This window comes from Balaenoptera borealis (assembly GCF_965194805.1).
Source record: "Balaenoptera borealis genome assembly, chromosome: 14".
NCBI lineage: Eukaryota > Metazoa > Chordata > Mammalia > Artiodactyla > Balaenopteridae > Balaenoptera > Balaenoptera borealis.
In genome coordinates, this window is record NC_138875.1 from 32,262,489 (window position 1) to 32,334,577 (window position 72,089).

Genomic DNA, 72,089 nt, shown 5'->3' on the forward strand with positions numbered 1-72,089 from the left:
TTCTGGAAATCTGTGGCCTGGGAACTTGACTGAGGTTTGATTCTGGACACCTTTGTCCTGGGAACATGACTGTGGTTTGATTGTGGAACCATGGGTCCTGCAAACATGACTGAGGTTTGATTTTGGAAATCTGTGGCCTGGGAACTTGACTGAGGTTTGATGGCAGAAACCTGTGGACTGGCAACATGACTGAGGTTTGTTTGTAGAAACCTGTGCCCTGGAAACATGACTGTGTCCCCGTACTGGAAACCCATGGCCTGGGAATTTGACATTGGTTTGATTCTGGAACCCTGTGGCCTGGGAAAATGACTGAGTCGTGATTCTGGCAACCTGTGGCCTGGGAACATGACATCTGTTTAGATTGTGGAATAATGTGCCCTGGGAATCTGACTGAGGCTTGGTTCTGGAACCCTGTGGACTGGGAACATGACTGAGGTTTGATTGTAGAACCCTGTGCCCTGGAAACATGACTGTAGCCTCGTACTGGAAACCCATGGCCTAGGAATTTGACATTGGTTTGATTCTGGAACCCTGTGGCCTCGGAATATGACTTAGGCATGATTCTGGAAACCTGTGGCCTGGGAATATGACTGAGGTTTGATGGTGGTACCCTATGGCCTGGCAACATGACTGAGGTTTGATTCTGGATCCCTGTGGCCTGGGAACATGACAGAGGCATGATTCTGGAATCATGGGCCTGGGTACATGACATCTGTTTAGATTGTGGAATACTGTGCCCTGGCAATCTGACTGAAGCTTGGTTCTGTAACCCTGTGGACTGGGAACATGACTGAGGTTTTATTCTGGAACCCTGTAGCCTGCGAACATAACTGAGGATTGATTCTGGAACCCTGTGTCATGGGAACATGACATCAGTGGATTCTGGAACCCTGTGGCATCGGAACATGAGAACGGTTTGATTCTGGAACCCTGTGGCCTGGGAACATGTCTGAGGTTTGATGGTGGAAACCTGGACTTGGCACCATGACTGAGGTTAGTTTCTAGAACCCTGTTCCCTGGGAACATGACTGAGGCGTGATTCTGGAAACCTGTGGCCTGGGAACATGACATCTGTTTAGATTGTTTAATACTGTGCCCTGGGAATCTGACTGAAGGCTTGGTTCCGGAATCCTGTGGACTGGGAACATGACTGAGTATTGATTCTGGCACCATATGGCCTAGGAATATGACTGAGGTTTGATTCTGGAAACCATTGGACTGGGAACATGACTGATGTTAGATTGTGGAATCCTGTGGCCTGGGAACATGACATCGGTTTGGATTCTAGTACCCTGTTGCCTGGGAACATGAAATCGGTTTGATTGTGGAAACCTGTGGTCTGGGAATATGACTGAGGTTTGATGGTGGTACCCTATGGCCTGGAAACATGACTGAGGTTTGATTCTGGATCCCTGTGGCCTGGGAACATGACTGAGGCGTGATTCAGGAATCTTGTGGCCTGGGAACATGACATCTGTTTAGATTGAGGATTACTGTGCCGTGGGAATCTGACTGAGGCTTGGTTCTAGGACCCTGTGGACTGGGAACATGACTGAGGTTTTATTCTGGAACCCTGTAGCCTGCGAACATAACTGAGGATTGTTTCTGGAACCCTGTGGCCTGGGACCATGACATCAGTGGATTCTGGAACCCTGTGGCCTGGGAACATGAGAACGGTATGATTCAGGAACGCTGTGGCCTGGAAACATGTCTGAGATTTGATGGTGGAAACCTGTGGCTTGGCAACATGACTGAGGTTTGTTTCTGGAACGCTGTTCCCTGGGAACATGACTGAGGTTTGATTCTGGACACCTTTGTGCTAGGAACATGACTGTGGTTTGATTATGGAACCATGGGTCCTGCAAACATGACTGAGGTTTGATGCTGGAACCATGTGTCCTGGGAATATGACTGAGGTTTGATTCTGGAAATCTGTGGCCTGGGAACATGACTGAGGTTTGATTCTGGAACCCTGTAGCCTGCGAACATAACTGAGGATTGTTTCTGGAACCCTGTGGCCTGGGAACATGACATCAGTGGATTCTGGAACCCTGTGGCCTGGGAACTTGAGAACGGTTTAATTCTGGAACCCTGTGACCTGGGAACATGTCTGAGGTTTGATGGTGGAAACCTGTGGCTTGGCAACATGACTGAGGTTTGTTTCTGGAACCCTTTTCCCTGGGAACATGAATGAGGTTTGATTCTGGACACCTTTGTCCTGGGAACATGGCTGTGTTTTGATTGTGGAACCATGGGTCCTGCAAACATGACTGAGGTTTGATTCTGGAACCATGTGTCTTGGGAATATGACTGATGTTTGATTCTAGAAATCTGTGGCCTGGGAACTTGACTGAGGTTTGATGGAAGAAACCTCTGGTTTGGCAAGCTGACTGAGGTTTGATTGTAGAACCCTGTGCCCTGGAAACATGACTAAGGCCTGGTACTGGAAACCCATGGCCTGGGAAATTTATATTGGTTTGAATCTGGAACCCTGTGGCCTGGGAACATGACTGAGGCATGATTCTGGAAACCTGTGGCCTGGGAACATGACATCTGTTTAGATTGTGGAATACTGTGCCCTGGGAACCTGACTGAAGGCTTGGTTCTGGAATCCTGTGGACTGGGAACATGACTGAGGATTGATTCTGGGACCATATGGCCTGGGTATATGACTGTGGATTGATTCTGGAAGCCATTGGCCTGGGAACATGACTGATGTTAGATTGTGGAATCCTGTGGCATGGGAACATGACATCGGTTTGGATTCTGGTACCCTGTTGCCTGGAAACAGGAAATAGGTTTGATTGTGGAAACCTGTGGTCTAGGAATATGACTGAGGTTTGATGGTGGTACCGTATTGCTTGGCATCATGACTGAGGTTTGATTCTGGATCCTTGTGGCCTGGGAAAATGACTGAGGCGTGATTCTGGATTCCTGTGTCCTGGAAACATGACATCTGTTTAGATTGTGGAATACTGTGACCTGGGAACCTAACTGAGGCTTGGTTCTGGAACCCTGTGGACTGGGAATATGACTGAGGTTTTATTCTGGAACCCTGTAGCCTGGGGACATAACTGAGGATTGATTCTGGAACCCTGTTGCCTGGGAACATGACATCAGTGGATTCTGGAACCCTGTGGCCTGAGAACATGAGAATGGCTTGATTCTGGAACCCTGTGGCCTGGGAACATGTCTGAAGTTTGATGGTGGAAACCTGTGGCTTGGCAAAATGACTGAGTTTTGATTCTGGACACCTTTGTCCTGGGAACATGACTGTGGTTTCATTGTGGAACCATGTGTCCTGCAAACATGACTAAGGTTTGATTCTGGAACCATGTGTCCTGGGAATATGACTGAGGTTTGATTCTGGAAATCTGTGACCTGGGAACTTGACCGAGGTTTGATGGCAGAAACCTGTGGACTGGCAACATGACTGAGGTTTGATTGTAGAACCCTGTGCCCTGCAAACATGACTGCGGCCTTGTACTGGAAACCCATGGCCTAGGAACTTGACATTGGTTTGATTCTGGAACCCTGTGGCCTGGGAACATGACTGAGGCGTGATTCTGGAAACCTGTGGCCTGGGAACATGACATCTGTTTAGATTGTGGAATACTTTGCCCTGGGAACCTGACTGAAGGCTTGGTTCTGGAATCCTATGGACTGGAAACATGACTGAGTATTGATTCTCTGATCATATGGCTTGGGAATATGACTGCAGTTTGATTCTGGAAACCATTGGCCTGGGAACATGACTGATGATAGATTGTGGAATCCTGTGGCCTGGGAACATGAATGAGGCGTGATTCTGGAAATCTGTAGCCTGGGAACATGACATCTGTTTAGATTGTGGTATACTGTGCCCTGGGAATCTGACTGAGGCTTGGTTCTGGAACCCTGTGGACTGGGAACATGACTGAGGTTTTATTCTGGAAGACTGTAGCCTGCGAACATAACTGAGGATTGATTCTGGAACCCTGTGGCCTGGGAACATGACATCAGTGGATTCTGGAACCCTGTGGCCTGGGAACATGAGAACGGTTTGATTCTGGAACCCTGTGGCCTGGGAACATGTCTGAGGTTTGATGGTGGAAACCTGTGGCTTGGCAACATGACTGAGGTTTGTTTCTGGAACCCTGTTCCCTGGGAACATGACTGAGGTTTGATTCTGGAAACCTTTGTGCTGGGAATATGACTGTGGTTTGATTGTGGAACCATGGGTCTTGCAAATATGACTGAGGTTTGATTCTGGAACCATGTGTCCTGGGAATATGACTGAGGTTTGATTCTGGAAATCTGTGGCCTGGGAACTTGACTGAGTTTTGATGGCAGAAACCTGTGGACTGGCAACATGACTGAGGTTTGATTGTAGAACCCTGTGCCCTGGAAACATGACTGCGACCTGTTACTTGAAACCCATGACCTGGGAAATTGACATTGGTTTGATTCTGGAACCCTGTGGCCAGGGAACATGACTCAGGCGTGATTCTGGAATCATGTGGCCTGGGAACATGACATTTGTTTAGATTGTGGAATAGTGTGCCCTGGAACCTGACTGAGGATTGGTTCTGGAACCCTGTGGACTAGCAACATGACTGAGGTTTTATTCTGGAATCCTATGGACTGGGAACATGATATCTGTGCATTCTGGAACCCTGTGGCCTGGGAACATGAGAACGGTTTGATTCTGGAACCCTGTAGCTTGGGAATATGTCTGAGGTTTGATGGTGGAAACCTGTGGCCTGGCAACATGACTGAGGTTTGTTTCTGGAGCCCTGTTCCCAGGGAATATGAGGGAGGTTTGCTTCTGGACACCTTTGTCCTGGGAACATGACTGTGGTTTGATTGTGGAAACCTGTGGCCTGCGAACATGACTGAGGTTTGATTCTGGAACCATGTGGCCTGGGTATATGACTGTGGTTTTATTCTGGAAGCCACTGGCCTGGGAACATGTCATCTGTTTAGATTGTGGAATACTGTGCCCTGGGAACCTGACTGAGGCTTGTTTCTGGAACCCTGTGGCCTGGGAACATGTCTGAGCTTTCATGGTGGGAACCTGTGGCTTGGCAACATGACTGAGTTTTGTTGCTGGAACCCTGTTCCCTGGGAACATGACTGAGGTTTGATTCTGGAAACCTTTGTCCTGGGAACATGACTGTTGTTTGATTGTGGAACCATGGGCCCTGCAAACATGACTGAGGTTTGATTCTGGAACCATGTGTCTTGGAAATATGACTGAGGTTTGATTCTGGAAATCTGTAGCCTGGGAACTTGACTGAGGTTTGATGGCAGAAACCTGTGGACTGGCAACATGACTGAGGTTTGTTTGTAGAAACCTGTGCCCTGGAAACATGACTGTGTCCCCGTACTGGAAACCCATGGCCTGGGAATTTGACATTGGTTTGATTCTGGAACCCTGTGGCCTGGGAAAATGACTGAGTCGTGATTCTGGCAACCTGTGGCCTGGGAACATGACATCTGTTTAGATTGTGGAATACTGTGCCCTGGGAACATGACTGAAGGCTTGGTTCTGGAATCCTGTGGACTGGGAACATGACTGAGGATTGATTCTCTGATCATATGGCTTGGGAATATGACTGCGGTTTGAGTCTGGAAACCATTGGCCTGGGAACATGACTGATGTTAGATTGTGGAATCCTGTGGCCTGGGAACATGACATCAGTTTGGATTCTGGTACCCTGTTGCCTGAGAACATGAAATTGGTTTGATTGTGGAAACCTGTGGTCTGGGAATGTGACTGAGGTTTGATGGTGGTACCCTATGGCCTGACAACATGACTGAGGTTTGATTCTGGATCCCTGTGGCCTGGGAACATGACTGAGGCATGACTCTGGAATCCTGTTGCCTGGGAACATGACATCTGTTTAGATTGTGGAATACTCTGCCCTGGGAATCTGACTGAGGCTTGATTCTGGGACCCTGTGGACTGGGAACATGAGAAAGGTTTGATTCTGGAACCCTGTGGCCTGGGAACATGTCTGAGGTTTGATGGTGGAAACCTGTGGCTTGGCAACATGACTGAGGTTTGATTCTGGAACCATGTGTCATGGGAATATGACTGAGGTTTGATTCTGGAAATCTGTGGCCTGGGATCTTGACTGAGGTTTGATGGCAGAAACCTGTGGACTGGCAACATGACTGAGGTTTGATTGTAGAACCCTGTGCCCTAGAAACATGACTGCGACCTGATACTTGAAACCCAATGCCTGGGAACTTTACATTGGTTTGATTCTGGAACCCTGTGCCCTGGGAACAAGACTGAGGCGTGATTCTGGAAAACTGTGGCCTGGGAACATGACTGAGGTTTGATTCTGGATCCCTGTGTCCTGGGAACATAACTGAGGCGTGATTCTGGAATCCTGTGCCCTGGGAACATGACATCTGTTTAGATTGTGGAATACTGTGCCCTGGGAATCTGACTGAGGCTTGGTTCTGGAACCCTGTGGACTGGGAACATGACTGAGGTTTTATTCTTTAACCCTGTAGCCTGCGAACATAACGGAGGATTCTTTCTGGAACCCTGTGGCCTGGGAACATGACATCAGTGGATTCTGGAACCCTGTGGCCTGGGAACATGTCTGAGGTTTGATGGTGGAAACCTGTGGCTTAGCAACATGACTGAGCTTTGTCTCTGGAAGCCTGTTCCCTGGGAACATGACTGAGGTTTGATTCTGCAGACTTTTGACCTGGGAACATGACTGTGGTTTGATTGTGGAACCATGGGTCCTGCAAATATGACTGAGGTTTAATTCTGGAACCATGTGTCCTGGGAATATGACTGAGGTTTGATTCTGGAAATCTGTGGTCGGGGAACTTGACTGAGGCATGGTTTTGGAAACCTGTGGCCTGGGAACATGACATCTGTTTAGATTGTGGAACACTGTGCCCTGGGAACCTGACTGAGGCTTGGTTCTGGAATCCTGTGGACTGGGAATATGACTGTGGTTTGATTCTGGAAGCCATTGGCCTGGGAACATGACTGATGTTAGATTGTGGAATCCTGTGGCCTGGGAACATGACATCGGTTTGGATACTGGTACCCTGTTGCCTGGGAACATGAAATCGGTTTGATTGTGGAAACCTGTGGTCTGGGAATATGACATCTGTTTAGATTGTGGAATACTGTGTCCTAGGAATTTGACATTGGTTTGATTCTGGAACCCTGTGGCCTGGGAACATGACTGAGGCGTGATTCTGGAAACCTGTGGCCTGGGAACATGACTAAGGTTTGATGGTGGTACCCTATGGCCTGGCAACATGACTGAGGTTTGATTCTGGATCCCTGTGGCCTGGGAACATGACAGAGGCATGGTTCTGGAATCCTGTGGCCTGGGTACATGACATCTGTTTAGATTGTGGAATACTGTGCCCTGGGAATCTGACTGAGGCCTGGTTCTGGAACCCTGTGGACTGGGAACATGACTGAGGTTTTATTCTTGAACCCTGTAGCCTGTGAACATAACTGAGGATTGATTCTGGAACCCTGTGTCATGGGAACATGACATCAGTGGATTCTGGAACCCTGTGGCATCGGAACATGAGAACGGTTTGATTCTGGAACCCTGTGGCCTGGGAACATGTCTGAGCTTTGATGGTGGAAACCTGGGCATGGCAACATGACTGAGGTTTGTTTCTGGAACCCTGTTCCAAGGGAATATGAGGGAGGTTTGCTTCTGGACACCTTTGTCCTGGGAACATGACTCTGGTTTGATTGTGGAAACCTGTGGCCTGCGAACATGACTGAGGTTTGATTCTGGAACCATGTGTCATGGGAATATGACTGAGGTTTGATTCTGGAAATCTGTGGCCTGGGATCTTGACTGAGGTTTGATGGCAGAAACCTGTGGACTGGCAACATGACTGAGGTTTGATTGTAGAACCCTGTGCCCTAGAAACATGACTGCGACCTGATACTTGAAACCCAATGCCTGGGAACTTTACATTGGTTTGATTCTGGAACCCTGTGCCCTGGGAACAAGACTGAGGCGTGATTCTGGAAAACTGTGGCCTGGGAACATGACATCTGTTTAGATTGTGGAATACTGGGCGCTGCGAACCTGACTGAGGCTTGGTTCTGGAACCCTGTGGACTGGGAACATGACTGAGGTTTTATTCTGGAATCCTGTGGCCTGGGAACATGACATCAGTGGATTCTGGAACCCTGTGGCCTGGGAACATGAGAACGGTTTGATTCTGGAACCCTGTGGCCTGGGAACATGTCTGAGGTTTGATGGTGGAAACCTGTGACTTGGCAACATGACTGAGGTTTGTTACTGGAACCCTGTTCCCTGGGAACATGAAATCGGTTTGATTCTGGACACCTTTGTCCTGGGAATATGACTGTGGTTTGATTGTGGAACCATGGGTCCTGCAAACATGACTGAGGTTTGATTCTGGAACCATGTGTCCTGGGAATATGACTGAGGTTTGATTCTGGAAATCTGTGGCCTGGGAACTTGACTGAGGTTTGATGGCAGAAACCTGTGGACTGGCAACATGACTGAGGTTTGATTGTAGAACCCTGTGCCCTGGAAACATGACTGTGGCCTGGTACAGGAAACCTATGGCCTAGGAATTTGACATTGGTTTGATTCTGGAACCCTGTGGCCTGGGAACATGACTGAGGCGTGATTCTGGAAACCTGTGGCCGGGGAACATGACATCTGTTTAGATTGTGGAATACCGTGCCCTGGGAACCTGACTGAAGGCTTGGTTCTGGAATCCTGTGGACTGGGAACATGACTGAGGTTTGATTCTGGAACCATGTGGCCTGGGAATATGGCTGTGGTTTGATTCTGAAACCATTGGCCTGGGAACATGACTGATGTTAGATTGTGGAATCCTGTGGCCTGGGAACATGACATCGGTTTGGATTCTGGTACCCTGTTGCCTGGGAACATGAAATCGGTTTGATTGTGGAAATCTGTGGTCTGGGAATATGACATCTGTTTAGATTGTGGAATACTGTGTCCTAGGAATCTGACTGAGGCTTGGTTCTGGATCCCTGTGGCCTCGGAACATGACTGAGGCGTGATTGTGGAATCCTGTGGCCTGGGAACATGACATCTGTTTAGATTGTGGAATACTGTGCCCTGGGAACCTGACTGAGACTTGGTTCTGGAACCCTGTGGACTGGGAACATGACTGAGGTTTTATTCGGGAACCCTGTAGCCTGGGAACATAACTGAGGATTGATTCTGGAACACTGTGGCCTGGGAACATGACATTAGTGCATTCTGGAACCCTGTGGCCTGGGAACATGAGAACGGTTTGATTCTGGAACCCTGTGGCTTGGGAATATGTCTGAGGTTTGATGGTGGAAACCTGTGGCCTGCGAACATGACTGAGGTTTGATTCTGGAACCATGTGTCATGGGAATATGACTGAGGTTTGATTCTGGAAATCTGTGGCCTGGAAACTTGACTTAGGTTTAATGGCAGAAACCTGTGTACTGGCAACATGACTGAGGTTTGATTGTAGAAACCTCTGCCCTAGAAACATGACTGCGACCTGATACTTGAAACCCAATGCCTGGGAACTTGACATTGGTTTGATTCTGGATCTCTTTGCCCAGGAACAAGACTGAGGCGTGATTCTGGAATCCTGTGGCCTGGGAACATGACATCTGTTTAGATTGTGGAATACTGTGCCCTGGGAACCTGACTGAGGCTTGGTTCTGGAACCCTGTGGACTGGGAACATGACTGAGGTTTTATTCTGGAATCCTGTGGCCTGGGAACATGACATCAGTGGATTCTGCAACCCTGTGGCCTGGGAACATGAGAACGGTTTGATTCTGGAACCCTGTGGCCTGGGAACATGTCTGAGGTTTGATGGTGGAAACCTGTGGCTTGGCAACATGACTGAGGTTTGTTACTGGAACCCTGTTCCCTGGGAACATGAAATAGTTTTGATTCTGGACACCTTTGTGCTGGGAACATGACTGTTGTTTGATTGTGGAACCATGGGTCCTGCAAACATGACTGAGGTTTGATTCCAGAACCATGTGTCCTGGGAATCTGACTGAGGCTTGGTTCTGGATCCCTGTGGCCTCGGAACATGACTGAGGCGTGATTGTGGAATCCTGTGGCCTGGGAACATGACATCTGTTTAGATTGTGGAATACTGTGCCCTGTGAACCTGACTGAGGCTTGGTTCTGGAACCCTGTGGACTTGGAACATGATTGAGGTTTTATTCTGGAATCCTGTGACCTGGGAACATAACATCAGTGGATTCTGGAACCCTGTGGCCTGGGAACATGAGAACGGTTTGATTCTGGAACCCTTGGCCTGGGAACATGTCTGAGGTTTCATGGTGGAAACCTGTGGCTTGGCAACATGACTGAGGTTGGTTAATGGAACCCTGTTCCCTGGGAACATGACTGAGGTTTGATTCTGGACAGCTTTGTCCTGGGAACATGACTGTGTTTTGATTGTGGAAGCATGGGTCCTGCAAATATGACTGAGGTTTGATTCTGGAACCATGTGTCCTGGGAATATGACTGAGGTTTGATTCTGGAAATCTGTGGCCTGGGAACTTGACTGAGGTTTGATGGCAGAAACCTGTGGACTGGCAACATGACAGAGGTTTGACTGTAGAACCCTGTGCGCTGGAAACATGACTGCGGCAGGGTACTGGAAACCAATGGCCTAGGAATTTGACATTGGATTGATTCTGGAACCCTGTGGCCTGGGAACATGACTGAGGTTTGATTCTGGAACCATGTGGCCTGCGAATATGGCTGTGGTTTGATTCTGAAACCATTGGCCTGGGAACATGACTGATGTTAGATTGTGGAATCCTGTGGCCTGGGAACATGACATCGGTTTGGATTCTGGTACGCTGTTGCCTGGGAACATGAAATCGGTTTGATTGTGGAAACCTGTGGTCTGGGAATATGACTGAGGTTTGATGGTGGTACCCTATGGCCTGGCAACATGACTGAGGTTTGATTCTGGATCCCTGTGGCCTGGGAACATGACTGAGGCGTGATTCTGGAATCCTGTGGCCTGGGAACATGACATCTGTTTAGATTGTGGAATACTGTGCCCTGGGAATCTGACTGAGGCTTGGATCTGGAACCCTGTGGACTGGGAACATGACTGAGGTTTTTTTCTGGAACACTGTAGCCTGCGAACATAACTGAGGATTCTTTCTGGAACCCTGTGGCCTGGGAACATGACATCAGTGGATTCTGGAACCCTGTGGCCTGGGAACGTGAGAACGGTTTGATTCTGGAACCCTGTGGCCTGGGAACATGTCTGAGGTTTCATGGTGGAAACCTGTGGCTTGGCAACATGACTAAGGTTTGTTTCTGGAACCCTGTTCCCTGGGAACATGACTGACGTTTGATTCTGGACAACTTTGTGCTGGGAACATGACTGTGGTTTGATTGTGGAACCATGGGTCCTGCAAACATGACTGAGGTTTGATTCTGGAACCATGTGTCCTGGGAATATGACTGAGGTTTGATTCTGGAAATCTGTGGCCTGGGAACTTGACTGAGGTTTGATGGCAGAAACCTGTGGACTGGCAACATGACAGAGGTTTGATTGTAGAACCCTGTGCCCTGGAAACATGACTGTGGCCTCGTACTGGAAACCCATGGCCTAGGAATTTGACATTGGTTTGATTCTGGAACCCTGTGGCCTCGGAATATGACTGAGGCATGATTCTGGAAACCTGCGGCCTGGGAATATGACTGAGGTTTGATGGTGGTACCCTGTGGCCTGGCAACATGACTGAGGTTTGATTCTGGATCCCTGTGACCTGGGAACATGACAGAGGCATGATTCTGGAATCCTGTGGCCTGGGTACATGACATCTGTTTAGATTGTGGAATACTGTGCCCTGGGAATCTGACTGAGGCTTGGTTCTGTAACCCTGTGGACTGGGAACATGACTGAGGTTTTATTCTGGAACCCTGTAGCCTGCGAACATAACTGCGGATTGATTCTGGAACCCTGTGTCATGGGAACATGACATCAGTGGATTCTGGAACCCTGTGGCATCGGAACATGAGAACGGTTTGATTCTGGAACCCTGTGGCCTGGGAACATGTCTGAGGTTTGATGGTGGAAACCTGGGCTTGGCAACATGACTGAGGTTTGTTTCTAGAACGCTGTTCCCTGGGAACATGACTGAGGCGTGATTCTGGAAACCTGTGGCCTGGGAACATGACATCTGTGTAGATGGTGGAATAATGTGCCCTGGGAATCTGACTGAAGGCTTGGTTCTGGAATCCTGTGGACTGGGAACATGACTGAGGTTTGATTCTGTAACCATGTGGCCTGGGAATATGACTGTGCTTTGATTCTGGGAGCCATTGGCCTGGGAACATGACTGATGTTAGATTGTGGAATCCTGTGGCCTGGGAACATGACATCGGTTTGGATTCTGGTACCCTGTTGCCTGGGAACATGAAATCGGTTTGATTGTGGAAACCTGTGGTCCTGGAATATGACTGAGGTTTGATGGTGGTACCCTATGGCCTGGCAACATGACTGAGGTTTGATTCTGGAATCCGGTGCCCTGGGAACATGACATCTGTTTAGATTGTGGAATACTGTGCCCTGGAAATCTGACTGAGGCTTTGTTCTGGATCCCTGTAGCCTGTGAAGATAACTGAGGATTGATTCTGGAACCCTGTGGCCTGGGAACATGACATCAGTGCATTCTGGAACCCTGTGGCTTGGGAACATGTGAACGGTTTGATTCTGGAACCCTGTGGCTTGGAAATATGTCTGAGGTTTGATGGGGGAAACCTGTGGCCTGGCAACATGACTGAGGTTTGTTTCTGGAACCCTGTTCCCAGGGAGTATGAGGGAGGTTTGCTTCTGGACACCTTTGTGCTGGGAACATGACTGTGGTTTGATTGTGGAACCATGGGTCCTGCAAACATGACTGAGGTTTGATTCTGGAACCATGTGTCCTGGGAATCTGACTGAGGATTGGTTCTGGATCCCTGTGGCCTCAGAACATGACTGAGGCGTGATTGTGGAATCCTGTGGCCTGGGAACATGACATCTGTTTCGATTGTGGAATACTGTGCCCTGGGAATCTGACTGAGACTTGGTTCTGGAACCCTGTGGACTGGGAACATGACTGAGGTTTGATTCTGGAACCCTGTAGCCTGCGAACATAACTGAGGATTCTTTCTGGAACCCTGTGGCCTGGAAACATGACATCACTGGATTCTGGAACCCTGTGGCCTGGGAACATGAGAACAGTTTGGTTCTGGAACCCTGTGGCCGGGGAACATGTCTGAGGTTTGATGGTGGAAACCTGTGGCTTGGCAACATGACTGAGGTTTGTTGCTGGAAACCTGTTCCCTGGGAACATGACTGAGGTTTGATTGTGGAAACATGGGTCCTGTAAACATGACTGAGGTTTGATTCTGCAACCATGTGTCCTGGGAATATGACTGAGGTTTGATTCTGGAAATCTGTGGCCTGGGAACTTGACTGAGGTTTGATTCTGGACACCTTTGTCCTGGGAACATGACTGTGGTTTGATTGTGGAACCATGGGTCCTGCAAACATGACTGAGGTTTGATTTTGGAAATCTGTGGCCTGGGAACTTGACTGAGGTTTGATGGCAGAAACCTGTGGACTGGCAACATGACTGAGGTTTGTTTGTAGAAACCTGTGCCCTGGAAACATGACTGTGTCCCCGTACTGGAAACCCATGGCCTGGGAATTTGACATTGGTTTGATTCTGGAACCCTGTGGCCTGGGAAAATGACTGAGTCGTGATTCTGGCAACCTGTGGCCTGGGAACATGACATCTGTTTAGATTGTGGAATAATGTGCCCTGGGAATCTGACTGAGGCTTGGTTCTGGAACCCTGTGGACTGGGAACATGACTGAGGTTTGATTGTAGAACCCTGTGCCCTGGAAACATGACTGTAGCCTCGTACTGGAAACCCATGGCCTAGGAATTTGACATTGGTTTGATTCTGGAACCCTGTGGCCTCGGAATATGACTTAGGCATGATTCTGGAAACCTGTGGCCTGGGAATATGACTGAGGTTTGATGGTGGTACCCTATGGCCTGGCAACATGACTGAGGTTTGATTCTGGATCCCTGTGGCCTGGGAACATGACAGAGGCATGATTCTGGAATCATGGGCCTGGGTACATGACATCTGTTTAGATTGTGGAATACTGTGCCCTGGCAATCTGACTGAAGCTTGGTTCTGTAACCCTGTGGACTGGGAACATGACTGAGGTTTTATTCTGGAACCCTGTAGCCTGCGAACATAACTGAGGATTGATTCTGGAACCCTGTGTCATGGGAACATGACATCAGTGGATTCTGGAACCCTGTGGCATCGGAACATGAGAACGGTTTGATTCTGGAACCCTGTGGCCTGGGAACATGTCTGAGGTTTGATGGTGGAAACCTGGACTTGGCACCATGACTGAGGTTAGTTTCTAGAACCCTGTTCCCTGGGAACATGACTGAGGCGTGATTCTGGAAACCTGTGGCCTGGGAACATGACATCTGTTTAGATTGTTTAATACTGTGCCCTGGGAATCTGACTGAAGGCTTGGTTCCGGAATCCTGTGGACTGGGAACATGACTGAGTATTGATTCTGGGACCATATGGCCTAGGAATATGACTGAGGTTTGATTCTGGAAACCATTGGACTGGGAACATGACTGATGTTAGATTGTGGAATCCTGTGGCCTGGGAACATGACATCGGTTTGGATTCTAGTACCCTGTTGCCTGGGAACATGAAATCGGTTTGATTGTGGAAACCTGTGGTCTGGGAATATGACTGAGGTTTGATGGTGGTACCCTATGGCCTGGAAACATGACTGAGGTTTGATTCTGGATCCCTGTGGCCTGGGAACATGACTGAGGCGTGATTCAGGAATCTTGTGGCCTGGGAACATGACATCTGTTTAGATTGAGGATTACTGTGCCGTGGGAATCTGACTGAGGCTTGGTTCTAGGACCCTGTGGACTGGGAACATGACTGAGGTTTTATTCTGGAACCCTGTAGCCTGCGAACATAACTGAGGATTGTTTCTGGAACCCTGTGGCCTGGGACCATGACATCAGTGGATTCTGGAACCCTGTGGCCTGGGAACATGAGAACGGTATGATTCAGGAACGCTGTGGCCTGGAAACATGTCTGAGATTTGATGGTGGAAACCTGTGGCTTGGCAACATGACTGAGGTTTGTTTCTGGAACGCTGTTCCCTGGGAACATGACTGAGGTTTGATTCTGGACACCTTTGTGCTAGGAACATGACTGTGGTTTGATTATGGAACCATGGGTCCTGCAAACATGACTGAGGTTTGATGCTGGAACCATGTGTCCTGGGAATATGACTGAGGTTTGATTCTGGAAATCTGTGGCCTGGGAACATGACTGAGGTTTGATTCTGGAACCCTGTAGCCTGCGAACATAACTGAGGATTGTTTCTGGAACCCTGTGGCCTGGGAACATGACATCAGTGGATTCTGGAACCCTGTGGCCTGGGAACTTGAGAACGGTTTAATTCTGGAACCCTGTGACCTGGGAACATGTCTGAGGTTTGATGGTGGAAACCTGTGGCTTGGCAACATGACTGAGGTTTGTTTCTGGAACCCTTTTCCCTGGGAACATGAATGAGGTTTGATTCTGGACACCTTTGTCCTGGGAACATGGCTGTGTTTTGATTGTGGAACCATGGGTCCTGCAAACATGACTGAGGTTTGATTCTGGAACCATGTGTCTTGGGAATATGACTGATGTTTGATTCTAGAAATCTGTGGCCTGGGAACTTGACTGAGGTTTGATGGAAGAAACCTCTGGTTTGGCAAGCTGACTGAGGTTTGATTGTAGAACCCTGTGCCCTGGAAACATGACTAAGGCCTGGTACTGGAAACCCATGGCCTGGGAAATTTATATTGGTTTGAATCTGGAACCCTGTGGCCTGGGAACATGACTGAGGCATGATTCTGGAAACCTGTGGCCTGGGAACATGACATCTGTTTAGATTGTGGAATACTGTGCCCTGGGAACCTGACTGAAGGCTTGGTTCTGGAATCCTGTGGACTGGGAACATGACTGAGGATTGATTCTGGGACCATATGGCCTGGGTATATGACTGTGGATTGATTCTGGAAGCCATTGGCCTGGGAACATGACTGATGTTAGATTGTGGAATCCTGTGGCATGGGAACATGACATCGGTTTGGATTCTGGTACCCTGTTGCCTGGAAACAGGAAATAGGTTTGATTGTGGAAACCTGTGGTCTAGGAATATGACTGAGGTTTGATGGTGGTACCGTATTGCTTGGCATCATGACTGAGGTTTGATTCTGGATCCTTGTGGCCTGGGAAAATGACTGAGGCGTGATTCTGGATTCCTGTGTCCTGGAAACATGACATCTGTTTAGATTGTGGAATACTGTGACCTGGGAACCTAACTGAGGCTTGGTTCTGGAACCCTGTGGACTGGGAATATGACTGAGGTTTTATTCTGGAACCCTGTAGCCTGGGGACATAACTGAGGATTGATTCTGGAACCCTGTTGCCTGGGAACATGACATCAGTGGATTCTGGAACCCTGTGGCCTGAGAACATGAGAATGGCTTGATTCTGGAACCCTGTGGCCTGGGAACATGTCTGAAGTTTGATGGTGGAAACCTGTGGCTTGGCAAAATGACTGAGTTTTGATTCTGGACACCTTTGTCCTGGGAACATGACTGTGGTTTCATTGTGGAACCATGGGCCCTGCAAACATGACTGAGGTTTGATTCTGGAACCATGTGTCCTGGGAATATGACTGAGGTTTGATTCTGGAAATCTGTAGCCTGGGAACTTGACTGAGGTTTGATGGCAGAAACCTGTGGACTGGCAACATGACTGAGGTTTGTTTGTAGAAACCTGTGCCCTGGAAACATGACTGTGTCCCCGTACTGGAAACCCATGGCCTGGGAATTTGACATTGGTTTGATTCTGGAACCCTGTGGCCTGGGAAAATGACTGAGGCGTGATTCTGGAAACCTGTGGCCTGGGAACATGACATCTGTTTAGATTGTGGAATACTGTGCCCTGGGAACATGACTGAAGGCTTGGTTCTGGAATCCTGTGGACTGGGAACATGACTGAGGATTGATTCTCTGATCATATGGCTTGGGAATATGACTGCGGTTTGAGTCTGGAAACCATTGGCCTGGGAACATGACTGATGTTAGATTGTGGAATCCTGTGGCCTGGGAACATGACATCAGTTTGGATTCTGGTACCCTGTTGCCTGAGAACATGAAATTGGTTTGATTGTGGAAACCTGTGGTCTGGGAATGTGACTGAGGTTTGATGGTGGTACCCTATGGCCTGACAACATGACTGAGGTTTGATTCTGGATCCCTGTGGCCTGGGAACATGACTGAGGCATGACTCTGGAATCCTGTTGCCTGGGAACATGACATCTGTTTAGATTGTGGAATACTCTGCCCTGGGAATCTGACTGAGGCTTGATTCTGGGACCCTGTGGACTGGGAACATGAGAAAGGTTTGATTCTGGAACCCTGTGGCCTGGGAACATGTCTGAGGTTTGATGGTGGAAACCTGTGGCTTGGCAACATGACTGAGGTTTGATTCTGGAACCATGTGTCATGGGAATATGACTGATGTTTGATTCTGGAAATCTGTGCCCTGGGAACTTGACTGAGGTTTGATGGCGGAAACCTGTGGACTGGCAACATGACTGAGGTTTGATTGTAGAACCCTTTGCCCTGGAAATATGACTGCGACCTGATACTTGAAACCCATGGCCTGGGAACTTGACATTGGTATGATTCTGGAACCCTGTAGCCTGCGAACATAACTGAGGATTGATTCTGGAACCCTGTGTCATGGGAACATGACATCAGTGGATTCTGGAACCCTGTGGCATCGGAACATGAGAACGGTTTGATTCTGGAACCCTGTGGCCTGGGAACATGTCTGAGGTTTGATGGTGGAAACCTGGACTTGGCAACATGACTGAGGTTAGTTTCTAGAACCCTGTTCCCTGGGAACATGACTGAGGCGTGATTCTGGAAACCTGTGGCCTGGGAACATGACATCTGTTTAGATGGTGGAATAATGTGCCCTGGGAACCTGACTGAAGGTTTGGTTCTGGAATCCTGTGGACTGGGAACATGACTGAGTATTGATTCTGGGACCATATGGCCTGGGAATATGACTGCGGTTTGATTCTGGAAACCATTGGCCTGGGAACATGACTGATGTTAGATTGTGCAATCCTGTGGCCTGGGAACATGACATCGGTTTGGACTCTGGTAATGTGTGGCCTGGGAACATGAAATCGGTTTGATTGTGGTAACCTGTGGTCTGGGAATATGACTGAGGTTTGATGGTGGTACCCTATGGCCTGGAAACATGACTGAGCTTTGATTCTGGATCCCTGTGGCCTGGGAACATGACTGAGGCGTGATTCTGGAAATCTGTGGCCTGGGAACATGACATCTGTTTAGACTGTGGAATACTGTGCCCTGGGAATCTGACTGAGGCTTGGTTCTGGAACCCTGTGGCCTGGGAACATGAGAACGTTTGGATTCTTGAACCCTGTAGCTTGGGAATATGTCTGAGGTTTGATGGCGGAAACCTGTGGCCTGGCAACATGACTGAGGTTTGTTTCTGGAACCCTGTTCCCAGGGAATATGAGGGAGGTTTGCTTCTGGACACCTTTGTCCTGGGAACATGACTGTGGTTTGATTGTGGAAACCTGTGGCCTGCGAACATGACTGAGGGTTGATTCTGGAACCATATGTCCTGGGAACATGACTGAGGTTTGATTCTGGAAATCTGTGGCCTGGGAACTTGACTGAGGTTTGATGGCGGAAACCTGTGGACTGGCAACATGACTGAGGATTGATTGTAGAACCCTGTGCCCTGGAAACATGACTGCGACCTGATACTTGAAACCCATGGCCTGGGAACTTGACATTGGTTTGATTTTGGAACCCTGTGGCCTGGGAACATGACTCAGGCGTGATTCTGGAATCATGTGGCCTGGGAACATGACATTTGTTTAGATTGTGGAATAGTGTGCCCTGGAACCTGACTGAGGATTGGTTCTGGAACCCTGTGGACTAGCAACATGACTGAGGTTTTATTCTGGAATCCTATGGACTGGGAACATGATATCTGTGCATTCTGGAACCCTGTGGCCTGGGAACATGAGAACGGTTTGATTCTGGAACCCTGTAGCTTGGGAATATGTCTGAGGTTTGATGGTGGAAACCTGTGGCCTGGCAACATGACTGAGGTTTGTTTCTGGAGCCCTGTTCCCAGGGAATATGAGGGAGGTTTGCTTCTGGACACCTTTGTCCTGGGAACATGACTGTGGTTTGATTGTGGAAACCTGTGGCCTGCGAACATGACTGAGGTTTGATTCTGGAACCATGTGGCCTGGGTATATGACTGTGGTTTTATTCTGGAAGCCACTGGCCTGGGAACATGTCATCTGTTTAGATTGTGGAATACTGTGCCCTGGGAACCTGACTGAGGCTTGTTTCTGGAACCCTGTGGCCTGGGAACATGTCTGAGCTTTCATGGTGGGAACCTGTGGCTTGGCAACATGACTGAGGTTTGTTGCTGGAACCCTGTTCCCTGGGAACATGACTGAGGTTTGATTCTGGAAACCTTTGTCCTGGGAACATGACTGTTGTTTGATTGTGGAACCATGGGCCCTGCAAACATGACTGAGGTTTGATTCTGGAACCATGTGTCTTGGAAATATGACTGAGGTTTGATTCTGGAAATCTGTAGCCTGGGAACTTGACTGAGGTTTGATGGCAGAAACCTGTGGACTGGCAACATGACTGAGGTTTGTTTGTAGAAACCTGTGCCCTGGAAACATGACTGTGTCCCCGTACTGGAAACCCATGGCCTGGGAATTTGACATTGGTTTGATTCTGGAACCCTGTGGCCTGGGAAAATGACTGAGTCGTGATTCTGGCAACCTGTGGCCTGGGAACATGACATCTGTTTAGATTGTGGAATACTGTGCCCTGGGAACATGACTGAAGGCTTGGTTCTGGAATCCTGTGGACTGGGAACATGACTGAGGATTGATTCTCTGATCATATGGCTTGGGAATATGACTGCGGTTTGATTCTGGAAACCATTGGCCTGGGAACATGACTGATGTTAGATTGTGGAATCCTGTGGCCTGGGAACATGACATCAGTTTGGATTCTGGTACCCTGTTGCCTGAGAACATGAAATTGGTTTGATTGTGGAAACCTGTGGTCTGGGAATGTGACTGAGGTTTGATGGTGGTACCCTATGGCCTGACAACATGACTGAGGTTTGATTCTGGATCCCTGTGGCCTGGGAACATGACTGAGGCATGACTCTGGAATCCTGTTGCCTGGGAACATGACATCTGTTTAGATTGTGGAATACTCTGCCCTGGGAATCTGACTGAGGCTTGATTCTGGGACCCTGTGGACTGGGAACATGAGAAAGGTTTGATTCTGGAACCCTGTGGCCTGGGAACATGTCTGAGGTTTGATGGTGGAAACCTGTGGCTTGGCAACATGACTGAGGTTTGATTCTGGAACCATGTGTCATGGGAATATGACTGATGTTTGATTCTGGAAATCTGTGCCCTGGGAACTTGACTGAGGTTTGATGGCGGAAACCTGTGGACTGGCAACATGACTGAGGTTTGATTGTAGAACCCTGTGCCCTGGAAACATGACTGCGACCTGATACTTGAAACCCATGGCCTGGGAACTTGACATTGGTATGATTCTGGAACCCTGTAGCCTGCGAACATAACTGAGGATTGATTCTGGAACCCTGTGTCATGGGAACATGACATCAGTGGATTCTGGAACCCTGTGGCATCGGAACATGAGAACGGTTTGATTCTGGAACCCTGTGGCCTGGGAACATGTCTGAGGTTTGATGGTGGAAACCTGGACTTGGCAACATGACTGAGGTTAGTTTCTAGAACCCTGTTCCCTGGGAACATGACTGAGGCGTGATTCTGGAAACCTGTGGCCTGGGAACATGACATCTGTTTAGATGGTGGAATAATGTGCCCTGGGAACCTGACTGAAGGCTTGGTTCTGGAATCCTGTGGACTGGGAACATGACTGAGTATTGATTCTGGGACCATATGGCCTGGGAATATGACTGCGGTTTGATTCTGGAAACCATTGGCCTGGGAACATGACTGATGTTAGATTGTGCAATCCTGTGGCCTGGGAACATGACATCGGTTTGGACTCTGGTAATGTGTGGCCTGGGAACATGAAATCGGTTTGATTGTGGTAACCTGTGGTCTGGGAATATGACTGAGGTTTGATGGTGGTACCCTATGGCCTGGAAACATGACTGAGCTTTGATTCTGGATCCCTGTGGCCTGGGAACATGACTGAGGCGTGATTCTGGAAATCTGTGGCCTCGGAACATGACATCTGTTTAGATTGTGGAATACTGTGCCCTGGGAATCTGACTGAGGCTTGGTTCTGGAACCCTGTGGCCTGGGAACATGAGAACGTTTGGATTCTGGAACCCTGTAGCTTGGGAATATGTCTGAGGTTTGATGGCGGAAACCTGTGGCCTGGCAACATGACTGAGGTTTGTTTCTGGAACCCTGTTCCCAGGGAATATGAGGGAGGTTTGCTTCTGGACACCTTTGTCCTGGGAACATGACTGTGGTTTGATTGTGGAAACCTGTGGCCTGCGAACATGACTGAGGGTTGATTCTGGAACCATATGTCCTGGGAATATGACTGAGGTTTGATTCTGGAAATCTGTGGCCTGGGAACTTGACTGAGGTTTGATGGCGGAAACCTGTGGACTGGCAACATGACTGAGGATTGATTGTAGAACCCTGTGCCCTGGAAACATGACTGCGACCTGATACTTGAAACCCATGGCCTGGGAACTTGACATTGGTTTGATTTTGGAACCCTGTGGCCTGGGAACATGACTGAGGTGTGATTCTGGAATCCTGTGGCCTGGGAACATTACATCTGTTTAGATTGTGGAATACTGTGCCCTGGGAACCTGACTGAGGCTTGGTTCTGGAACCCTGTGGACTGGGAACATGAGTGAGGTTTTATGCTGGAAGCCTGTAGCCTGGGAACATAACTGATGATTGATTCTGGAACCCTGTGGCCTGGGAACATGACATCGGTTGGATTCTGGAACCCTGTGGCATGGGAACATGGCTGAGGTTTGATTGTGGAACCCTCAGGCATGGGAACATGACTTAGGCTTGATAGTGGAAGCCTGTGGCCTGGCAACAGGACTGATGTTTGATGGTGGAATCCTGTGGCCTGGCAAGATGACTTAGGTTTGATTGTGGAACACTCTGGCTTGGGAACATGACTGAGGTTTCATTGTGGAAATATGTGTCCTGGGATCATGAGTGAGGTTTGATGGTGGAACACTCTGGCCTGGCAAAATGACTGAGGCTTGATTCTGGAACCCTGTGGCCTGGGAACTTGACTGAGGTTTGATGGAAGAAACCTGTGGACTGGCAACATGACTGACGTTTGATTGTGGAACCCTGTGCCCTGGAAACATGACTGTGGCCTGGTACTGGAAACCCATGGCCTGGGAACTTGACATTGGTTTGATTCTGGAACCAAGTGCCCTGGGAACATGATTGAGGTTTGATTCTGGAAACCATTGGTCTGGGAACATGACTGTGGCCTGGTGCTGGAAACCCATGTCCTGGGAACTTGACATTGGTTTGATTCTGGAAACAAGTGCCCTGGGAACATGATTGAGGTTTGATTCTGGAAACCATTGGTCTGGGAACATGACTAATGTTAGATTGTGGAATTCGGTGGCCTGGGAACATGACTGAGGTTTGATGGAGGAACCCTGTGGCCTGGGAACATGACTGAGGTTTGATGGTGGTACCTTGTGGCCTGGCAACATGACTGCGGCTTGATTCTGGAACCCTGTGGACTGGCAACAGGACTTCGGTTTGATGGTGGAATCCTGTGGCCTGGCAAGATGACTTAGGTTTGATTGTGGAACACTCTGGCCTGGGACCATGACTGAGGCTTGATGGTGGAACCGTGGCCTGGCAACAGGACTGAGGTTTGATTGTGGAACCCTTTGGCCTGGGAATATGACTGAGGTTTAATTGTGGAACCCTGTGGCCGGGGAATATGAGTGAGGCTTGATTTTGGAACCCTGTGGCCTGGCAACATGAGTGAGGTTTTATTCTGGAAGCCTGTAGCCTGGGAACATACCTGAGGATTGGTTCTGGAACCCTGTGGCCTGGGAACATGACATCGGTTGGATTCTGGAACCCTGTGGCATGGGAACATGGCTGAGGTTTGATTGTGGAACCCTCAGGCATGGGAACATGACTTAGGTTTGATGGTTGTACCCTATGGCCTGGCAACATGACTGAGGTTTGATTCTGGATCCCTGTGGCCTCGGAACATGACTGAGGCGTGATTCTGGAAAACTGTGACCTGGGAACATGACATCTGTTTAGATTGTGGAATACTGTGCCCTGGGAACCTGACCGAGGCTTGGTTCTGGAACCCTGTGGACTGGGAACATGACATCAGTGGATTCTGGAACCCTGTGTCATGGGAACATAAGAACGGTTTGATTCTAGAACCCTGTGGCCTGGGAACATGTCTGAGGTTTCATGGTGGAAACCTGTGGCTTGGCAACATGACTGAGGTTTGTTTCTGGAACCCTGTTCCCTGGGAACATGACTGAGGTTTGAGTCTGGACACCTTTGTACTGGGAACATGACTGTGGTTTGATTGTGGAACCATGTGTCCTGGGAATATGGCTGTGGTTTGATTCTGGAAACCATTGGCCTGGGAACCTGACTGATGTTAGATTGTGGAATCCTGTGGCCTGGGAACATGACATCGGTTTGGATTCTGGTACCCTGTTGCCTGGGAACATGAAATCGTTTTGATTGTGGAAACCTGTGGTCTGGGAATATGACTGAGGTTTGATGGTGGTACCCTATGGCCTGGCAACATGACTGAAGTTTGATTCTGGATCCCTGTGGCCTGGGAACATGACTGAGGCGTGATTCTGGAATCCTGTTGCCTGGGAACATGACATCTGTTTAGATTGTGCAATACTGTGACCTGGGAATCTGACTGAGGCTTGGTTCTGGAACCTTGTGGACTGGGAACATGACTGGGGTTTTATTCTGGAACTCTGTAGCCTGCGAACATAACTGAGGATTGTTTCTTGGACCCTGTGGCCTGGGAACATGACATCAGTGGATTCTGGAACCCTGTGGCCTGGGAACATGAGAACGGTTTGATTCTGGAACCCTGTGGCCTGGGAACATGTCTGAGGTTTCATGGTGGAAACCTGTGGCTTGGTAACATGACTGAGGTTGGTTACTTGAACCCTGTTCCCTGGCAACATGACTGAGGTTTGATTCTGGACACCTTTGTGCTGGGAACATGACTGTGTTTTGATTGTGGAACCATGGGTCCTGCAAACATGACTGAGGTTTGATTCAGGAACCATGTGTCCTGGGAATATGACTGAGGTTTGATTCTGGAAATCTGTGGCCTGGGAACTTGCCTGAGGTTTGATGGCAGAAACCTGTGGACTGGCAACATGACTGAGGTTTGATTGTAGAACCCTGTGCCCTGGAAACTTGACTGTGGCGTGGTACTGGAAACCCATGGCCTAGGAACTTGAAATTGGTTTGATTCTGGAACCCTGTGGCCTGGGAACATGACTGTGCCGTAATTCTGGAATCCTGTGGCCTGAGAACATGACATCTGTTTAGATTGTGGAATACTGTGCCCTGGGAATCTGACTGAGGCTTGGTTCTGGAACCCTGTGTCCTGGGAACATGACATCAGTGGATTCGGGAACCCTGTGTCCTGGGAACATGAGAACGGTTTGATTCTGGAACCCTCTGGCCTGGGAACATGTCTGAAGTTTGATTCTGGATCCCTGTGGATGGGAACATGACTGAGGCGTGATTCTGGAAACCTGTGCCCTGGGAACATGACATCTGTTTAGGTTGTGGAATACTGGGCCCTGGGAACCTGACTGAGGCTTGGTTTTGGAACCCTGTGGACTGGGAACATGACTGACGTTTTATTCTGGAACCCTGTAGCCTGGGAACATAACTGAGGATTGATTCTGGACACCTGTGGCCGGGAACATGAGAACGGTTTGATTCTGGAAACCTGTGGCCTGGGATCATGTCTGAGGTTTGATGGTGGAAACCTGTGGCTGGGCAACATGACTGAGGTTTGTTTCTGGAACCCTGTTCCCTGGGAACCTGACTGAGGCTTGGGTCTAGAACCCTGTGGACTGGGAAAATGACTGAGGTTTTATTCTGGAACCCTGTATCCTGGGAACATAACTGAGGATTGATTCTGGAACCCTGTGGCCTGGGAACATGACATCGGTGGATTCTGGAACCCTGTGGCATGGGAACATGAGAACGGTTTGATTCTGGAAACCTGTGGCCTGGGAACTTGACTGAGGTTTGATGGAAGAAACCTGTGGACTGGCAACATGACTGACGTTTGATTGTGGAACCCTGTGCCCTGGAAACATGACTGTGGCCTGGTGCTGGAAACCCATGACCTGGGAACTTGACATTGGTTTGATTCTGGAACCAAGTGCCCTGGGAACATGATTGAGGTTTGATTCTGGAAACCATTGGTCTGGGAATATGACTGATGTCAGATTGTGGAATTCGGTGGCCTGGGAACATGACTGAGGCTTGATGGTGGAAGCCTGTGGCCTGGCAACAGGACTGAGGTTTGCTGGTGGAACCCTGTGGCCTGGGAACATGACATCAGTTTTGAATCTGGTACTCTCTTGCCTGGGAACATGAAATCGGATTGATTCTGGAAACCTGTGGCCTGGGAATATGACTGAGGTTTGATGGTTGTACCCTATGCCCTGGCAACGTGACTGAGGTTTGATTCTGGATCCCTGTGGCCTGGGAACATGACTGAGGCGTGATTCTGGAAAACTGTGACCTGGGAACATGACATCTGTTTAGATTGTGGAATACTGTGCCCTGGGAACCTGACCGAGGCTTGGTTCTGGAACCCTGTGGACTGGGAACATGACATCAGTGGATTCTGGAACCCTGTGTCCTGGGAACATGAGAACGGTTTGATTCTAGAACCCTGTGGCCTGGGAACATGTCTGAGGTTTCATGGTGGAAACCTGTGGCTTGGCAACATGACTGAGGTTTGTTTCTGGAACCCTGTTCCCTGGGAACATGACTGAGGTTTGAGTCTGGACACCTTTGTACTGGGAACATGACTGTGGTTTGATTGTGGAACCATGTGTCCTGGGAATATGGCTGTGGTTTGATTCTGGAAACCATTGGCCTGGGAACCTGACTGATGTTAGATTGTGGAATCCTGTGGCCTGGTAACATGACATCGGTTTGGATTCTGGTACCCTGTTGCCTGGGAACATGAAATCGGTTTGATTGTGGAAACCTGTGGTCTGGGAATATGACTGAGGTTTGATGGTGGTACCCTATGGCCTGGCAACATGACTGAAGTTTGATTCTGGATCCCTGTGGCCTGGGAACATGACTGAGGCGTGATTCTGGAATCCTGTTGCCTGGGAACATGACATCTGTTTAGATTGTGCAATACTGTGACCTGGGAATCTGACTGAGGCTTGGTTCTGGAACCTTGTGGACTGGGAACTTGACTGAGGTTTGATTCTGGAACCCTGTGGCCTGGCAACAGGACTGCGGTTTGATGGTGGAATCCTGTGGCCTGGCAACAGGACTGCGGTTTGATGGTGGAATCCTGTGGCCTGGCAAGATGACTTAGGTTTGATTGTGGAACACTCTGGCCTGGGAACATGACTGAGGTTTCATTGTGGAAATATGTGTCCTGGGATCATGAGTGAGGTTTGATGCTGGAACACTCTGGCATGGGAAAATGACTGAGGCTTGATTCTGGAACCCTGTGGCCTGGGAACTTGACTGAGGTTTGATGGAAGAAACCTGTGGACTGGCAACATGACTGACGTTTGATTGTGGAACCCTGTGCCCTGGAAACATGACTGTTGCCTGGTACTGGAAACCCATGGCCTGGGAACTTGACATTGGTTTGATTCTGGAACCAAGTGCCCTGGGAACATGATTGAGGTTTGATTCTGGAAACCATTGGTCTGGGAACATGACTGATGTTAGATTGTGGAATTCGGTGGCCTGGGAACATGACTGAGGTTTGATGGAGGAACCCTGTGGCCTGGGAACATGACTGAGGTTTGATGGTGGTACCTTGTAGCCTGGCAACATGACTGCGGCTTGATTCTGGAACCCTGTGGCCTGGCAACAGGACTTCGGTTTGATGGTGGAATCCTGTGGCCTGGCAACATGACTGAGGTTTGATTCTGGATCCCTGTGGCCTGGGAACATGACTGAGGCGTGATTCTGGAAAACTGTGACCTGGGAACATGACATCTGTTTAGATTGTGGAATACTGTGCCCTGGGAACCTGACTGAGGATTGGTTCTGGAAACCTGTGGACTGGGAACATGAGTGAGTTTTTATGCTGGAAGCCTGTAGCCTGGGAACATAACTGAGGATTGATTCTGGAACCCTGTGGCCTGGGAACATGACATCGGTTGGATTCTGGAACCCTGTGGCATGGGAACATGGCTGAGGTTTGATTGTGGAACCCTCAGGCATGGGAACATGACTTAGGCTTGATAGTGGAAGCCTGTGGCCTGGCAACAGGAATGAGGTTTGCTGGTTGAATCCTGTTGTCTGGCAAGATGACTTAGGTTTGATTGTGGAACACTCTGGCCTGGGAACATGACTGAGGTTTCATTGTGGAAATATGTGTCCTGGGATCATGAGTGAGGTTTGATGGTGGAACACTCTGGCCTGGCAAAATGACTGAGGCTTGATTCTGGAACCCTGTGGCCTGGGAACTTGACTGAGGTTTGATGGAAGAAACCTGTGGACTGGCAACATGACTGACGTTTGATTGTGGAACCCTGTGCCCTGGAAACATGACTGTGGCCTGGTACTGGAAACCCATGGCCTGGGAACTTGACATTGGTTTGATTCTGGAACCAAGAGCCCTGGGAACATGATTGAGGTCTGATTCTGGAAACCATTGGTCTGGGAACATGACTGATGTTAGATTGTGGAATTCGGTGGCCTGGGAACATGACTGAGGTTTGATGGAGGAACCCTGTGGCCTGGGAACATGACTGAGGTTTGATGGTGGTACCTTGTGGCCTGGCAACATGTCTGCGGCTTGATTCTGGAACCCTGTGGCCTGGCAACAGGACTGCGGTTTGATGGTGGAATCCTGTGGCCTGGCAAGATGACTTAGGTTTGATTGTGGAACACTCTGGCCTGGGACCATGACTGAGGCTTGATGGTGGAACCGTGGCCTGGCAACAGGACTGAGGTTTGATTGTGGAACCCTTTGGCCTGGGAATATGACTGAGGTTAAATTGTGGAACCCTGTGGCCTGGGAATATGAGTGAGGCTTCATTCTGGAAACCTTTGTCCTGGGAACATGACTGAGGTTTGATTGTGGAACCCTGTGGCCTGCGAACATGACTGAGGTTTGATTCTGGAAACATGTGCCCTGGGAATATGACTGAGGTTTGATTCTGGAAATCTGTGGCCTGGGAACGTGACTGAGGTTTGATGGCAGAAACCTGTGGACTGGCAACATGACTGAGGTTTGATGGTGGAACCCTGTGGCCTGGGAACATGACTGAGGTGTGATGGTGGTACCCTGTGGCCTCGCAATATAACTGAGGCTTGATTCTGGAACCCTGTGGCCTGGGAACTTGAATGTGGTTTGATCGCAGAAACCTGTGGACTGGCAACATGACTGAGGTTTGATGGTGGAAGCCTGTGCACTGGGAACATGACATTGCTTTGATTCTGGAACCCTGTTTCCTGGGAACATGACTGAGGTTTCATTGTGGAAATATGTGTCCTGGGATCATGAGTGAGGTTTGATGGTGGAACACTCTGGCCTGGCAAAATGACTGAGGCTTGATTATGGAACCCTGTGGCCTAGGAACGTGACTGAGGTTTGATGGAAGAAACCTGTGGACTGGCAACATGACTGACGTTTGATTGTGGAACCCTGTTCCCTGGAAACATGACTGTGGCCTGGTACTGGAAACCCATGGCCTGGGAACTTGACATTGGTTTGATTCTGGAACCAAGTGCCCTGGGAACATGATTGAGGTTTGATTCTGGAAACCATTGGTCTGGGAACATGACTGATGTTAGATTGTGGAATTCGGTGGCCTGGGAACATGACTGAGGTTTGATGGAGGAACCCTGTGGCCTGGGAACATGAGTGAGGTTTGATGGTGGTACCTTGTGGCCTGGCAACATGACTGCGGCTTGATTCTGGAACCCTGTGGCCTGGCAACAGGACTTCGGTTTGATGGTGGAATCCTGTGGCCTGGCAAGATGACTTAGGTTTGATTGTGGAACACTCTGGCCTGGGACCATGACTGAGGCTTGATGGTGGAACCGTGGCCTGGCAACAGGACTGAGGTTTGATTGTGGAACTCTTTGGCCTGGGAATATGACTGAGGTTTAATTGTGGAACCCTGTGGCCGGGGAATATGAGTGAGGCTTGATTTTGGAACCCTGTGGCCTGGGAACATGAGTGAGGTTTTATTCTGGAAGCCTGTAGCCTGGGAACATACCTGAGGATTGATTCTGGAACCCTGTGGCCTGGGAACATGACATCGGTTGGATTCTGGAACCCTGTGGCATGGGAACATGGCTGAGGTTTGATTGTGGAACCCTCAGGCATGGGAACATGACTTAGGCTTGATAGTGGAAGCCTGTGGCCTGGCAACAGGACTGAGGTTTGATGGTGGAATCCTGTGGCCTGGCAAGATGACTTAGGTTTGATTGTGGAACACTCTGGCCTGGGAACATGACTGAGGTTTCATTGTGGAAATATGTGTCCTGGGATCATGAGTGAGGTTTGATGGTGGAACACTCTGGCCTGGCAAAATGACTGAGGCTTGATTCTGGAACCCTGTGGCCTGGGAACGTGACTGAGGTTTGATGGAAGAAACCTGTGGACTGGCAACATGACTGACGTTTGATTGTGGAACCCTGTGCCCTGGAAACATGACTGTGGCCTGGTGCTGGAAACCCATGGCCTGGGAACTTGACATTGGTTTGATTCTGGAACCAAGTGCCCTGGGAACATGATTGAGGTTTGATTCTGGAAACCATTGGTCTGGGAACATGACTGATGTTAGATTGTGGAATTCGGTGGCCTGGGAACATGACTGAGGTTTGATGGAGGAACCCTGTGGCCTGGGAACATGACTGCGGCTTGATTCTGGAAACCTGTGGCCTGGCAACAGGACTGCGGTTTGATGGTGGAATCCTGTGGCCTGGCAAGATGACTTAGGTTTGATTGTGGAACACTCTGGCTTGGGAACATGACTGAGGTTTCATTGTGGAAATATGTGTCCTGGGATCATGAGTGAGGTTTGATGGTGGAACACTCTGGCCTGGCAAAATGACTGAGGCTTGATTCTGGAACCCTGTGGCCTGGGAACGTGACTGAGGTTTGATGGAAGAAACCTGTGGACTGGCAACATGACTGACGTTTGATTGTGGAACCCTGTGCCCTGGAAACATGACTGTGGCCTGGTACTGGAAACCCATGGCCTGGGAACTTGACATTGGTTTGATTCTGGAACCAAGTGCCCTGGGAACATGATTGAGGTTTGATTCTGTAAACCATTGGTCTGGGAACATGACTGTGGCCTGGTGCTGGAAACCCATGGCCTGGGAACTTGACATTGGTTTGATTCTGGAACCAAGTGCCCTGGGAACATGATTGAGGTTTGATTCTGGAAACCATTGGTCTGGGAACATGACTAATGTTAGATTGTGGAATTCGGTGGCCTGGGAACATGACTGAGGTTTGATGGAGGAACCCTGTGGCCTGGGAACATGACTGAGGTTTGATGGTGGTACCTTGTGGCCTGGCAACATGACTGCGGCTTGATTCTGGAACCCTGTGGCCTGGCAACAGGACTTCGGTTTGATGGTGGAATCCTGTGGCCTGGCAAGATGACTTAGGTTTGATTGTGGAACACTCTGGCCTGGGACCATGACTGAGGCTTGATGGTGGAACCGTGGCCTGGCAACAGGACTGAGGTTTGATTGTGGAACTCTTTGGCCTGGGAATATGACTGAGGTTTAATTGTGGAACCCTGTGGCCGGGGAATATGAGTGAGGCTTGATTTTGGAACCCTGTGGCCTGGGAACATGAGTGAGGTTTTATTCTGGAAGCCTGTAGCCTGGGAACATACCTGAGGATTGGTTCTGGAACCCTGTGGCCTGGGAACATGACATCGGTTGGATTCTGGAACCCTGTGGCATGGGAACATGGCTGAGGTTTGATTGTGGAACCCTCAGGCTTGGGAACATGACTTAGGCTTGATAGTGGAAGCCTGTGGCCTGGCAACAGGACTGAGGTTTGATGGTGGAATCCTGTGGCCTGGCAAGATGACTTAGGTTTGATTGTGGAACACTCTGGCCTGGGAACATGACTGAGGTTTCATTGTGGAAATATGTGTCCTGGGATCATGAGTGAGGTTTGATGGTGGAACACTCTGGTCTGGCAAAATGACTGAGGCTTGATTCTGGAACCCTGTGGCCTGGGAACTTGACTGAGGTTTGATGGAAGAAACCTGTGGACTGGCAACATGACTGACGTTTGATTGTGGAACCCTGTGCCCTGGAAACATGACTGTGGCCTGGTGCTGGAAACCCATGGCCTGGGAACTTGACATTGGTTTGATTCTGGAACCAAGTGCCCTGGGAACATGATTGAGGTTTGATTCTGGAAACCATTGGTCTGGGAACATGACTGATGTTAGACTGTGGAATTCGGTGGCCTGGGAACATGACTGAGGTTTGATGGAGGAACCCTGTGGCCTGGGAACATGACTGCGGCTTGATTCTGGAAACCTGTGGCCTGGCAACAGGACTGCGGTTTGATGGTGGAATCCTGTGGCCTGGCAAGATGACTTAGGTTTGATTGTGGAACACTCTGGCTTGGGAACATGACTGAGGTTTCATTGTGGAAATATGTGTCCTGGGATCATGAGTGAGGTTTGATGGTGGAACACTCTGGCCTGGCAAAATGACTGAGGCTTGATTCTGGAACCCTGTGGCCTGGGAACGTGACTGAGGTTTGATGGAAGAAACCTGTGGACTGGCAACATGACTGACGTTTGATTGTGGAACCCTGTGCCCTGGAAATATGACTGTGGCCTGGTACTGGAAACCCATGGCCTGGGAACTTGACATTGGTTTGATTCTGGAACCAAGTGCCCTGGGAACATGATTGAGGTTTGATTCTGTAAACCATTGGTCTGGGAACATGACTGTGGCCTGGTGCTGGAAACCCATGGCCTGGGAACTTGACATTGGTTTGATTCTGGAACCAAGTGCCCTGGGAACATGATTGAGGTTTGATTCTGGAAACCATTGGTCTGGGAACATGACTAATGTTAGATTGTGGAATTCGGTGGCCTGGGAACATGACTGAGGTTTGATGGAGGAACCCTGTGGCCTGGGAACATGACTGAGGTTTGATGGTGGTACCTTGTGGCCTGGCAACATGACTGCGGCTTGATTCTGGAACCCTGTGGCCTGGCAACAGGACTTCGGTTTGATGGTGGAATCCTGTGGCCTGGCAAGATGACTTAGGTTTGATTGTGGAACACTCTGGCCTGGGACCATGACTGAGGCTTGATGGTGGAACCGTGGCCTGGCAACAGGACTGAGGTTTGATTGTGGAACTCTTTGGCCTGGGAATATGACTGAGGTTTAATTGTGGAACCCTGTGGCCGGGGAATATGAGTGAGGCTTGATTTTGGAACCCTGTGGCCTGGGAACATGAGTGAGGTTTTATTCTGGAAGCCTGTAGCCTGGGAACATACCTGAGGATTGGTTCTGGAACCCTGTGGCCTGGGAACATGACATCGGTTGGATTCTGGAACCCTGTGGCATGGGAACATGGCTGAGGTTTGATTGTGGAACCCTCAGGCATGGGAACATGACTTAGGCTTGATAGTGGAAGCCTGTGGCCTGGCAACAGGACTGAGGTTTGATGGTGGAATCCTGTGGCCTGGCAAGATGACTTAGGTTTGATTGTGGAACACTCTGGCCTGGGAACATGACTGAGGTTTCATTGTGGAAATATGTGTCCTGGGATCATGAGTGAGGTTTGATGGTGGAACACTCTGGCCTGGCAAAATGACTGAGGCTTGATTCTGGAACCCTGTGGCCTGGGAACGTGACTGAGGTTTGATGGAAGAAACCTGTGGACTGGCAACATGACTGACGTTTGATTGTGGAACCCTGTGCCCTGGAAACATGACTGTGGCCTGGTGCTGGAAACCCATGACCTGGGAACTTGACATTAGTTTGATTCTGGAACCAAGTGCCCTGGGAACATGATTGAGGTTTGATTCTGGAAACCATTGGTCTGGGAACATGACTGATGTTAGATTGTGGAATTCGGTGGCCTGGGAACATGACTGAGGTTTGATGGAGGAACCCTGTGGCCTGGGAACATGACTGCGGCTTGATTCTGGAAACCTGTGGCCTGGCAACAGGACTGCGGTTTGATGGTGGAATCCTGTGGCCTGGCAAGATGACTTAGGTTTGATTGTGGAACACTCTGGCTTGGGAACATGACTGAGGTTTCATTGTGGAAATATGTGTCCTGGGATCATGAGTGAGGTTTGATGGTGGAACACTCTGGCCTGGCAAAATGACTGAGGCTTGATTCTGGAACCCTGTGGCCTGGGAACGTGACTGAGGTTTGATGGAAGAAACCTGTGGACTGGCAACATGACTGACGTTTGATTGTGGAACCCTGTGCCCTGGAAACATGACTGTGGCCTGGTACTGGAAACCCATGGCCTGGGAACTTGACATTGGTTTGATTCTGGAACCAAGTGCCCTGGGAACATGATTGAGGTTTGATTCTGGAAACCATTGGTCTGGGAACATGACTGTGGCCTGGTGCTGGAAACCCATGGCCTGGGAACTTGACATTGGTTTGATTCTGGAACCAAGTGCCCTGGGAACATGATTGAGGTTTGATTCTGGAAACCATTGGTCTGGGAACATGACTAATGTTAGATTGTGGAATTCGGTGGCCTGGGAACATGACTGAGGTTTGATGGAGGAACCCTGTGGCCTGGGAACATGACTGAGGTTTGATGGTGGTACCTTGTGGCCTGGCAACATGACTGCGGCTTGATTCTGGAACCCTGTGGCCTGGCAACAGGACTTCGGTTTGATGGTGGAATCCTGTGGCCTGGCAAGATGACTTAGGTTTGATTGTGGAACACTCTGGCCTGGGACCATGACTGAGGCTTGATGGTGGAACCGTGGCCTGGCAACAGGACTGAGGTTTGATTGTGGAACTCTTTGGCCTGGGAATATGACTGAGGTTTAATTGTGGAACCCTGTGGCCGGGGAATATGAGTGAGGCTTGATTTTGGAACCCTGTGGCCTGGGAACATGAGTGAGGTTTTATTCTGGAAGCCTGTAGCCTGGGAACATACCTGAGGATTGGTTCTGGAACCCTGTGGCCTGGGAACATGACATCGGTTGGATTCTGGAACCCTGTGGCATGGGAACATGGCTGAGGTTTGATTGTGGAACCCTCAGGCATGGGAACATGACTTAGGCTTGATAGTGGAAGCCTGTGGCCTGGCAACAGGACTGAGGTTTGATGGTGGAATCCTGTGGCCTGGCAAGATGACTTAGGTTTGATTGTGGAACACTCTGGCCTGGGAACATGACTGAGGTTTCATTGTGGAAATATGTGTCCTGGGATCATGAGTGAGGTTTGATGGTGGAACACTCTGGTCTGGCAAAATGACTGAGGCTTGATTCTGGAACCCTGTGGCCTGGGAACTTGACTGAGGTTTGATGGAAGAAACCTGTGGACTGGCAACATGACTGACGTTTGATTGTGGAACCCTGTGCCCTGGAAACATGACTGTGGCCTGGTGCTGGAAACCCATGGCCTGGGAACTTGACATTGGTTTGATTCTGGAACCAAGTGCCCTGGGAACATGATTGAGGTTTGATTCTGGAAACCATTGGTCTGGGAACATGACTGATGTTAGACTGTGGAATTCGGTGGCCTGGGAACATGACTGAGGTTTGATGGAGGAACCCTGTGGCCTGGGAACATGACTGCGGCTTGATTCTGGAAACCTGTGGCCTGGCAACAGGACTGCGGTTTGATGGTGGAATCCTGTGGCCTGGCAAGATGACTTAGGTTTGATTGTGGAACACTCTGGCTTGGGAACATGACTGAGGTTTCATTGTGGAAATATGTGTCCTGGGATCATGAGTGAGGTTTGATGGTGGAACACTCTGGCCTGGCAAAATGACTGAGGCTTGATTCTGGAACCCTGTGGCCTGGGAACGTGACTGAGGTTTGATGGAAGAAACCTGTGGACTGGCAACATGACTGACGTTTGATTGTGGAACCCTGTGCCCTGGAAACATGACTGTGGCCTGGTACTGGAAACCCATGGCCTGGGAACTTGACATTGGTTTGATTCTGGAACCAAGTGCCCTGGGAACATGATTGAGGTTTGATTCTGGAAACCATTGGTCTGGGAACATGACTAATGTTAGATTGTGGAATTCGGTGGCCTGGGAACATGACTGAGGTTTGATGGAGGAACCCTGTGGCCTGGGAACATGAGTGAGGTTTGATGGTGGTACCTTGTGGCCTGGCAACATGACTGCGGCTTGATTCTGGAACCCTGTGGCCTAGCAACAGGACTTCGGTTTGATGGTGGAATCCTGTGGCCTGGCAAGATGACTTAGGTTTGATTGTGGAACACTCTGGCCTGGGACCATGACTGAGGCTTGATGGTGGAACCGTGGCCTGGCAACAGGACTGAGGTTTGATTGTGGAACTCTTTGGCCTGGGAATATGACTGAGGTTTAATTGTGGAACCCTGTGGCCGGGGAATATGAGTGAGGCTTGATTTTGGAACCCTGTGGCCTGGGAACATGAGTGAGGTTTTATTCTGGAAGCCTGTAGCCTGGGAACATACCTGAGGATTGGTTCTGGAACCCTGTGGCCTGGGAACATGACATCGGTTGGATTCTGGAACCCTGTGGCATGGGAACATGGCTGAGGTTTGATTGTGGAACCCTCAGGCATGGGAACATGACTTAGGCTTGATAGTGGAAGCCTGTGGCCTGGCAACAGGACTGAGGTTTGATGGTGGAATCCTGTGGCCTGGCAAGATGACTTAGGTTTGATTGTGGAACACTCTGGCCTGGGAACATGACTGAGGTTTCATTGTGGAAATATGTGTCCTGGGATCATGAGTGAGGTTTGATGGTGGAACACTCTGGCCTGGCAAAATGACTGAGGCTTGATTCTGGAACCCTGTGGCCTGGGAACTTGACTGAGGTTTGATGGAAGAAACCTGTGGACTGGCAACATGACTGACGTTTGATTGTGGAACCCTGTGCCCTGGAAACATGACTGTGGCCTGGTGCTGGAAACCCATGGCCTGGGAACTTGACATTAGTTTGATTCTGGAACCAAGTGCCCTGGGAACATGATTGAGGTTTGATTCTGTAAACCATTGGTCTGGGAACATGACTGATGTTAGATTGTGGAACCCTGTGCCCTGGAAACATGACTGTGGCCTGGTACTGGAAACCCATGGCCTGGGAACTTGACATTGGTTTGATTCTGGAACCAAGTGCCCTGGGAACATGACTGCGGCTTGATTCTGGAAACCTGTGGCCTGGCAACAGGACTGCGGTTTGATGGTGGAATCCTGTGGCCTGGCAAGATGACTTAGGTTTGATTGTGGAACACTCTGGCTTGGGAACATGACTGAGGTTTCATTGTGGAAATATGTGTCCTGGGATCATGAGTGAGGTTTGATGGTGGAACACTCTGGCCTGGCAAAATGACTGAGGCTTGATTCTGGAACCCTGTGGCCTGGGAACGTGACTGAGGTTTGATGGAAGAAACCTGTGGACTGGCAACATGACTGACGTTTGATTGTGGAACCCTGTGCCCTGGAAACATGACTGTGGCCTGGTACTGGAAACCCATGGCCTGGGAACTTGACATTGGTTTGATTCTGGAACCAAGTGCCCTGGGAACATGATTGAGGTTTGATTCTGTAAACCATTGGTCTGGGAACATGACTGTGGCCTGGTGCTGGAAACCCATGGCCTGGGAACTTGACATTGGTTTGATTCTGGAACCAAGTGCCCTGGGAACATGATGGAGGTTTGATTCTGGAAACCATTGGTCTGGGAACATGACTAATGTTAGATTGTGGAATTCGGTGGCCTGGGAACATGACTGAGGTTTGATGGAGGAACCCTGTGGCCTGGGAACATGACTGAGGTTTGATGGTGGTACCTTGTGGCCTGGCAACATGACTGCGGCTTGATTCTGGAACCCTGTGGCCTGGCAACAGGACTGCGGTTTGATGGTGGAATCCTGTGGCCTGGCAAGAAGACTTAGGTTTGATTCTGGAACACTATGGCCTGGGAACATGACTGAGGTTTGATTGTGGAACCCTGTGGCCTGCGAACATGACTGAGGTTTGATTCTGGAAACATGTGCCCTGGGAATATGACTGAGGTTTGATTCTGGAAATCTGTGGCCTGGGAACTTGACTGAGGTTTGATGGCAGAAACCTGTGGACTGGAAACATGACTGAGGTTTGATTGTGGAACCCTGTGCCCTGGGAACATGACTGAGGCCTGGTACTGGAAACCCATGGCCTGGGAACTTGACATTGGTTTGATTCTGGAATCCTGTGTCCTGGGAACATGATTGAGGTTTGATGGAGGAACCCTGTGGCCTGGGAACATGACTGAGGTTTGATGGTGGTACCCTGTGGCCTGGCAACATGACTGAGGCTTGATTCTGGAACCCTGTGGCCTGGGAACTTGAATGTGGTTTGATCGCAGAAACCTGTGGACTGGCAACATGACTGAGGTTTGATGGTGGAACCCTATGCACTGGGCACATGACATTGGTTTGATTCTGGAACCCTGTTTCCTGGGAACATGACTGAGGCTTGATGAGGGAACCCTGTGGCCTCGGAACAGGACTGAGGTTTGCTGGTGGAACCCTGTGGCCTGGGAACAGGACTGAGGCTTGATTCTGGAACCCTGTGGCACGGGAAGTTGAATGTGGTTTGATCGTAGAAACCTGTGGACTCGCAACATGCCTGAGGTTTGAATGTGGAACCCTGTGGCCTAGGAACATGACTGAGGTTTGATTCTGGAACCATGTGTCCTGGGAATATGAGTGAGGTTTGATTCTGGATACCTGTGGCATGGGAAAATGACTGAGGTTTCATTGTGGAAATATGTGGCCTGGGTTCATGAGTGAGGTTTGATGGAGGAACCCTGTGGCCTGGGAACATGACTGAGGTTTGATGGTGGTACCCTGTGGCCTGGCAACATGACTGAGGCTTGATTCTGGAACCCTGTGGCCTGGGAACTTGAATGTGGTTTGATCGCTGAAACCTGTGGACTGGCAACATGACTGAGGTTTGATGGTGGAACCCTGTGCACTGGGAATATGACTGAGGCCTGATACTGGAACCCAGTGGCCTGGGAACATGACATTGGTTTGATTCTGGAACCCTGTTTCCTGGGAATATGACTGAGCTTTGATGGTTGAACCCTGTGGCCGGGCAACATGACTGAGGTTTGATTCTGGACACGTTTGTCCTGGGAACATGACTGAGGATTGATTTTGGAACCATGTGCCCTGGGAATATGACTGAGGTTTGATTCTGGAAATCTGTGGCCTGGGAACTTGACTGAGGTTTGATGGCAGAAACCTGTGGACTGGAAACATGACTGAGGTTTGATTGTGGAACCCTGTGCCCTGGAAACATGACTGAGGCCTGGTACTGGAAACTCATGGCCTGGGAACTTGACATTGGTTTGATTCTGGAATCCTGTGTCCTGGGAATATAATTGAGGTTTGATGGAGGAACCCTGTGGCCTGGGAACATGACTGAGGTTTGATGGTGAAACTCTGTGGCCTGGCAACATGACTGAGGCTTGATTCTGGAACCCTGTGGCCTGGGAACTTGAATGTGGTTTGATCGCAGAAACCTGTGGACTGGCAACATGACTGAGGTTTGATGGTGGAACCCTGTGCACTGGGAACATGACATTGGTTTGATTCTGGAACCCTGTTTCCTGGGAACACGACTGAGGCTTGATGGTGGAAGCCTGTGGCCTGGCAACATGACTGAGGTTTGATTCTGGATCCCTGTGGCCTGGGAACATGACTGAGGCGTGATTCTGGAAAACTGTGACCTGGGAACATGACATCTGTTTAGATTGTGGAATACTGTGCCCTGGGAACCTGACCGAGGCTTGGTTCTGGAACCCTGTGGACTGGGAACATGAGTGAGGTTTTATGCTGGAAGCCTGTAGCCTGGGAACATAACTGAGGATTGATTCTGGAACCCTGTGGCCTGGGAACATGACATCGGTTGGATTCTGGAACCCTGTGGCATGGGAACATGGCTGAGGTTTGATTGTGGAACCCTCAGGCATGGGAACATGACTTAGGCTTGATAGTGGAAGCCTGTGGCCTGGCAACAGGACTGAGGTTTGATGGTGGAATCCTGTGGCCTGGCAAGATGACTTAGGTTTGATTGTGGAACACTCTGGCCTGGGAACATGACTGAGGTTTCATTGTGGAAATATGTGTCCTGGGATCATGAGTGAGGTTTGATGGTGGAACACTCTGGCCTGGCAAAATGACTGAGGCTTGATTCTGGAACCCTGTGGCCTGGGAACTTGACTGAGGTTTGATGGAAGAAACCTGTGGACTGGCAACATGACTGACGTTTGATTGTGGAACCCTGTGCCCTGGAAACATGACTGTGGCCTGGTGCTGGAAACCCATGGCCTGGGAACTTGACATTGGTTTGATTCTGGAACCAAGTGCCCTGGGAACATGATTGAGGTTTGATTCTGGAAACCATTGGTCTGGGAACATGACTGATGTTAGACTGTGGAATTCGGTGGCCTGGGAACATGACTGAGGTTTGATGGAGGAACCCTGTGGCCTGGGAACATGACTGCGGCTTGATTCTGGAAACCTGTGGCCTGGCAACAGGACTGCGGTTTGATGGTGGAATCCTGTGGCCTGGCAAGATGACTTAGGTTTGATTGTGGAACACTCTGGCTTGGGAACATGACTGAGGTTTCATTGTGGAAATATGTGTCCTGGGATCATGAGTGAGGTTTGATGGTGGAACACTCTGGCCTGGCAAAATGACTGAGGCTTGATTCTGGAACCCTGTGGCCTGGGAACGTGACTGAGGTTTGATGGAAGAAACCTGTGGACTGGCAACATGACTGACGTTTGATTGTGGAACCCTGTGCCCTGGAAACATGACTGTGGCCTGGTACTGGAAACCCATGGCCTGGGAACTTGACATTGGTTTGATTCTGGAACCAAGTGCCCTGGGAACATGATTGAGGTTTGATTCTGGAAACCATTGGTCTGGGAACATGACTAATGTTAGATTGTGGAATTCGGTGGCCTGGGAACATGACTGAGGTTTGATGGAGGAACCCTGTGGCCTGGGAACATGAGTGAGGTTTGATGGTGGTACCTTGTGGCCTGGCAACATGACTGCGGCTTGATTCTGGAACCCTGTGGCCTAGCAACAGGACTTCGGTTTGATGGTGGAATCCTGTGGCCTGGCAAGATGACTTAGGTTTGATTGTGGAACACTCTGGCCTGGGACCATGACTGAGGCTTGATGGTGGAACCGTGGCCTGGCAACAGGACTGAGGTTTGATTGTGGAACTCTTTGGCCTGGGAATATGACTGAGGTTTAATTGTGGAACCCTGTGGCCGGGGAATATGAGTGAGGCTTGATTTTGGAACCCTGTGGCCTGGGAACATGAGTGAGGTTTTATTCTGGAAGCCTGTAGCCTGGGAACATACCTGAGGATTGGTTCTGGAACCCTGTGGCCTGGGAACATGACATCGGTTGGATTCTGGAACCCTGTGGCATGGGAACATGGCTGAGGTTTGATTGTGGAACCCTCAGGCATGGGAACATGACTTAGGCTTGATAGTGGAAGCCTGTGGCCTGGCAACAGGACTGAGGTTTGATGGTGGAATCCTGTGGCCTGGCAAGATGACTTAGGTTTGATTGTGGAACACTCTGGCCTGGGAACATGACTGAGGTTTCATTGTGGAAATATGTGTCCTGGGATCATGAGTGAGGTTTGATGGTGGAACACTCTGGCCTGGCAAAATGACTGAGGCTTGATTCTGGAACCCTGTGGCCTGGGAACTTGACTGAGGTTTGATGGAAGAAACCTGTGGACTGGCAACATGACTGACGTTTGATTGTGGAACCCTGTGCCCTGGAAACATGACTGTGGCCTGGTGCTGGAAACCCATGGCCTGGGAACTTGACATTAGTTTGATTCTGGAACCAAGTGCCCTGGGAACATGATTGAGGTTTGATTCTGGAAACCATTGGTCTGGGAACATGACTGATGTTAGATTGTGGAATTCGGTGGCCTGGGAACATGACTGAGGTTTGATGGAGGAACCCTGTGGCCTGGGAACATGACTGCGGCTTGATTCTGGAAACCTGTGGCCTGGCAACAGGACTGCGGTTTGATGGTGGAATCCTGTGGCCTGGCAAGATGACTTAGGTTTGATTGTGGAACACTCTGGCTTGGGAACATGACTGAGGTTTCATTGTGGAAATATGTGTCCTGGGATCATGAGTGAGGTTTGATGGTGGAACACTCTGGCCTGGCAAAATGACTGAGGCTTGATTCTGGAACCCTGTGGCCTGGGAACTTGACTGAGGTTTGATGGAAGAAACCTGTGGACTGGCAACATGACTGACGTTTGATTGTGGAACCCTGTGCCCTGGAAACATGACTGTGGCCTGGTACTGGAAACCCATGGCCTGGGAACTTGACATTGGTTTGATTCTGGAACCAAGTGCCCTGGGAACATGATTGAGGTTTGATTCTGTAAACCATTGGTCTGGGAACATGACTGTGGCCTGGTGCTGGAAACCCATGGCCTGGGAACTTGACATTGGTTTGATTCTGGAACCAAGTGCCCTGGGAACATGATTGAGGTTTGATTCTGGAAACCATTGGTCTGGGAACATGACTAATGTTAGATTGTGGAATTCGGTGGCCTGGGAACATGACTGAGGTTTGATGGAGGAACCCTGTGGCCTGGGAACATGACTGAGGTTTGATGGTGGTACCTTGTGGCCTGGCAACATGACTGTGGCTTGATTCTGGAACCCTGTGGCCTGGCAACAGGACTTCGGTTTGATGGTGGAATCCTGTGGCCTGGCAAGATGACTTAGGTTTGATTGTGGAACACTCTGGCCTGGGACCATGACTGAGGCTTGATGGTGGAACCGTGGCCTGTCAACAGGACTGAGGTTTGATTGTGGAACTCTTTGGCCTGGGAATATGACTGAGGTTTAATTGTGGAACCCTGTGGCCGGGGAATATGAGTGAGGCTTGATTTTGGAACCCTGTGGCCTGGGAACATGAGTGAGGTTTTATTCTGGAAGCCTGTAGCCTGGGAACATACCTGAGGATTGGTTCTGGAACCCTGTGGCCTGGGAACATGACATCGGTTGGATTCTGGAACCCTGTGGCATGGGAACATGGCTGAGGTTTGATTGTGGAACCCTCAGGCATGGGAACATGACTTAGGCTTGATAGTGGAAGCCTGTGGCCTGGCAACAGGACTGATGTTTGATGGTGGAATCCTGTGGCCTGGCAAGATGACTTAGGTTTGATTGTGGAACACTCTGGCCTGGGAACATGACTGAGGTTTCATTGTGGAAATATGTGTCCTGGGATCATGAGTGAGGTTTGATGGTGGAACACTCTGGCCTGGCAAAATGACTGAGGCTTGATTCTGGAACCCTGTGGCCTGGGAACTTGACTGAGGTTTGATGGAAGAAACCTGTGGACTGGCAACATGACTGACGTTTGATTGTGGAACCCTGTGCCCTGGAAACATGACTGTGGCCTGGTGCTGGAAACCCATGGCCTGGGAACTTGACATTGGTTTGATTCTGGAACCAAGTGCCCTGGGAATATGATTGAGGTTTGATTCTGGAAACCATTGGTCTGGGAACATGACTGATGTTAGATTGTGGAATTCGGTGGCCTGGGAACATGACTGAGGTTTGATGGAGGAACCCTGTGGCCTGGGAACATGACTGAGGTTTGATGGTGGTACCTTGTGGCCTGGCAACATGACTGCGGCTTAATTCTGGAACCCTGTGGCCTGGCAACAGGACTGCGGTTTGATGGTGGAATCCTGTGGCCTGGCAAGATGACTTAGGTATGATTGTGGAACACTCTGGCCTAGGAATATGACTGAGGTTAAATTGTGGAACCCTGTGGCCTGGGAATATGAGTGAGGCTTCATTCTGGACACCTTTGTCCTGGGAACATGACTAAGGTTTGATTGTGGAACCCTGTGGCCTGCGAACATGACTGAGGTTTGATTCTGGAAACATGTGCCCTGGGAATATGACTGAGGTTTGATTCTGGAAATCTGTGGCCTGGGAACTTGACTGAGGTTTGATGGCAGAAACCTGTGGACTGGAAACATGACTGAGGTTTGATTGTGGAACCCTGTGCCCTGGGAACATGACTGAGGCCTGGTACTGGAAACCCATGGCCTGGGAACTTGACATTGGTTTGATTCTGGAATCCTGTGTCCTGGGAACATGATTGAGGTTTGATGGAGGAACCCTGTGGCCTGGGAACATGACTGAGGTTTGATGGTGGTACCCTGTGGCCTGGCAACATGACTGAGGCTTGATTCTGGAACCCTGTGGCCTGGGAACTTGAATGTGGTTTGATCGCAGAAACCTGTGGACTGGCAACATGACTGAGGTTTGATGGTGGAACCCTATGCACTGGGCACATGACATTGGTTTGATTCTGGAACCCTGTTTCCTGGGAACATGACTGAGGCTTGATGAGGGAACCCTGTGGCCTCGGAACAGGACTGAGGTTTGCTGGTGGAACCCTGTGGCCTGGGAACAGGACTGAGGCTTGATTCTGGAACCCTGTGGCACGGGAAGTTGAATGTGGTTTGATCGTAGAAACCTGTGGACTCGCAACATGCCTGAGGTTTGAATGTGGAACCCTGTGGCCTAGGAACATGACTGAGGTTTGATTCTGGAACCATGTGTCCTGGGAATATGAGTGAGGTTTGATTCTGGATACCTGTGGCATGGGAAAATGACTGAGGTTTCATTGTGGAAATATGTGGCCTGGGTTCATGAGTGAGGTTTGATGGAGGAACCCTGTGGCCTGGGAACATGACTGAGGTTTGATGGTGGTACCCTGTGGCCTGGCAACATGACTGAGGCTTGATTCTGGAACCCTGTGGCCTGGGAACTTGAATGTGGTTTGATCGCTGAAACCTGTGGACTGGCAACATGACTGAGGTTTGATGGTGGAACCCTGTGCACTGGGAATATGACTGAGGCCTGATACTGGAACCCAGTGGCCTGGGAACATGACATTGGTTTGATTCTGGAACCCTGTTTCCTGGGAATATGACTGAGCTTTGATGGTTGAACCCTGTGGCCGGGCAACATGACTGAGGTTTGATTCTGGACACGTTTGTCCTGGGAACATGACTGAGGATTGATTTTGGAACCATGTGCCCTGGGAATATGACTGAGGTTTGATTCTGGAAATCTGTGGCCTGGGAACTTGACTGAGGTTTGATGGCAGAAACCTGTGGACTGGAAACATGACTGAGGTTTGATTGTGGAACCCTGTGCCCTGGAAACATGACTGAGGCCTGGTACTGGAAACTCATGGCCTGGGAACTTGACATTGGTTTGATTCTGGAATCCTGTGTCCTGGGAATATAATTGAGGTTTGATGGAGGAACCCTGTGGCCTGGGAACATGACTGAGGTTTGATGGTGAAACTCTGTGGCCTGGCAACATGACTGAGGCTTGATTCTGGAACCCTGTGGCCTGGGAACTTGAATGTGGTTTGATCGCAGAAACCTGTGGACTGGCAACATGACTGAGGTTTGATGGTGGAACCCTGTGCACTGGGAACATGACATTGGTTTGATTCTGGAACCCTGTTTCCTGGGAACACGACTGAGGCTTGATGGTGGAAGCCTGTGGCCTGGCAACATGACTGAGGTTTGATTCTGGATCCCTGTGGCCTGGGAACATGACTGAGGCGTGATTCTGGAAAACTGTGACCTGGGAACATGACATCTGTTTAGATTGTGGAATACTGTGCCCTGGGAACCTGACCGAGGCTTGGTTCTGGAACCCTGTGGACTGGGAACATGAGTGAGGTTTTATGCTGGAAGCCTGTAGCCTGGGAACATAACTGAGGATTGATTCTGGAACCCTGTGGCCTGGGAACATGACATCGGTTGGATTCTGGAACCCTGTGGCATGGGAACATGGCTGAGGTTTGATTGTGGAACCCTCAGGCATGGGAACATGACTTAGGCTTGATAGTGGAAGCCTGTGGCCTGGCAACAGGACTGAGGTTTGATGGTGGAATCCTGTGGCCTGGCAAGATGACTTAGGTTTGATTGTGGAACACTCTGGCCTGGGAACCTGACTGAGGTTTCATTGTGGAAATATGTGTCCTGGGATCATGAGTGAGGTTTGATGGTGGAACACTCTGGCCTGGCAAAATGACTGAGGCTTGATTCTGGAACCCTGTGGCCTGGGAACTTGACTGAGGTTTGATGGAAGAAACCTGTGGACTGGCAACATGACTGACGTTTGATTGTGGAACCCTGTGCCCTGGAAACATGACTGTGGCCTGGTGCTGGAAACCCATGGCCTGGGAACTTGACATTGGTTTGATTCTGGAACCAAGTGCCCTGGGAACATGATTGAGGTTTGATTCTGGAAACCATTGGTCTGGGAACATGACTGATGTTAGATTGTGGAATTCAGTGGCCTGGGAACATGACTGAGGTTTGATGGAGGAACCCTGTGGCCTGGGAACATGACTGAGGTTTGATGGTGGTACCTTGTGGCCTGGCAACATGACTGCGGCTTGATTTTGGAACCCTGTGGCCTGGCAACAGGACTGCGGTTTGATGGTGGAATCCTGTGGCCTGGCAAGATGACTTAGGTATGATTGTGGAACACTCTGGCCTAGGAATATGACTGAGGTTAAATTGTGGAACCCTGTGGCCTGGGAATATGAGTGAGGCTTCATTCTGGACACCTTTGTCCTGGGAACATGACTAAGGTTTGATTGTGGAACCCTGTGGCCTGCGAACATGACTGAGGTTTGATTCTGGAAACATGTGCCCTGGGAATATGACTGAGGTTTGATTCTGGAAATCTGTGGCCTGGGAACTTGACTGAGGTTTGATGGCAGAAACCTGTGGACTGGAAACATGACTGAGGTTTGATTGTGGAACCCTGTGTCCTGGAAACATGACTGAGGCCTGGTACTGGAAACCCATGGCCTGGGAACTTGACATTGGTTTGATTCTGGAATCCTGTGTCCTGGGAACATGATTGAGGTTTGATGGAGGAACCCTGTGGCCTGGGAACATGACTGAGGTTTGATGGTGGTACCCTGTGGCCTGGCAACATGACTGAGGCTTGATTCTGGAACCCTGTGGCCTGGGAACTTGAATGTGGTTTGATCGCTGAAACCTGTGGACTGACAACATGACTGAGGTTTGATGGTGGAAACCTGTGCACTGGGCACATGACATTGGTTTGATTCTGGAACCCTGTTTCCTGGGAACATGACTGAGGCTTGATGAGGGAACCCTGTGGCCTCGGAACAGGACTGAGGTTTGCTGGTGGAACTCTGTGGCCTGGGAACATGACTGAGGCTTGATTCTGGAACCCTGTGGCCTGGGAACTTGAATGTGGTTTGATCGCAGAAACCTGTGGACTGGCAACATGCCTGAGGTTTGAATGTGGAACCCTGTGGCCTAGGAACATGACTGAGGTTTGATTCTGGAACCATGTGTCCTGGGAATATGAGTGAGGTTTGATTCTGGATACCTGTGGCATGGGAAAATGACTGAGGTTTCATTGTGGAAATATGTGGCCTGGGATCATGAGTGAGGTTTGATGGAGGAACCCTGTGGCCTGGGAACATGACTGAGGTTTGATGGTGGTACCCTGTGGCCTGGCAACATGACTGAGGCTTGATTCTGGAACCCTGTGGCCTGGGAACTTGAATGTGGTTTGATCGCTGAAACCTGTGGACTGGCAACATGACTGAGGTTTGATGGTGGAACCCTGTGCACTGGGAACATGACTGAGGCCTGATACTGGAACCCAGTGGCCTGGGAACATGACATTGGTTTGATTCTGGAACCCTGTTTCCTGGGAATATGACTGAGGTTTGATGGTTGAACCCTGTGGCCGGGCAACATGACTGAGGTTTGATTCTGGACACCTTTGTCCTGGGAACATGACTGAGGATTGATTTTGGAACCATGTGCCCTGGGAATATGACTGAGGTTTGATTCTGGAAATCTGTGGCCTGGGAACTTGACTGAGGTTTGATGGCAGAAACTTGTGGACTGGTAACATGAATGAGGTTTGATTGTGGAACCCTGTGCCCTGGAAACATGACTGAGGCCTGGTACTGGAAACTCATGGCCTGGGAACTTGACATTGGTTTGATTCTGGAATCCTGTGTCCTGGGAATATAATTGAGGTTTGATGGAGGAACCCTGTGGCCTGGGAACATGACTGAGGTTTGATGGTGAAACTCTGTGGCCTGGCAACATGACTGAGGCTTGATTCTGGAACCCTGTGGCCTGGGAACTTGAATGTGGTTTGATCGCAGAAACCTGTGGACTGGCAACATGACTGAGGTTTGATGGTGGAAGCCTGTGCACTGGGAACATGACATTGGTTTGATTCTGGAACCCTGTTTCCTGGGAACATGACTGAGGTTTGATGGTTGTACCCTATGGCCTGGCAACATGACTGAGGTTTGATTCTGGATCCCTGTGGCCTGGGAACATGACTGAGGCGTGATTCTGGAAAACTGTGACCTGGGAACATGACATCTGTTTAGATTGTGGAATACTGTGCCCTGGGAACCTGACCGAGGCTTGGTTCTGGAACCCTGTGGACTGGGAACATGAGTGAGGTTTTATGCTGGAAGCCTGTAGCCTGGGAACATAACTGAGGATTGATTCTGGAACCCTGTGGCCTGGGAACATGACATCGGTTGGATTCTGGAACCCTGTGGCATGGGAACATGGCTGAGGTTTGATTGTGGAACCCTCAGGCATGGGAACATGACTTAGGCTTGATAGTGGAAGCCTGTGGCCTGGCAACAGGACTGAGGTTTGATGGTGGAATCCTGTGGCCTGGCAAGATGACTTAGGTTTGATTGTGGAACACTCTGGCCTGGGAACATGACTGAGGTTTCATTGTGGAAATATGTGTCCTGGGATCATGAGTGAGGTTTGATGGTGGAACACTCTGGCCTGGCAAAATGACTGAGGCTTGATTCTGGAACCCTGTGGCCTGGGAACTTGACTGAGGTTTGATGGAAGAAACCTGTGGACTGGCAACATGACTGACGTTTGATTGTGGAACCCTGTGCCCTGGAAACATGACTGTGGCCTGGTGCTGGAAACCCATGGCCTGGGAACTTGACATTGGTTTGATTCTGGAACCAAGTGCCCTGGGAACATGATTGAGGTTTGATTCTGGAAACCATTGGTCTGGGAACATGACTGATGTTAGATTGTGGAATTCGGTGGCCTGGGAACATGACTGAGGTTTGATGGAGGAACCCTGTGGCCTGGGACCATGACTGTGGCTTGATTCTGGAAACCTGTGGCCTGGCAACAGGACTGCGGTTTGATGGTGGAATCCTGTGGCCTGGCAAGATGACTTAGGTTTGATTGTGGAACACTCTGGCCTGGGACCATGACTGAGGCTTGATGGTGGAACCATGGCCTGGCAACAGGTCTGAGGTTTGATTGTGGAACCCTTTGGCCTGGGAATATGACTGAGGTTAAATTGTGGAAACCTGTGGCCTGGGAATATGAGTGAGGCTTCATTCTGGAAACCTTTGTCCTGGGAACATGACTGAGGTTTGATTGTGGAACCCTGTGGCCTGCGAACATGACTGAGGTTTGATTCTGGAAACATGTGCCCTAGGAATATGACTGAGGTTTGATTCTGGAAATCTGTGGCCTGGGAACGTGACTGAGGTTTCATGGCAGAAACCTGTGGACTGGCAACATGACTGAGGTTTGATGGTGGAACCCTGTGGCCTGGGAACATGACTGAGGTTTGATGGTGGTACCCTGTGGCCTCGCAATATGACTGAGGCTTGATTCTGGAACCCTGTGGCCTGGGAACTTGAATGTGGTTTGATCGCAGAAACCTGTGGACTGGCAACATGACTGAGGTTTGATGGTGGAAGCCTGTGCACTGGGCACATGACATTGGTTTGATTCTGGAACCCTGTTTCCTGGGAACATGACTGAGGTTTGATGGTGGAAGCCTGTGGCCTGGCAACAGGACTGAGGTTTGCTGGTGGAACCCTGTGGCCTGGGAACATGACATCAGTTTGGAATCTGGTAATCTGTTGCATGGGAACATGAAATCGGTTTGATTCTGGAAACCTGTGGCCTGGGAATATGACTGAGGTTTGATGGTTGTACCCTATGCCCTGGCAACGTGACTGAGGTTTGATTCTGGATCCCTGTGGCCTGGAAACATGACTGAGGCGTGATTCTGGAAAACTGTGACCTGGGAACATGACATCTGTTTAGATTGTGGAATACTGTGCCCTGGGAACCTGACCGAGGCTTGGTTCTGGAAACCTGTGGACTGGGAACATGAGTGAGGTTTTATGCTGGAAGCCTGTAGCCTGGGAACATAACTGAGGATTGATTCTGGAACCCTGTGGCCTGGGAACATGACATCGGTTGGATTCTGGAACCCTGTGGCATGGGAACATGGCTGAGGTTTGATTGTGGAACCCTCAGGCATGGGAACATGACTTAGGCTTGATAGTGGAAGCCTGTGGCCTGGCAACAGGACTGCGGTTTGATGGTGGAATCCTGTGGCCTGGCAAGATGACTTAGGTATGATTGTGGAACACTCTGGCCTAGGAATATGACTGAGGTTAAATTGTGGAACCCTGTGGCCTGGGAATATGAGTGAGGCTTCATTCTGGACACCTTTGTCCTGGGAACATGACTAAGGTTTGATTGTGGAACCCTGTGGCCTGCGAACATGACTGAGGTTTGATTGTGGAACCCTGTGCCCTGGAAATATAACTGAGGCCTGGTACTGGAAACCCATGGCCTGGGAACTTGACATTGGTTTGATTCTGGAATCCTGTGTCCTGGGAACATGATTGAGGTTTGATGGAGGAACCCTGTGGCCTGGGAACATGACTGAGGTTTGATGGTGGTACCCTGTGGCCTGGCAACATGACTGAGGCTTGATTCTGGAACCCTGTGGCCTGGGAACTTGAATGTGGTTTGATCGTAGAAACCTGTGGACTCGCAACATGCCTGAGGTTTGAATGTGGAACCCTGTGGCCTAGGAACATGACTGAGGTTTGATTCTGGAACCATGTGTCCTGGGAATATGAGTGAGGTTTGATTCTGGATACCTGTTGCATGGGAAAATGACTGAGGTTTCATTGTGGAAATATGTGGCCTGGGATCATGAGTGAGGTTTGATGGAGGAACCCTGTGGCCTGGGAACATGACTGAGGTTTGATGGTGGTACCCTGTGGCCTGGCAACATGACTGAGGCTTGATTCTGGAACCCTGTGGCCTGGGAACTTGAATGTGGTTTGATCGCTGAAACCTGTGGACTGGCAACATGACTGAGGTTTGATGGTGGAACCCTGTGCACTGGGAACATGACTGAGGCCTGATACTGGAACCCAGTGGCCTGGGAACATGACATTGGTTTGATTCTGGAACCCTGTTTCCTGGGAATATGACTGAGGTTTGATGGTTGAACCCTGTGGCCGGGCAACATGACTGAGGTTTGATTCTGGACACCTTTGTCCTGGGAACATGACTGAGGATTGATTTTGGAACCATGTGCCCTGGGAATATGACTGAGGTTTGATTCTGGAACCCTGTGGCCTGGGAACTTGAATGTGGTTTGATCGCAGAAACCTGTGGACTGGCAACATGACTGAGGTTTGATGGTGGAAGCCTGTGCACTGGGAACATGACATTGGTTTGATTCTGGAACCCTGTTTCCTGGGAACATGACTGAGGTTTGATGGTTGAACCCTGTGGCCTGGCAACACGCCTGAGGTTTGACTGTGGAACGCTCAAGCTTGGGAACACGACTGAGGCTTGATGGTGGAAGCCTGTGGCCTGGCAACAGGACTGAGGTTTGATTCTGGATCCCTGTGGCCTGGGAACATGACTGAGGCGTGATTCTGGAAAACTGTGACCTGGGAACATGACATCTGTTTAGATTGTGGAATACTGTGCCCTGGGAACCTGACCGAGGCTTGGTTCTGGAACCCTGTGGAATGGGAACATCAGTGAGGTTTTATGCTGGAAGCCTGTAGCCTGGGAACATAACTGAGGATTGATTCTGGAACCCTGTGGCCTGGGAACATGACATCGGTTGGATTCTGGAACCCTGTGGCATGGGAACATGGCTGAGGTTTGATTGTGGAACCCTCAGGCATGGGAACATGACTTAGGCTTGATAGTGGAAGCCTGTGGCCTGGCAACAGGACTGAGGTTTGATGGTGGAATCCTGTGGCCTGGCAAGATGACTTAGGTTTGATTGTGGAACACTCTGGCCTGGGAACATGACTGAGGTTTCATTGTGGAAATATGTGTCCTGGGATCATGAGTGAGGTTTGATGGTGGAACACTCTGGCCTGGCAAAATGACTGAGGCTTGATTCTGGAACCCTGTGGCCTGGGAACTTGACTGAGGTTTGATGGAAGAAACCTGTGGACTGGCAACATGACTGACGTTTGATTGTGGAACCCTGTGCCCTGGAAACATGACTGTGGCCTGGTGCTGGAAACCCATGGCCTGGGAACTTGACATTGGTTTGATTCTGGAAACAAGTGCCCTGGGAACATGATTGAGGTTTGATTCTGGAAACCATTGGTCTGGGAACATGACTGATGTTAGATTGTGGAATTCGGTGGCCTGGGAACATGACTGACGTTTGATGGAGGAACCCTGTGGCCTGGGAACATGACTGAGGTTTGATGGTGGTACCTTGTGGCCTGGCAACATGACTGCGGCTTGATTCTGGAAACCTGTGGCCTGGCAACAGTACTGCGGTTTGATGGTGGAATCCTGTGGCCTGGCAAGATGACTTAGGTTTGATTGTGGAACACTCTGGCCTGGGACCATGACTGAGGCTTGATGGTGGAACCGTGGCCTGGCAACAGGACTGAGGTTTGATTGTGGAACCCTTTGGCCTGGGAATATGACTGAGGTTTAATTGTGGAACCCTGTGGCCGGGGAATATGAGTGAGGCTTGATTTTGGAACCCTGTGGCCTGGGAACATGAGTGTGGTTTTATTCTGGAAGCCTGTAGCCTGGGAACATAACTGAGGATTGATTCTGGAACCCTGTGGCCTGGGAACATGACATCGGTTGGATTCTGGAACCCTGTGGCATGGGAACATGGTTGAGGTTTGATTGTGGAACCCTCAGGCATGGGAACATGACTTAGGCTTGATAGTGGAAGCCTGTGGCCTGGCAACAGGACTGAGGTTTGATGGTGGAATCCTGTGGCCTGGCAAGATGACTTAGGTTTGATTGTGGAACACTCTGGCCTGGGAACATGACTGAGGTTTCATTGTGGAAATATGTGTCCTGGGATCATGAGTGAGGTTTGATGGTGGAACACTCTGGCCTGGCAAAATGACTGAGGCTTGATTCTGGAACCCTGTGGCCTGGGAACTTGACTGAGGTTTGATGGAAGAAACCTGTGGACTGGCAACATGACTGACGTTTGATTGTGGAACCCTGTGCCCTGGAAACATGACTGTGGCCTGGTGCTGGAAACCCATGGCCTGGGAACTTGACATTAGTTTGATTCTGGAACCAAGTGCCCTGGGAACATGATTGAGGTTTGATTCTGGAAACCATTGGTCTGGGAACATGACTGATGTTAGATTGTGGAATTCGGTGGCCTGGGAACATGACTGAGGTTTGATGGAGGAACCCTGTGGCCTGGGAACATGACTGCGGCTTGATTCTGGAAACCTGTGGCCTGGCAACAGGACTGCGGTTTGATGGTGGAATCCTGTGGCCTGGCAAGATGACTTAGGTTTGATTGTGGAACACTCTGGCTTGGGAACATGACTGAGGTTTCATTGTGGAAATATGTGTCCTGGGATCATGAGTGAGGTTTGATGGTGGAACACTCTGGCCTGGCAAAATGACTGAGGCTTGATTCTGGAACCCTGTGGCCTGGGAACGTGACTGAGGTTTGATGGAAGAAACCTGTGGACTGGCAACATGACTGACGTTTGATTGTGGAACCCTGTGCCCTGGAAACATGACTGTGGCCTGGTACTGGAAACCCATGGCCTGGGAACTTGACATTGGTTTGATTCTGGAACCAAGTGCCCTGGGAACATGATTGAGGTTTGATTCTGTAAACCATTGGTCTGGGAACATGACTGTGGCCTGGTGCTGGAAACCCATGGCCTGGGAACTTGACATTGGTTTGATTCTGGAACCAAGTGCCCTGGGAACATGATTGAGGTTTGATTCTGGAAACCATTGGTCTGGGAACATGACTAATGTTAGATTGTGGAATTCGGTGGCCTGGGAACATGACTGAGGTTTGATGGAGGAACCCTGTGGCCTGGGAACATGACTGAGGTTTGATGGTGGTACCTTGTGGCCTGGCAACATGACTGTGGCTTGATTCTGGAACCCTGTGGCCTGGCAACAGGACTTCGGTTTGATGGTGGAATCCTGTGGCCTGGCAAGATGACTTAGGTTTGATTGTGGAACACTCTGGCCTGGGACCATGACTGAGGCTTGATGGTGGAACCGTGGCCTGGCAACAGGACTGAGGTTTGATTGTGGAACTCTTTGGCCTGGGAATATGACTGAGGTTTAATTGTGGAACCCTGTGGCCGGGGAATATGAGTGAGGCTTGATTTTGGAACCCTGTGGCCTGGGAACATGAGTGAGGTTTTATTCTGGAAGCCTGTAGCCTGGGAACATACCTGAGGATTGGTTCTGGAACCCTGTGGCCTGGGAACATGACTGAGGTTTGATTCTGGACACGTTTGTCCTGGGAACATGACTGAGGATTGATTTTGGAACCATGTGCCCTGGGAATATGACTGAGGTTTGATTCTGGAAATCTGTGGCCTGGGAACTTGACTGAGGTTTGATGGCAGAAACCTGTGGACTGGAAACATGACTGAGGTTTGATTGTGGAACCCTGTGCCCTGGAAACATGACTGAGGCCTGGTACTGGAAACTCATGGCCTGGGAACTTGACATTGGTTTGATTCTGGAATCCTGTGTCCTGGGAATATAATTGAGGTTTGATGGAGGAACCCTGTGGCCTGGGAACATGACTGAGGTTTGATGGTGAAACTCTGTGGCCTGGCAACATGACTGAGGCTTGATTCTGGAACCCTGTGGCCTGGGAACTTGAATGTGGTTTGATCGCAGAAACCTGTGGACTGGCAACATGACTGAGGTTTGATGGTGGAACCCTGTGCACTGGGAACATGACATTGGTTTGATTCTGGAACCCTGTTTCCTGGGAACACGACTGAGGCTTGATGGTGGAAGCCTGTGGCCTGGCAACATGACTGAGGTTTGATTCTGGATCCCTGTGGCCTGGGAACATGACTGAGGCGTGATTCTGGAAAACTGTGACCTGGGAACATGACATCTGTTTAGATTGTGGAATACTGTGCCCTGGGAACCTGACCGAGGCTTGGTTCTGGAACCCTGTGGACTGGGAACATGAGTGAGGTTTTATGCTGGAAGCCTGTAGCCTGGGAACATAACTGAGGATTGATTCTGGAACCCTGTGGCCTGGGAACATGACATCGGTTGGATTCTGGAACCCTGTGGCATGGGAACATGGCTGAGGTTTGATTGTGGAACCCTCAGGCATGGGAACATGACTTAGGCTTGATAGTGGAAGCCTGTGGCCTGGCAACAGGACTGAGGTTTGATGGTGGAATCCTGTGGCCTGGCAAGATGACTTAGGTTTGATTGTGGAACACTCTGGCCTGGGAACCTGACTGAGGTTTCATTGTGGAAATATGTGTCCTGGGATCATGAGTGAGGTTTGATGGTGGAACACTCTGGCCTGGCAAAATGACTGAGGCTTGATTCTGGAACCCTGTGGCCTGGGAACTTGACTGAGGTTTGATGGAAGAAACCTGTGGACTGGCAACATGACTGACGTTTGATTGTGGAACCCTGTGCCCTGGAAACATGACTGTGGCCTGGTGCTGGAAACCCATGGCCTGGGAACTTGACATTGGTTTGATTCTGGAACCAAGTGCCCTGGGAACATGATTGAGGTTTGATTCTGGAAACCATTGGTCTGGGAACATGACTGATGTTAGATTGTGGAATTCAGTGGCCTGGGAACATGACTGAGGTTTGATGGAGGAACCCTGTGGCCTGGGAACATGACTGAGGTTTGATGGTGGTACCTTGTGGCCTGGCAACATGACTGCGGCTTGATTTTGGAACCCTGTGGCCTGGCAACAGGACTGCGGTTTGATGGTGGAATCCTGTGGCCTGGCAAGATGACTTAGGTATGATTGTGGAACACTCTGGCCTAGGAATATGACTGAGGTTAAATTGTGGAACCCTGTGGCCTGGGAATATGAGTGAGGCTTCATTCTGGACACCTTTGTCCTGGGAACATGACTAAGGTTTGATTGTGGAACCCTGTGGCCTGCGAACATGACTGAGGTTTGATTCTGGAAACATGTGCCCTGGGAATATGACTGAGGTTTGATTCTGGAAATCTGTGGCCTGGGAACTTGACTGAGGTTTGATGGCAGAAACCTGTGGACTGGAAACATGACTGAGGTTTGATTGTGGAACCCTGTGTCCTGGAAACATGACTGAGGCCTGGTACTGGAAACCCATGGCCTGGGAACTTGACATTGGTTTGATTCTGGAATCCTGTGTCCTGGGAACATGATTGAGGTTTGATGGAGGAACCCTGTGGCCTGGGAACATGACTGAGGTTTGATGGTGGTACCCTGTGGCCTGGCAACATGACTGAGGCTTGATTCTGGAACCCTGTGGCCTGGGAACTTGAATGTGGTTTGATCGCTGAAACCTGTGGACTGACAACATGACTGAGGTTTGATGGTGGAAACCTGTGCACTGGGCACATGACATTGGTTTGATTCTGGAACCCTGTTTCCTGGGAACATGACTGAGGCTTGATGAGGGAACCCTGTGGCCTCGGAACAGGACTGAGGTTTGCTGGTGGAACTCTGTGGCCTGGGAACATGACTGAGGCTTGATTCTGGAACCCTGTGGCCTGGGAACTTGAATGTGGTTTGATCGCAGAAACCTGTGGACTGGCAACATGCCTGAGGTTTGAATGTGGAACCCTGTGGCCTAGGAACATGACTGAGGTTTGATTCTGGAACCATGTGTCCTGGGAATATGAGTGAGGTTTGATTCTGGATACCTGTGGCATGGGAAAATGACTGAGGTTTCATTGTGGAAATATGTGGCCTGGGATCATGAGTGAGGTTTGATGGAGGAACCCTGTGGCCTGGGAACATGACTGAGGTTTGATGGTGGTACCCTGTGGCCTGGCAACATGACTGAGGCTTGATTCTGGAACCCTGTGGCCTGGGAACTTGAATGTGGTTTGATCGCTGAAACCTGTGGACTGGCAACATGACTGAGGTTTGATGGTGGAACCCTGTGCACTGGGAACATGACTGAGGCCTGATACTGGAACCCAGTGGCCTGGGAACATGACATTGGTTTGATTCTGGAACCCTGTTTCCTGGGAATATGACTGAGCTTTGATGGTTGAACCCTGTGGCCGGGCAACATGACTGAGGTTTCATTCTGGACACCTTTGTCCTGGGAACATGACTGAGGATTGATTTTGGAACCATGTGCCCTGGGAATATGACTGAGGTTTGATTCTGGAAATCTGTGGCCTGGGAACTTGACTGAGGTTTGATGGCAGAAACTTGTGGACTGGTAACATGAATGAGGTTTGATTGTGGAACCCTGTGCCCTGGAAACATGACTGAGGCCTGGTACTGGAAACTCATGGCCTGGGAACTTGACATTGGTTTGATTCTGGAATCCTGTGTCCTGGGAATATAATTGAGGTTTGATGGAGGAACCCTGTGGCCTGGGAACATGACTGAGGTTTGATGGTGAAACTCTGTGGCCTGGCAACATGACTGAGGCTTGATTCTGGAACCCTGTGGCCTGGGAACTTGAATGTGGTTTGATCGCAGAAACCTGTGGACTGGCAACATGACTGAGGTTTGATGGTGGAAGCCTGTGCACTGGGAACATGACATTGGTTTGATTCTGGAACCCTGTTTCCTGGGAACATGACTGAGGTTTGATGGTTGTACCCTATGGCCTGGCAACATGACTGAGGTTTGATTCTGGATCCCTGTGGCCTGGGAACATGACTGAGGTGTGATTCTGGAAAACTGTGACCTGGGAACATGACATCTGTTTAGATTGTGGAATACTGTGCCCTGGGAACCTGACCGAGGCTTGGTTCTGGAACCCTGTGGACTGGGAACATGAGTGAGGTTTTATGCTGGAAGCCTGTAGCCTGGGAACATAACTGAGGATTGATTCTGGAACCCTGTGGCCTGGGAACATGACATCGGTTGGATTCTGGAACCCTGTGGCATGGGAACATGGCTGAGGTTTGATTGTGGAACCCTCAGGCATGGGAACATGACTTAGGCTTGATAGTGGAAGCCTGTGGCCTGGCAACAGGACTGAGGTTTGATGGTGGAATCCTGTGGCCTGGCAAGATGACTTAGGTTTGATTGTGGAACACTCTGGCCTGGGAACATGACTGAGGTTTCATTGTGGAAATATGTGTCCTGGGATCATGAGTGAGGTTTGATGGTGGAACACTCTGGCCTGGCAAAATGACTGAGGCTTGATTCTGGAACCCTGTGGCCTGGGAAATTGACTGAGGTTTGATGGAAGAAACCTGTGGACTGGCAACATGACTGACGTTTGATTGTGGAACCCTGTGCCCTGGAAACATGACTGTGGCCTGGTGCTGGAAACCCATGGCCTGGGAACTTGACATTGGTTTGATTCTGGAAACAAGTGCCCTGGGAACATGATTGAGGTTTGATTCTGGAAACCATTGGTCTGGGAACATGACTGATGTTAGATTGTGGAATTCGGTGGCCTGGGAACATGACTGACGTTTGATGGAGGAACCCTGTGGCCTGGGAACATGACTGAGGTTTGATGGTGGTACCTTGTGGCCTGGCAACATGACTGCGGCTTGATTCTGGAAACCTGTGGCCTGGCAACAGTACTGCGGTTTGATGGTGGAATCCTGTGGCCTGGCAAGATGACTTAGGTTTGATTGTGGAACACTCTGGCCTGGGACCATGACTGAGGCTTGATGGTGGAACCGTGGCCTGGCAACAGGACTGAGGTTTGATTGTGGAACCCTTTGGCCTGGGAATATGACTGAGGTTTAATTGTGGAACCCTGTGGCCGGGGAATATGAGTGAGGCTTGATTTTGGAACCCTGTGGCCTGGGAACATGAGTGTGGTTTTATTCTGGAAGCCTGTAGCCTGGGAACATAACTGAGGATTGATTCTGGAACCCTGTGGCCTGGGAACATGACATCGGTTGGATTCTGGAACCCTGTGGCATGGGAACATGGTTGAGGTTTGATTGTGGAACCCTCAGGCATGGGAACATGACTTAGGCTTGATAGTGGAAGCCTGTGGCCTGGCAACAGGACTGAGGTTTGATGGTGGAATCCTGTGGCCTGGCAAGATGACTTAGGTTTGATTGTGGAACACTCTGGCCTGGGAACATGACTGAGGTTTCATTGTGGAAATATGTGTCCTGGGATCATGAGTGAGGTTTGATGGTGGAACACTCTGGCCTGGCAAAATGACTGAGGCTTGATTCTGGAACCCTGTGGCCTGGGAACTTGACTGAGGTTTGATGGAAGAAACCTGTGGACTGGCAACATGACTGACGTTTGATTGTGGAACCCTGTGCCCTGGAAACATGACTGTGGCCTGGTGCTGGAAACCCATGGCCTGGGAACTTGACATTAGTTTGATTCTGGAACCAAGTGCCCTGGGAACATGATTGAGGTTTGATTCTGGAAACCATTGGTCTGGGAACATGACTGATGTTAGATTGTGGAATTCGGTGGCCTGGGAACATGACTGAGGTTTGATGGAGGAACCCTGTGGCCTGGGAACATGACTGCGGCTTGATTCTGGAAACCTGTGGCCTGGCAACAGGACTGCGGTTTGATGGTGGAATCCTGTGGCCTGGCAAGATGACTTAGGTTTGATTGTGGAACACTCTGGCTTGGGAACATGACTGAGGTTTCATTGTGGAAATATGTGTCCTGGGATCATGAGTGAGGTTTGATGGTGGAACACTCTGGCCTGGCAAAATGACTGAGGCTTGATTCTGGAACCCTGTGGCCTGGGAACGTGACTGAGGTTTGATGGAAGAAACCTGTGGACTGGCAACATGACTGACGTTTGATTGTGGAACCCTGTGCCCTGGAAACATGACTGTGGCCTGGTACTGGAAACCCATGGCCTGGGAACTTGACATTGGTTTGATTCTGGAACCAAGTGCCCTGGGAACATGATTGAGGTTTGATTCTGTAAACCATTGGTCTGGGAACATGACTGTGGCCTGGTGCTGGAAACCCATGGCCTGGGAACTTGACATTGGTTTGATTCTGGAACCAAGTGCCCTGGGAACATGATTGAGGTTTGATTCTGGAAACCATTGGTCTGGGAACATGACTAATGTTAGATTGTGGAATTCGGTGGCCTGGGAACATGACTGAGGTTTGATGGAGGAACCCTGTGGCCTGGGAACATGACTGAGGTTTGATGGTGGTACCTTGTGGCCTGGCAACATGACTGTGGCTTGATTCTGGAACCCTGTGGCCTGGCAACAGGACTTCGGTTTGATGGTGGAATCCTGTGGCCTGGCAAGATGACTTAGGTTTGATTGTGGAACACTCTGGCCTGGGACCATGACTGAGGCTTGATGGTGGAACCGTGGCCTGTCAACAGGACTGAGGTTTGATTGTGGAACTCTTTGGCCTGGGAATATGACTGAGGTTTAATTGTGGAACCCTGTGGCCGGGGAATATGAGTGAGGCTTGATTTTGGAACCCTGTGGCCTGGGAACATGAGTGAGGTTTTATTCTGGAAGCCTGTAGCCTGGGAACATACCTGAGGATTGGTTCTGGAACCCTGTGGCCTGGGAACATGACATCGGTTGGATTCTGGAACCCTGTGGCATGGGAACATGGCTGAGGTTTGATTGTGGAACCCTCAGGCATGGGAACATGACTTAGGCTTGATAGTGGAAGCCTGTGGCCTGGCAACAGGACTGATGTTTGATGGTGGAATCCTGTGGCCTGGCAAGATGACTTAGGTTTGATTGTGGAACACTCTGGCCTGGGAACATGACTGAGGTTTCATTGTGGAAATATGTGTCCTGGGATCATGAGTGAGGTTTGATGGTGGAACACTCTGGCCTGGCAAAATGACTGAGGCTTGATTCTGGAACCCTGTGGCCTGGGAACTTGACTGAGGTTTGATGGAAGAAACCTGTGGACTGGCAACATGACTGACGTTTGATTGTGGAACCCTGTGCCCTGGAAACATGACTGTGGCCTGGTGCTGGAAACCCATGGCCTGGGAACTTGACATTGGTTTGATTCTGGAACCAAGTGCCCTGGGAATATGATTGAGGTTTGATTCTGGAAACCATTGGTCTGGGAACATGACTGATGTTAGATTGTGGAATTCGGTGGCCTGGGAACATGACTGAGGTTTGATGGAGGAACCCTGTGGCCTGGGAACATGACTGAGGTTTGATGGTGGTACCTTGTGGCCTGGCAACATGACTGCGGCTTAATTCTGGAACCCTGTGGCCTGGCAACAGGACTGCGGTTTGATGGTGGAATCCTGTGGCCTGGCAAGATGACTTAGGTATGATTGTGGAACACTCTGGCCTAGGAATATGACTGAGGTTAAATTGTGGAACCCTGTGGCCTGGGAATATGAGTGAGGCTTCATTCTGGACACCTTTGTCCTGGGAACATGACTAAGGTTTGATTGTGGAACCCTGTGGCCTGCGAACATGACTGAGGTTTGATTCTGGAAACATGTGCCCTGGGAATATGACTGAGGTTTGATTCTGGAAATCTGTGGCCTGGGAACTTGACTGAGGTTTGATGGCAGAAACCTGTGGACTGGAAACATGACTGAGGTTTGATTGTGGAACCCTGTGCCCTGGGAACATGACTGAGGCCTGGTACTGGAAACCCATGGCCTGGGAACTTGACATTGGTTTGATTCTGGAATCCTGTGTCCTGGGAACATGATTGAGGTTTGATGGAGGAACCCTGTGGCCTGGGAACATGACTGAGGTTTGATGGTGGTACCCTGTGGCCTGGCAACATGACTGAGGCTTGATTCTGGAACCCTGTGGCCTGGGAACTTGAATGTGGTTTGATCGCAGAAACCTGTGGACTGGCAACATGACTGAGGTTTGATGGTGGAACCCTATGCACTGGGCACATGACATTGGTTTGATTCTGGAACCCTGTTTCCTGGGAACATGACTGAGGCTTGATGAGGGAACCCTGTGGCCTCGGAACAGGACTGAGGTTTGCTGGTGGAACCCTGTGGCCTGGGAACAGGACTGAGGCTTGATTCTGGAACCCTGTGGCACGGGAAGTTGAATGTGGTTTGATCGTAGAAACCTGTGGACTCGCAACATGCCTGAGGTTTGAATGTGGAACCCTGTGGCCTAGGAACATGACTGAGGTTTGATTCTGGAACCATGTGTCCTGGGAATATGAGTGAGGTTTGATTCTGGATACCTGTGGCATGGGAAAATGACTGAGGTTTCATTGTGGAAATATGTGGCCTGGGTTCATGAGTGAGGTTTGATGGAGGAACCCTGTGGCCTGGGAACATGACTGAGGTTTGATGGTGGTACCCTGTGGCCTGGCAACATGACTGAGGCTTGATTCTGGAACCCTGTGGCCTGGGAACTTGAATGTGGTTTGATCGCTGAAACCTGTGGACTGGCAACATGACTGAGGTTTGATGGTGGAACCCTGTGCACTGGGAATATGACTGAGGCCTGATACTGGAACCCAGTGGCCTGGGAACATGACATTGGTTTGATTCTGGAACCCTGTTTCCTGGGAATATGACTGAGCTTTGATGGTTGAACCCTGTGGCCGGGCAACATGACTGAGGTTTGATTCTGGACACGTTTGTCCTGGGAACATGACTGAGGATTGATTTTGGAACCATGTGCCCTGGGAATATGACTGAGGTTTGATTCTGGAAATCTGTGGCCTGGGAACTTGACTGAGGTTTGATGGCAGAAACCTGTGGACTGGAAACATGACTGAGGTTTGATTGTGGAACCCTGTGCCCTGGAAACATGACTGAGGCCTGGTACTGGAAACTCATGGCCTGGGAACTTGACATTGGTTTGATTCTGGAATCCTGTGTCCTGGGAATATAATTGAGGTTTGATGGAGGAACCCTGTGGCCTGGGAACATGACTGAGGTTTGATGGTGAAACTCTGTGGCCTGGCAACATGACTGAGGCTTGATTCTGGAACCCTGTGGCCTGGGAACTTGAATGTGGTTTGATCGCAGAAACCTGTGGACTGGCAACATGACTGAGGTTTGATGGTGGAAGCCTGTGCACTGGGAACATGACATTGGTTTGATTCTGGAACCCTGTTTCCTGGGAACACGACTGAGGCTTGATGGTGGAAGCCTGTGGCCTGGCAACATGACTGAGGTTTGATTCTGGATCCCTGTGGCCTGGGAACATGACTGAGGCGTGATTCTGGAAAACTGTGACCTGGGAACATGACATCTGTTTAGATTGTGGAATACTGTGCCCTGGGAACCTGACCGAGGCTTGGTTCTGGAACCCTGTGGACTGGGAACATGAGTGAGGTTTTATGCTGGAAGCCTGTAGCCTGGGAACATAACTGAGGATTGATTCTGGAACCCTGTGGCCTGGGAACATGACATCGGTTGGATTCTGGAACCCTGTGGCATGGGAACATGGCTGAGGTTTGATTGTGGAACCCTCAGGCATGGGAACATGACTTAGGCTTGATAGTGGAAGCCTGTGGCCTGGCAACAGGACTGAGGTTTGATGGTGGAATCCTGTGGCCTGGCAAGATGACTTAGGTTTGATTGTGGAACACTCTGGCCTGGGAACCTGACTGAGGTTTCATTGTGGAAATATGTGTCCTGGGATCATGAGTGAGGTTTGATGGTGGAACACTCTGGCCTGGCAAAATGACTGAGGCTTGATTCTGGAACCCTGTGGCCTGGGAACTTGACTGAGGTTTGATGGAAGAAACCTGTGGACTGGCAACATGACTGACGTTTGATTGTGGAACCCTGTGCCCTGGAAACATGACTGTGGCCTGGTGCTGGAAACCCATGGCCTGGGAACTTGACATTGGTTTGATTCTGGAACCAAGTGCCCTGGGAACATGATTGAGGTTTGATTCTGGAAACCATTGGTCTGGGAACATGACTGATGTTAGATTGTGGAATTCAGTGGCCTGGGAACATGACTGAGGTTTGATGGAGGAACCCTGTGGCCTGGGAACATGACTGAGGTTTGATGGTGGTACCTTGTGGCCTGGCAACATGACTGCGGCTTGATTTTGGAACCCTGTGGCCTGGCAACAGGACTGCGGTTTGATGGTGGAATCCTGTGGCCTGGCAAGATGACTTAGGTATGATTGTGGAACACTCTGGCCTAGGAATATGACTGAGGTTAAATTGTGGAACCCTGTGGCCTGGGAATATGAGTGAGGCTTCATTCTGGACACCTTTGTCCTGGGAACATGACTAAGGTTTGATTGTGGAACCCTGTGGCCTGCGAACATGACTGAGGTTTGATTCTGGAAACATGTGCCCTGGGAATATGACTGAGGTTTGATTCTGGAAATCTGTGGCCTGGGAACTTGACTGAGGTTTGATGGCAGAAACCTGTGGACTGGAAACATGACTGAGGTTTGATTGTGGAACCCTGTGTCCTGGAAACATGACTGAGGCCTGGTACTGGAAACCCATGGCCTGGGAACTTGACATTGGTTTGATTCTGGAATCCTGTGTCCTGGGAACATGATTGAGGTTTGATGGAGGAACCCTGTGGCCTGGGAACATGACTGAGGTTTGATGGTGGTACCCTGTGGCCTGGCAACATGACTGAGGCTTGATTCTGGAACCCTGTGGCCTGGGAACTTGAATGTGGTTTGATCGCTGAAACCTGTGGACTGACAACATGACTGAGGTTTGATGGTGGAAACCTGTGCACTGGGCACATGACATTGGTTTGATTCTGGAACCCTGTTTCCTGGGAACATGACTGAGGCTTGATGAGGGAACCCTGTGGCCTCGGAACAGGACTGAGGTTTGCTGGTGGAACTCTGTGGCCTGGGAACATGACTGAGGCTTGATTCTGGAACCCTGTGGCCTGGGAACTTGAATGTGGTTTGATCGCAGAAACCTGTGGACTGGCAACATGCCTGAGGTTTGAATGTGGAACCCTGTGGCCTAGGAACATGACTGAGGTTTGATTCTGGAACCATGTGTCCTGGGAATATGAGTGAGGTTTGATTCTGGATACCTGTGGCATGGGAAAATGACTGAGGTTTCATTGTGGAAATATGTGGCCTGGGATCATGAGTGAGGTTTGATGGAGGAACCCTGTGGCCTGGGAACATGACTGAGGTTTGATGGTGGTACCCTGTGGCCTGGCAACATGACTGAGGCTTGATTCTGGAACCCTGTGGCCTGGGAACTTGAATGTGGTTTGATCGCTGAAACCTGTGGACTGGCAACATGACTGAGGTTTGATGGTGGAACCCTGTGCACTGGGAACATGACTGAGGCCTGATACTGGAACCCAGTGGCCTGGGAACATGACATTGGTTTGATTCTGGAACCCTGTTTCCTGGGAATATGACTGAGGTTTGATGGTTGAACCCTGTGGCCGGGCAACATGACTGAGGTTTGATTCTGGACACCTTTGTCCTGGGAACATGACTGAGGATTGATTTTGGAACCATGTGCCCTGGGAATATGACTGAGGTTTGATTCTGGAAATCTGTGGCCTGGGAACTTGACTGAGGTTTGATGGCAGAAACTTGTGGACTGGTAACATGAATGAGGTTTGATTGTGGAACCCTGTGCCCTGGAAACATGACTGAGGCCTGGTACTGGAAACTCATGGCCTGGGAACTTGACATTGGTTTGATTCTGGAATCCTGTGTCCTGGGAATATAATTGAGGTTTGATGGAGGAACCCTGTGGCCTGGGAACATGACTGAGGTTTGATGGTGAAACTCTGTGGCCTGGCAACATGACTGAGGCTTGATTCTGGAACCCTGTGGCCTGGGAACTTGAATGTGGTTTGATCGCAGAAACCTGTGGACTGGCAACATGACTGAGGTTTGATGGTGGAAGCCTGTGCACTGGGAACATGACATTGGTTTGATTCTGGAACCCTGTTTCCTGGGAACATGACTGAGGTTTGATGGTTGTACCCTATGGCCTGGCAACATGACTGAGGTTTGATTCTGGATCCCTGTGGCCTGGGAACATGACTGAGGCGTGATTCTGGAAAACTGTGACCTGGGAACATGACATCTGTTTAGATTGTGGAATACTGTGCCCTGGGAACCTGACCGAGGCTTGGTTCTGGAACCCTGTGGACTGGGAACATGAGTGAGGTTTTATGCTGGAAGCCTGTAGCCTGGGAACATAACTGAGGATTGATTCTGGAACCCTGTGGCCTGGGAACATGACATCGGTTGGATTCTGGAACCCTGTGGCATGGGAACATGGCTGAGGTTTGATTGTGGAACCCTCAGGCATGGGAACATGACTTAGGCTTGATAGTGGAAGCCTGTGGCCTGGCAACAGGACTGAGGTTTGATGGTGGAATCCTGTGGCCTGGCAAGATGACTTAGGTTTGATTGTGGAACACTCTGGCCTGGGAACATGACTGAGGTTTCATTGTGGAAATATGTGTCCTGGGATCATGAGTGAGGTTTGATGGTGGAACACTCTGGCCTGGCAAAATGACGGAGGCTTGATTCTGGAACCCTGTGGCCTGGGAACTTGACTGAGGTTTGATGGAAGAAACCTGTGGACTGGCAACATGACTGACGTTTGATTGTGGAACCCTGTGCCCTGGAAACATGACTGTGGCCTGGTGCTGGAAACCCATGGCCTGGGAACTTGACATTGGTTTGATTCTGGAACCAAGTGCCCTGGGAACATGATTGAGGTTTGATTCTGGAAACCATTGGTCTGGGAACATGACTGATGTTAGATTGTGGAATTCGGTGGCCTGGGAACATGACTGAGGTTTGATGGAGGAACCCTGTGGCCTGGGACCATGACTGTGGCTTGATTCTGGAAACCTGTGGCCTGGCAACAGGACTGCGGTTTGATGGTGGAATCCTGTGGCCTGGCAAGATGACTTAGGTTTGATTGTGGAACACTCTGGCCTGGGACCATGACTGAGGCTTGATGGTGGAACCATGGCCTGGCAACAGGTCTGAGGTTTGATTGTGGAACCCTTTGGCCTGGGAATATGACTGAGGTTAAATTGTGGAAACCTGTGGCCTGGGAATATGAGTGAGGCTTCATTCTGGAAACCTTTGTCCTGGGAACATGACTGAGGTTTGATTGTGGAACCCTGTGGCCTGCGAACATGACTGAGGTTTGATTCTGGAAACATGTGCCCTAGGAATATGACTGAGGTTTGATTCTGGAAATCTGTGGCCTGGGAACGTGACTGAGGTTTCATGGCAGAAACCTGTGGACTGGCAACATGACTGAGGTTTGATGGTGGAACCCTGTGGCCTGGGAACATGACTGAGGTTTGATGGTGGTACCCTGTGGCCTCGCAATATGACTGAGGCTTGATTCTGGAACCCTGTGGCCTGGGAACTTGAATGTGGTTTGATCGCAGAAACCTGTGGACTGGCAACATGACTGAGGTTTGATGGTGGAAGCCTGTGCACTGGGCACATGACATTGGTTTGATTCTGGAACCCTGTTTCCTGGGAACATGACTGAGGTTTGATGGTTGAACCCTGTAGCCTGGCAATATGCCTGAGGTTTGACTGTGGAACGCTCAGGCTTGGGAACACGACTGAGGCTTGATGGTGGAAGCCTGTGGCCTGGCAACAGGACTGAGGTTTGCTGGTGGAACCCTGTGGCCTGGGAACATGACATCAGTTTGGAATCTGGTACTCTGTTGCCTGGGAACATGAAATCGTTTTGATTCTGGAAACCTGTGGCCTGGGAATATGACTGAGGTTTGATGTTTGTACCCTATGCCCTGGCAACGTGACTGAGGTTTGATTCTGGATCCCTGTGGCCTGGAAACATGACTGAGGCGTGATTCTGGAAAACTGTGACCTGGGAACATGACATCTGTTTAGATTGTGGAATACTGTGCCCTGGGAACCTGACCGAGGCTTGGTTCTGGAAACCTGTGGACTGGGAACATGAGTGAGGTTTTATGCTGGAAGCCTGTAGCCTGGGAACATAACTGAGGATTGATTCTGGAACCCTGTGGCCTGGGAACATGACATCGGTTGGATTCTGGAACCCTGTGGCATGGGAACATGGCTGAGGTTTGATTGTGGAACCCTCAGGCATGGGAACATGACTTAGGCTTGATAGTGGAAGCCTGTGGCCTGGCAACAGGACTGCGGTTTGATGGTGGAATCCTGTGTCCTGGCAAGATGACTTAGGTATGATTGTGGAACACTCTGGCCTAGGAATATGACTGAGGTTAAATTGTGGAACCCTGTGGCCTGGGAATATGAGTGAGGCTTCATTCTGGACACCTTTGTCCTGGGAACATGACTAAGGTTTGATTGTGGAACCCTGTGGCCTGCGAACATGACTGAGGTTTGATTGTGGAACCCTGTGCCCTGGAAATATAACTGAGGCCTGGTACTGGAAACCCATGGCCTGAGAACTTGACATTGGTTTGATTCTGGAATCCTGTGTCCTGGGAACATGATTGAGGTTTGATGGAGGAACCCTGTGGCCTGGGAACATGACTGAGGTTTGATGGTGGTACCCTGTGGCCTGGCAACATGACTGAGGCTTGATTCTGGAACCCTGTGGCCTGGGAACTTGAATGTGGTTTGATCGTAGAAACCTGTGGACTCGCAACATGCCTGAGGTTTGAATGTGGAACCCTGTGGCCTAGGAACATGACTGAGGTTTGATTCTGGAACCATGTGTCCTGGGAATATGAGTGAGGTTTGATTCTGGATACCTGTGGCATGGGAAAATGACTGAGGTTTCATTGTGGAAATATGTGGCCTGGGATCATGAGTGAGGTTTGATGGAGGAACCCTGTGGCCTGGGAACATGACTGAGGTTTGATGGTGGTACCCTGTGGCCTGGCAACATGACTGAGGCTTGATTCTGGAACCCTGTGGCCTGGGAACTTGAATGTGGTTTGATCGCTGAAACCTGTGGACTGGCAACATGACTGAGGTTTGATGGTGGAACCCTGTGCACTGGGAACATGACTGAGGCCTGATACTGGAACCCAGTGGCCTGGGAACATGACATTGGTTTGATTCTGGAACCCTGTTTCCTGGGAATATGACTGAGGTTTGATGGTTGAACCCTGTGGCCGGGCAACATGACTGAGGTTTGATTCTGGACACCTTTGTCCTGGGAATATGACTGAGGTTTGATTCTGGAACCCTGTGGCCTGGGAACTTGAATGTGGTTTGATCGCAGAAACCTGTGGACTGGCAACATGACTGAGGTTTGATGGTGGAAGCCTGTGCACTGGGAACATGACATTGGTTTGATTCTGGAACCCTGTTTCCTGGGAACATGACTGAGGTTTGATGGTTGAACCCTGTGGCCTGGCAACACGCCTGAGGTTTGACTGTGGAACGCTCAAGCTTGGGAACACGACTGAGGCTTGATGGTGGAAGCCTGTGGCCTGGCAACAGGACTGAGGTTTGATTCTGGATCCCTGTGGCCTGGGAACATGACTGAGGCGTGATTCTGGAAAACTGTGACCTGGGAACATGACATCTGTTTAGATTGTGGAATACTGTGCCCTGGGAACCTGACCGAGGCTTGGTTCTGGAACCCTGTGGAATGGGAACATCAGTGAGGTTTTATGCTGGAAGCCTGTAGCCTGGGAACATAACTGAGGATTGATTCTGGAACCCTGTGGCCTGGGAACATGACATCGGTTGGATTCTGGAACCCTGTGGCATGGGAACATGGCTGAGGTTTGATTGTGGAACCCTCAGGCATGGGAACATGACTTAGGCTTGATAGTGGAAGCCTGTGGCCTGGCAACAGGACTGAGGTTTGATGGTGGAATCCTGTGGCCTGGCAAGATGACTTAGGTTTGATTGTGGAACACTCTGGCCTGGGAACATGACTGAGGTTTCATTGTGGAAATATGTGTCCTGGGATCATGAGTGAGGTTTGATGGTGGAACACTCTGGCCTGGCAAAATGACGGAGGCTTGATTCTGGAACCCTGTGGCCTGGGAACTTGACTGAGGTTTGATGGAAGAAACCTGTGGACTGGCAACATGACTGACGTTTGATTGTGGAACCCTGTGCCCTGGAAACATGACTGTGGCCTGGTGCTGGAAACCCATGGCCTGGGAACTTGACATTGGTTTGATTCTGGAAACAAGTGCCCTGGGAACATGATTGAGGTTTGATTCTGGAAACCATTGGTCTGGGAACATGACTGATGTTAGATTGTGGAATTCGGTGGCCTGGGAACATGACTGACGTTTGATGGAGGAACCCTGTGGCCTGGGAACATGACTGAGGTTTGATGGTGGTACCTTGTGGCCTGGCAACATGACTGCGGCTTGATTCTGGAAACCTGTGGCCTGGCAACAGTACTGCGGTTTGATGGTGGAATCCTGTGGCCTGGCAAGATGACTTAGGTTTGATTGTGGAACACTCTGGCCTGGGACCATGACTGAGGCTTGATGGTGGAACCGTGGCCTGGCAACAGGACTGAGGTTTGATTGTGGAACCCTTTGGCCTGGGAATATGACTGAGGTTTAATTGTGGAACCCTGTGGCCGGGGAATATGAGTGAGGCTTGATTTTGGAACCCTGTGGCCTGGGAACATGAGTGTGGTTTTATTCTGGAAGCCTGTAGCCTGGGAACATAACTGAGGATTGATTCTGGAACCCTGTGGCCTGGGAACATGACATCGGTTGGATTCTGGAACCCTGTGGCATGGGAACATGGTTGAGGTTTGATTGTGGAACCCTCAGGCATGGGAACATGACTTAGGCTTGATAGTGGAAGCCTGTGGCCTGGCAACAGGACTGAGGTTTGATGGTAGAATCCTGTGGCCTGGCAAGATGACTTAGGTTTGATTGTGGAACACTCTGGCCTGGGAACATGACTGAGGTTTCATTGTGGAAATATGTGTCCTGGGATCATGAGTGAGGTTTGATGGTGGAACACTCTGGCCTGGCAAAATGACTGAGGCTTGATTCTGGAACCCTGTGGCCTGGGAACTTGACTGAGGTTTGATGGAAGAAACCTGGGGACTGGCAACATGACTGACGTTTGATTGTGGAACCCTGTGCCCTGGAAACATGACTGTGGCCTGGTACTGGAAACCCATGGCCAGGGAACTTGACATTGGTTTGATTCTGGAATCAAGTGCCCTGGGAACATGATTGAGGTTTGATTCTGGAAACCATTGGTCTGGGAACATGACTGATGTTAGATTGTGGAATTCGGTGGCCTGGGAACATGACTGAGGTTTGATGGAGGAACCCTGTGGCCTGGGAACATGACTGAGGTTTGATGGTGGTACCTTGTGGCCTGGCAACATGACTGCGGCTTGATTCTGGAACCCTGTGGCCTGGCAACAGGACTGCGGTTTGATGGTGGAATCCTGTGGCCTGGCAAGATGACTTAGGTTTGATTGTGGAACACTCTGGCCTGGGACCATGACTGAGGCTTGATGGTGGAACCATGGCCTGGCAACAGGACTGAGGTTTGATTGTGGAACCCTTTGGCCTGGGAATATGACTGAGGTTAAATTGTGGAACCCTGTGGCCTGGGAATATGTGTGAGGCTTCATTCTGGAAACCTTTGTCCTGGGAACATGACTGAGGTTTCATTGTGGAACCCTGTGGCCTGCGAACATGACTGAGGTTTGATTCTGGAAACATGTGCCCTGGGAATATGACTGAGGTTTGATTCTGGAAATCTGTGGCCTGGGAACGTGACTGAGGTTTCATGGCAGAAACCTGTGGACTGGCAACATGACTGAGGTTTGATGGTGGAACCCTGTGGCCTGGGAACATGACTGAGGTTTGATGGTGGTACCCTGTGGCCTCGCAATATGACTGAGGCTTGATTCTGGAACCCTGTGGCCTGGGAACTTGAATGTGGTTTGATCGCAGAAACCTGTGGACTGGCAACATGACTGAGGTTTGATGGTGGAAGCCTGTGCACTGGGCACATGACATTGGTTTGATTCTGGAACCCTGTTTCCTGGGAACATGACTGAGGTTTGATGGTTGAACCCTGTAGCCTGGCAATATGCCTGAGGTTTGACTGTGGAACGCTCAGGCTTGGGAACACGACTGAGGCTTGATGGTGGAAGCCTGTGGCCTGGCAACAGGACTGAGG

At 50.0% G+C, this 72,089-nt stretch overlaps 1 long non-coding RNA gene across 1 annotated transcript; it reads right to left on the minus strand.

Moving 5' to 3' along the window:
* Positions 1-46,904: 46,904 nt before the first annotated feature.
* Positions 46,905-47,494, minus strand: LOC309611209. Its single transcript, XR_014234395.1, has 2 exons — positions 47,350-47,494; positions 46,905-47,029 (listed from the first exon to the last, which is right to left on the minus strand). It is a non-coding gene; the product is annotated as an uncharacterized lncRNA (long non-coding RNA).
* Between the last annotated feature and the right edge of the window lie 24,595 nt (positions 47,495-72,089).